Source organism: Lynx canadensis, chromosome C2 (assembly GCF_007474595.2).
Source record: "Lynx canadensis isolate LIC74 chromosome C2, mLynCan4.pri.v2, whole genome shotgun sequence".
NCBI lineage: Eukaryota > Metazoa > Chordata > Mammalia > Carnivora > Felidae > Lynx > Lynx canadensis.
This window is the reverse complement of record NC_044311.2, coordinates 99897617-99959598: the sequence shown is the minus strand read 5'-3', so window position 1 is coordinate 99959598 and position 61982 is coordinate 99897617. Positions and strand designations below refer to the sequence as shown.

The window sequence follows — 61982 nt, the reverse complement described above, 5'->3', positions numbered from 1 at the left end:
GAAAGTGGTAATATTGAAGGTCTCTGAAGTTTGTCCAGGGATTGCCCAGTTTGTAGAAGCTTCAGGATATCAGAGAGGTGATGCATGCAGTGACTACATTAGGTAATTGTGTTGGAGAACAAGTGTGTGCTTTGTTGGAGGGATTCCTTCAATGTTCAGGATGCTCAGTCTTTGCCAGCCTGAGTGTCCTTGGAAGCTCCAGTCTGGCTGTGTGGAGGTGATGAAGGTTTCTCTGTTAGAGGTGATAAGCCCCTTGGGTCTCAGCTGGAAAAGTGCACCATGCTGGAAAGAAGTTAATACGTTTTCCTGTTCCCATAAAAATCTGGAACTGGAATCTGAACTATGAAGTCTGGATTCTCTAAGAGTTTAAATCTCTTGAGTTTAGCATCCTGCTTCCTAAAGGTGAAAGGAAGATTCAAAATACCATGGAGTTAGACAAGAACTTATATAATCTATTCCTACTCTCTCATTTTGTAGATGTGGCACTGAGTCACAAAGGTAAAGTGACTTGCCTCAGGTCACACACGGACTATGGCAGAGCATGGACCAGCTCTTTTCCTAAGTCCAGTGGCCATTTTATGACACTACTGAATCCTCTAACAACTGGCCCTTTGCCTCTCACTGCCCTAAACTTCGTTCCTGAGTTCCTAATAACATATCTGAAACTAAGAGAAAGTCTGGCATTGGGTCTTTGCACCAGCTTTGAGAGAACTAAAGAGAAGTAGTTAGCATTTAACTGTCCTTCACTTTGTCATGAAGTTAAGAGTACTCATCAACCACCTCCACTATCTGCACACCTCAAACCATTAAGTACAGAGCAGCCAAGAAGAAGAAAGGGGGAAAGGAAAGCAATCCTGCAGGAAAATGGGAGTTAATGGCTGAAAAACAGAGGTTCTTTTCAAGACACTTCTCTTTTTCTGGAATTTCCATACATTATTGAATACTGAGATCATCAGTCACGGCCCATTGAGCCATTATTCACCCTAGTCTTGAGTTGTTTTTATCACCAAGGCTCTAGAAGTCGAGAAGGTGTGAACTTCAATATTAACCATACTCCAGAAAATGAGACCAGCTGGGTTCTACAGATTCTACTGTGTCTGTGCCTGTAGCAGGGGAAGGATTTCTCTGCTGAATTAATATTCACCTCAGAGCCTTGGGATTTCTCCAGTGAAAAACAATTCCTGGAAGTTTAGGGAAGAAATATAACAAACAGTAGCTTTGTCTTCCTCAGAGTCTTCCGGATTTCCCTAACTCTACTGGGTGCTTTTCTTTCTAAATACCATAATTCTATAATAATTCTCAAAAACTATATTGTCTTTGTTGCTGTTATTTGGAATGAAGTGCTTTTATGAAAACAAAACCAAACAAAACCAAACAAAAAACAACACCCAGATTTCAAACAACCTGATCTATATGCCCTGAAGACAGAGATTCAGGATACCAAATTCTCTAATCCTCGCATTTACTGAAATGTACTTTGTGTTTTTCCAGATTATGGGATTCGAGGACATTTACCAACAGCGTCTTCCTCTACACGTGGCTCAGTCCCTTTGCTGAGCTATGGCTTATTCTACCACACTCCAAATGATGATTCATGGCTTCTTGGCCTGTGCACAAAAGGAAAAAGTTTAGATACATTGCTAATTGTTATTTCAGTGCCAGTGAAAGATAATCTCAGGTAATGAGAAAAGCGTTGTCTTTCTTTGGTTGTGGAAGCTAGAACTTTATTAATATTATTATATAAGTAAATTGTCTATTATTCTTATCTACTTAGTTTCCTCGGGAGCTGAATCTCCCTCGTTGCTATATTTCCTGAAATTGGCACTATGTGGACCCCTTACTTAGAATTTGTCCCTATGTAATTTCAGAAGCAATGGCAAAGACACCCATTTTTATTGGGGATTTTAAACTGTCCATCACCTTGGCAAAAATTTAAGAGCAATTACATAATCCTGCTTCTCCCACCTGCCCACTTCAAGCAGCTGGTATATACTGTTCTAAAGGGAGAGAGGAAGTGGGGCACCCGGGTGGCTCAGTAGGTTGAGCGTCCGACTTCAGCTCAGGTCATGATCTCATGGTTCATGAGTTTGAGCCCCGCTTCAGGCTCTGTGCTGACAGCTCAGAGCCTGGAGCCTGCTTCCAATTCTGTGTTTCCCCTCTCTCTCTGTCCCTCCCCTGCTCATGCTCTGTGTGTGTCTCTCTCTCAAACAAGGAATACACAATAATAAATAAATAAATAAATAAATGGAGAGAGGAAGAAAGCTCTTCACCATGGGAGAGGGGTGGAGGTGGAAACATAATTTACACAGTAAGAGAACTGTGTTCTAAAGTCACTTGAGCTGCCTGGGCCTCAGTTGCCTGTAAAACAAGTAAGAATGAATGGGATCTTCATGGAGAATGAAGGGCAAAACAAGTAATTTCTCAAGTTCATTGAGGTACAAATTCTACTGTTACAATATAATTATTAATAACCGAGTCCAGATGATGTAAAGACAGATTTGTGCAAATAGGCACAGATAAATGAATAGCAAATATTCACATGCGGCTTGAATGCAGTTATTAATATCTATGCTCATTAGAGTTAACAACCAATACTAAGATGATTTGCAGGATTAGTCATTAATAACAGTGGCAAAAAAAAAAAAAAATAAGCATCCCCACTACTGATAGAGGCTGGAGCTGTTAGGATGCTAAATGCCTGGGAATTGGACTGACTACCTCAAGGCAAGTTCATAGATCTTAGTTAGTACTATTGTATTTGTTGAAAAAGAAAAAGTAGAAAAGAAGGAGGGGAAAGAGGGTAGGAGGAAGAGAGGATATTTAGTTTGAATTGCCATATCTAAAAAACAAATGCTCTTTTTCAAAGATAGAGAATCTATTTTTCACCCCAGCTACACTTGTATCCGTTTTAACTTAGTAACATTTTTCTCTGAAAACAGAAAGAACCCTTGGGTATAATCTTCTTTGTAATTTTCTTATATGAGATGCCACTATGGTAATAGACCCCTTAACAAGTAAGTACAGGGGTGTCAGGTGTGAGGGGGTCAAGGTTTTCCATGCCAGGAATTCACGGCATCTGCTAAAACTCTGGAAGTATCATGTCTGGCTGCCGTGCCAGATTCTGGTGGTGATTCAGGGATTGCTTTTCCTGGCCCTCTCATCTATTTCTGAAAAGACAATAAGAGAAACAGGGCAGGAAATGGCTCTGATAGCAAAGCTGGGTTTGGTGCATTTCCTGGCTTTGGTGGCCAATATCATTGGACTCCTGTGGTATCAAGCTTTATGAAAGAAACTAACAATAGGAAGCAGGGCCATCTCAATCATTTTTAGACTGACATTTCCAAAAGTGTTAAGAAGCTATTTCCTCTGTTACATGTGATCAGATGTTTCCTGAAAACATCTGTGCTGTGGTCCTTAATTTTCTTTAACAATCAGTTTTACTTGCCAATTAATACTTTTAAAAAGTAAATAAGAGGTATTAATACTTTTATATAGAATTATGTGTTCCAAATAATGTCTATCATGTAAGAAAAGGGAAGTGTCCGTTCAGCACCAGGTCCCCTCCAGTTAGAGAAACAAACAATTCTTTTAAACATCTTTATGATTTAAGGTTTCAATAACAACTCACAAGTAGGCAAAAGTTTGCTATTTATTTAATCTTGGAAGAACACAGAAAGAAAAAGGCAGGGAATGTAGGCAGTGTGGAAGAACTCCTTTGCAAAGCTGGCCACTTGTGGCTTTAACAGCTGCAGGGGAAACTGGCTGGGGCCACGGTTACGTGTTTCTGTTCAGTAAGGATAGCCATGGTGGTAACTCTCATGATGACGGTGGTCATCCTGGTAACCATCCTGGTATCCTTGGTGGTAGCTATGGTAACCGTAGCCTGCGTACTCATCTTCTGGGCAGCGCATCCCCAGTGATTGCTGAATGGCCATTTCCTGTCTCCGGAGTTGCATCGAATCGATTAAATCATACACAATCACCATGGACCACATTGGGGAAGGATACCAGGATTTGACATTTCCATCTTTTCCAACTAGAAGCATGGAGAAGTACTCCGGGCTCACTTGAAAATAGTTACGGATGTCTTTCACCAAATGGGCTGATATGTCTTCTCGCTCCACAACAGAACTCCCTAGAAGAGGGTTAAAAAAGTTGTTAGTGGATTGAAAAGTCACCACTCAAGCAAACATCTAAATGAGAAGAAATCACTATGAGAATAGACAGAGGACACATGAGTCTATTCCCTTTGGTTCAAAATCCAATTAAAGAAGGTTGCCGGGGTTTTCCACTAGAAATTAAATGTCCCTAATGTTCTGCAACATTATTAGCATCAAACTTTAGGACACATGATGTCTCTTTTATAGGAATGTTACAAAATATAAAACCAGTCCTCTAATTTAATTCTGGCAAGATCAACTTCTTTCAAGTTTGTCATGAACAAAGATTATATTGTTTGTATTACTAAGTTTATTACCAATTAGCTTAGTTACTTCTTTGCAAGTATGGATTTCCTTTTGATACTGTGGTTTTTATAACAAAAAGCTTATTTTCTTGTCAGAGGGGGAAAATACCAATTATATAAGATGTGAATAAATGTATTTAAACTATTATGGTCAGTGAAAAGCAGAGGGGGAATGGGGAGGGTGCTGAGGCTTTCTGGGCCAAGGACTTTATGCACATTATCTCATGTGAATAGCTTGATCTTGGAAAGAAGAACTGATTTGCTTTCTGAAAACTTTAATCGTAGTTATTTATTTTATTTTTTTTTTTACAGCGTTTCTGAGCCTTTCAAGCATTTATCCTCATGTGCTGAGAGGGAATCAGTAAGATATGACCCATGTGCCTCATAAAATTATTGTGGGAATTAAATGAGATTACATAGATAAAAATGCTTTGTAAATCATAAAGTCCTATACAGAGAGAAAGCATTATTCTAGTCAAGAAAATGGATATTTTTACTGTCATTTTTGAATTATTTTATATTAAGAACAATATTAGTGAGTGCACTCTACTTCCTGTGTGCACACGTGCACACACAGGTGCATACACACTGAACTGCGTTCACCTTAGAGGCACACCCACTGCTTGCATATAGTTTAATATAATTTAATAGAACTTAAAATTTTTTATTTTTTTAAAGTTTTTTTTAATGGTTTTATTTATTTCTGAGACAGAGACAGAGCATGAGCAGGGGAGGGGCAGAGAGAGAGGGGGAGACACAGAATCTGAAGGGGGCTCCAGGCTCTGAGCTGTCAGCACAGAGCTTGACGCGGGGCTCAAGCTCACAGATTGTGAGATCATGACCTGAGCTGAAGTCGGACCCCTAACCAACTGAGCCACCCAGGTGCCCCTAAAATTTTTAAATATTTATTTATTTACTGGAGAGAGAGAGAGAGAGAGAAAGAGAGAGAGAGAGACAGAGAGAGAGAGAGAGGGAGAGAGAGAGAGAGATAGAACACAAGCGGAGGAGGGGCAGAGAGAGAGGGAGACACAGAATCTGAAGCAGGCTCCAGGCTCTGAGCTGTCAGCACAGAGCCTAACGCAGGGCTCGAACTCATGGACTGCGAGATCAGGACCTGAACTGAAGTCGGACGCTGAACTGACTGAGCCACCCAGGCATCCCTAACAGAACTTAAAAGGAGTTCATACTGTTTTAAAATAACAGCACTTTACCGTTAATTGGGAACAGTTCTAAAACTCCCCCAATCTCCTCTCCAACCCCTAAAAGTTTCAGAATGGTTATGTGACGCAGACCTGAAAGAAAAAAGAAAGCCATAGAATTGGTAAATCATCTTTTACTTCCAAAGGACAACATCTGACAATTAGAAATTTCTACCTTAAAAACAATATAGAACATAACCTGATTAGGTAAAACAATTCATCTTTCCCCATAAAAAGTAATCAAATACTTTTAAAACCTTGAAAAAGACCAATTGCAGATTTAGGATTATCAACAGGGTCAGGTGTGGGTTGGTTTGCTTTGGTTTGTAGATTGAAACAAAAGAATCTGCTCTTAAACTGTGCTTCTATTAAATAACAAAACAAAAATGAAGCCATCAGAACATTAAAACGTCTGGGATAATCTGAGCCGATTAGCATTCTGGAAAAAGAGTCATTCCTGAAGTTTCAATACTCACACGGATAATTCAACTGTCTTAGAGAAAAGACTGCAGAACCCATGTATTGGGAGTGTCAGAGGAAGAGTTCTGGCTTCCTCGCACAGAAGTTTGTCAGCTTAAAGGGCAGTTTCTTATCGCTTATTTAGAGGATTCAAAGAGCTTAAGCAAGCACAGCTTGGCTTCCCACCCTCAGCTAAAGTTTCAGGAAAGGAGAGAAGGTCATGCCTTGGTAGCTTGTTGGAATTCTTTTGAAGATGAAGTACATGTGAAGGGGTTCAGGAGAGAAAACCTAGGAGGATAAGGGGGCTGTCAGTTCATCATATCAAGATTTCATGGTGTTAGACAAAATGTCAACCTTGTCAGGGTTGACTATGGGACTATGAATATGAATTTTGATGGTGCTTATTGTTCAGGGGAGAAAACTGAAAGCTGTCGGGGTAGGGCTGTTTTAAGGAGGAGCTAAAATTCAAGCAAAAGGCTATTCCTAAAAAAAAAAAGAAAGAAAAAAAAAAAGAGTTTGTGGTCTTTGCTCTTCTCCCAGAGAAGTGAAGCATTCTGTTCTGCATGTTGTTGAGTCATGTTTTCTAAAGGGAAGATCACGAATTTCATTATTCCCGGAAAATATGACTTGTTTACATTTCCTGTATATTACAAAAGGGTTTGCTTACACTAATGTGATTTAGGTTCTGTGTGCATAATAGATTAAAAATGAAACACCACCTAATAACTGCTCCAAAGATGTCTTTAGAAAATTAATAATCCACGATTTTATTTATATTCTTATTGTGAAGAGTCATTAACTGCTCTAAGAACTTCTGTCTTACCTAGCAACATTGGTGGTTCTAAATAATTTAAAATATGCTTAACAATACAAAAAAATCTTATATATTGTTATAAAATTTTAAATTATTTGATAATAGGAGTATACATAAAAATTCACGACTTTTCTAGTTGTTCTTACTATTATGAACTTGTTTTCTGCTTGTGTGTGTTATTATTTCACATCTTAAAATTGAAATGTATTTATAATTTCTAGGTACTGTGTTATAGCAGGGACCCAGGCTCTGTTAATGCTTTACAAAACCTACACCCCCATCTTCTTATAAATCAGGCACAGTTTTGTAACTAATAAATGATTCTTCTTCCTAACAGAAGTATCAAAATAATGCTGATTCATCTGTGTTCCAATTAGGAATTTTTAAAATCTGTGGCTCCTAGCTACTTTTCCACCCCTCTAACAACTGTTCAAATTCTTCCTCTGCAGAAGTGTATTTTAAATGAGACTTCAGTTGTGAGTTCCACTTTTGAAATTGCCCTTAGCTCCTTGGTTCACCATTGAACTTAGTAATAAGGTCTATGCATAATAACCATTCATTTTCCTTTCTGTATGTCCATATTCAAAATGATACTTTAGGTCACCAAGATAGTGATTTTGGTAAAGAAAGCAAATGTTACTTTTCGAAACACTAAGCAGTTCACTACAAAAAATAAACAAATAAATAATAAACTATGTTTCTCTTTGACCTACTTGTCTTAAAAATAAGATTCTGTTTAAGAGATCTTGCTGTCTTTGATGCCCAATTATAGATCAAAATCCTTTTTGAGGGAATGGCAATATAGTACAGTTTACTTCCATTAAAAATTAATTCTCAAAGCCATTCGTGTTTTTACAAAAGGCATTTCATCTATGGAGAAGTACCGCCCCCCCAATGTTTTTACCTAGGTATTATCTAAGTAAATGATGATACCTGAGGTTTATAATGTTGAGACAAGTTTTAACAAATCAAACAAGAAGGCACATAACACAGATCACTGGAAGTAAAACAGTAGTTATTTTCAAACACTTCAGTGAAGAATCCAAGGGGGGAAAATATTGAGAAAAAAAAAAAAGAAAGAAAGCAAAAAAAAAAACTCCAGTGGACTAAAGCTTGAGTCTGAAAGCAACTTTATACTCAACACAATTGAGTAAGTGTCTGGGAATCTCCAGTCTGGACTGAGGAATATTTGGATGATCTAAGCTTCTATGTTCCATTTTAGAATTGACCAGGAAGAGAGTGGTATGGGAAAACGGTGATGACGAAGCTTCCCACTCACCAAAATTGCAGGCCTGGCCACTGAGGGCCGAGAGCTGCTGTGAATAGGCCCAGTCTTCATCATTAGGGGCAGAGATCACCAGCAACCGCCTCCTCCATCGGAACCTGGAACAGACAGGAGGCCGTGATTACTGCTTCAAACAATAGAGGCTAGTGTAAGAAAGCAGACTCGCTTTGGCTGTCGGGTTTTCCTGTGCCCAGAATATAAAACACCGGCCCTTAGAAGTATCTCCTAGCTCATCAAAGTCAGTAAACTGCATTTCCACATTTCTTGCTCTCTTTCCGTTGTAACTTCACGGTCTGCTGACTGTGGCATTTGCAGGAAACATCAGGCGTGAGTCTGGCCACCGTGCCCGAAGAAGTCACTTCCGGAGACTCGGAGTTTTAGATGCAATGAGGACTGGCCCAAATCGTTATGTTATGTTGTAGCCACAGAAATAGGGAATCCAAAGAAAACTGAAGAAAACTCACAATCTAATAGAGTTTGCTCAGGCTTGGAGGGGGTTAAGAATCAAACGTATGGACTGGAAACAGAGTAGAAAAAAGAGAACTAAGTTTTAAGGCGGTGACAGTGACAGGAAGAAGGAAAGTGGCAAAGCGGTTCCAGGGGCCAAGGAGAATTCTTGGGAAAACAAAGCCCTGTGTGCCTTTCTCAGTAGCCAGTTGTTCTTCCAGAGGCAAATGCAAGTCCTAAAACACAGCCTACTCTCATTAGTAAGACCCAACATTATAGAGTCCTCTGTGAAGTGGGATGGGGCTACATCTCGAGCCTAGGACTGTAGCATATATAACAAACTTGCTGCTCCAACACAGTAGGGTAGTAGAAAGAGCTTTTGTCTTGTAACCTAGAAACCCGAGTTCATGTTTTGTCACTGCTACTTTTTGGGTTCCTTGAGCACATCGCTGAGTTCATCTGAGTCTCAGTTTTTCCTTATCTCTAGAATGAAAAATAGCATCAGCTTCAAAGAGGTATTATAAGACTTAAGCTAAAATCTGTCAGTGTAAGTTATTCATGTGATGACATGGGTATAGATGGTGGCTTAATCTGTGGGCTTCTTAGATGTAGACATTTGTCTGTTAATAGACCTTGGACGTTTGTCTCTCATGCCATATGATAACTTAGTCAATCCTCATGTTTGTGTATCATTTCACAGCTCACGTTCATCTATACTGACAACATTAGAGGTCAGTGAAGGTACAGCTTATTGTCTTCATTGTACAGATGACAAAATGGGGCTTAGAGAAATAACCTGCCTAACTAGTACATCTAAGAGGTGGTACCAAAATAAGATTTCTCTGACTCCCAGGCCAATGGTTTCCCTAGTTTATCCCCCTCAGAGATCCTGAGGCTTGGCTCCTACAGTCAGGGTCCCAAAGGGGATACGAAGGAGAGAGGGAATGCATCCCAGGGGCAACTGTATGGAGTTATCTCAAACTCCACCTTCACTGGAGGAGGGGTTTTGCTTTCTGCCTACTGTGCAGACCCCTGTGGGGTGTTAGTACACTCACTGAGCTGGAAGCCACTCGATTTTATTTGTGACTTCTCTCCCTATGCTCATTCTAGCCTCACAGTGAACATGAGAGTTTTCAACCCCGAAGAAAATGGCCTCTTGGGGGAAGAGTGGTTTGGGTGAATGAGAGAAAATGATAGTCTGATGAAATACAACCTCTGAATGGACGCCTGTAGGAAGGCTCGCCAAGAACTGCTTACTGTGACATTACATTTGCTTCCTCTGCTTGTTTCTCTTCAAAGGGAAAGAAAAACTAAAATCTCCACTGAGGATAGGGAGATGAGTGTATCTGGCACGGAGGAGGGGAGAGGAGTGTCTGAGATTGTCCGAGGTCTCCCGGGAAAGGGAACAGTGATCACAAACATGGTCTCCTGTACTCTCCCGGCTTCCTTAGGAGGCATGCCAGCCCAGCTCTGGCCCCCCAGCCAGCATCCAAACCAGGCCAGCCTTCCTGGCCTCACACAGAGCTGTAGGGTATCCTGGAAGGAGCTATTTTGGGTGAGGTATATTTTGGCTTGTTTACCTGTGTGCACCACTGAATGCTGTCCTGATTGGACGGGGACAGGATCTGAGACTCCCTGTCGCAGACAGAACCAGGCAAAGGTCATTCCCCCTAAGTAATGATTCTTTCTCCCACGGATCTTCACATTGAGACACAAGACTCCAGCTCACAACAATGAAGGAAATAACTTCCAAAGGATGTAACAAGAGATGTCAGTGTGGCCCAGATCCTTATTTCGGGCAAATAGTTTTTCTGTCACTTTAACTTATCAGTAAATAAAAATTCTATGAGCTGTGTGTGTGTTTACTTCCCTTAACTGGCATTCCCAGATTAGTGTGCATTTGCCAGTCTTTGGGGCTTCTGTCTCAGAGGAACGTAATTATAGCCTGAACCAGAGGAGTGTCACTAAAGACCAGACTGGCTTTAGAGTCTGGTCAGCTGAAACCAGGCTGTATAGACTCACCAACAACTCAGCAAATTTGAAGGAAAATTCCCATTTGGATACTCATTTATTTATAGAACTGCTATATAATTTTTTTTTTTCCTTCAGTTCTCTTTGCCTGGGTTTCAATCCTGAGGTGTTTACTAAATTTCCTCCTACCTCTTCCTTCATGACAAAATTCTCTAACTAGCAGCTGATTAACTGGTCCCAATACTAATAGCCGGCATTTATCGATTACTTACTTTGTACTAGGTCATGGGCCATTGTTGTGAATTTACTTTTCACAACTCTTAGGAATAAATACGTTTCTTATCTGCCTTTCGCAAACGAGAAAACTAAAGCCTGGAGAAGTTAAGTAATCAGCCCAAGGTCACACAGTCAATAAATGAAGAAACCAGGAATCAAACTCAGGGCTGTCTGACTCAAACCTTTAGGATATACACAACTCCACATTAATTTTTAAGATCAATGATAATCATCAGCACAGTGATTTCATGAGTTGTGACCACAAATCATGCATAGCTACAGGACATCTAAATTATAATCATATCCATCCTGAGTATCCACAACAGATGCATGTTCCTAAAATAGTACGGAATATGAAAGCCCGTAAGGTTCTGACATTAGAAAGGAGATACATTTACACATCACAGTGCCCTAACCAGTACAAAAGACTTTAGAGGCAAAATGTGGGGACAAGTCTTAAAAATCAAAGATATGCCAAATTCAAGTCAGTTATCAACTGGAATGAGCACTGCAAGCTTCGGGTGTGAGCAAAATTGAGATAATGTCAAGCTTTCCCTGTCATGTTTTGAAACCCATGACATGGTGATTATAAAAAAGGCAGCCTGCCTGGGGATGGTAAGAAAAATCAGGATGTCTGTAGCTGCAGCTCTCAGAGCTGGCCCAAATCCTTGGTTATAAATAACATCAATGGACTGGGTGGTAACTGCCTGCTGTAGAGGTTGGGCAACCTGAGTTTACGAGGTTGGTTCAGCAGGTATGCATCTTATAGTCCTGGAAGATTTAGAATTAAGAAGAGCAAGTTTTCAAAGAATCAATCATAGTGATAATTTATACTTCTAAGAACGATCCTGGTCTTCTTTATATACACAATATATGTACTTGTGAAACTTAAGAGAATTTGGCCTAATAAAATGACAACCTTGAAACTTTAAATTAGAATTTATAATTGAGTAATTGGTTTAGATGTGTGGTTTTAAGTGATTGGAACACCTGAGAAACTCTAGATTCACTGTATTTACAAGATTAGCTAATTAAACTTATGGATCATTAAAGTACTCAGAAAGATTTTGTTTGTTTATTTCAACAACTCAAAAATATATATTAAATATAAAATGCCCGTTTGAAATAATAAAATTGTTTAATTATTGAGTTTGTAAGCCAGATCAAACATTATTCAAAGCCCTGTAAAAGTGATGGCTAAAATTTGCTAGGTTGTAAATAGAATAATAAGATTAAAAGCCTAACTTAAAAGTTTAAGAGAGAGCTAAGGAAGAAAGCAAGGGAAGGAAGGGGTAGGGGAGAACGGGGGAAGGAAGGTAAAGGAAGAAAAACACCTCAAGGGCAACAATAAGCTTTGACCATCCATCTTCTAAGTCACTGCCATAGAGAGGGATGACCTTGGATCAGAAGTTGATGTTTCAGTGCCCCCAAGACTAGACAAGGAGCCACCTGTCAGGTGGAGAGTTAGAGCCCTTTCTCAGCTAAGAGAGTGGACTGAAGACTGGGTTGAGCCTCAAGTCCTTATAAAGTCAGGCACCTTCCATCTCCATTCCAGATGCTTGCATTGCACTGAAAATTGGGATGAAGGAAGAACCTCAGGTTACTTTCAGCTCTGAAATCCTGTGGTTTTAGGGATATCTCTCTTCACTTCAAACTCTGGGCTCCTGGGTCCAAGACTAAAAATAATTCACATTATATTTTCAAAAGGAGTATTCAAAAAGAATACGGGCCTTGGGTGGCGCCGTGAGTCCCAGAGCTGACACTAGCTGGGTGATGACCGAAAGTTAGTTACTTGATCTCTGTCAGCCTCAGTTGTCCCCTCTACAACTCAACAATAGTTACAGTATTCAGCTCATAGGATTGTTGTAAAGATTAAACTTGGGAAGGTGAAGTGCTTGGCACAGAGGTGAGCATACGAAAAGTGATCCCAGAAACCCTGGGATGGAGTCAGGGCCATAGAGGCAACATAGCTGGTAAACTGCAGACCCCACACTTGGATGAACAGTAAGTCCTGTGCTCTTTACACATCATGAGGTTATCTTTTAAGAGACCCAAGCCTCCTGAATCTAGAGGAGTTCAGATTATCTACCTACTTACTAAACAGAGAATCCTTGATTCTCCAACTCACACATAGAGAACATGCTTTATAGACACAAGTAAGGAAGTTCACAGCCTCCAAGTTAATGAGCCTTCAAGTAAGTTCTTGCTCCATTTCTGGAGCGTCTTCGCCACACAGTACAGCTGGGCAGGGGTGGGGGGGGGTGTTGGGGAGGGGAGATGTTACACGGAGATCTCTGTGCATTTATTTGCTGTAGGTGGAACTTCTGTAGTTTTGCATCTCCTAGGGCCCCAAAGGCCCTGTAGAATTTCCATCCAGCATGGGGGAAGGGATGGAGAAGGGAGGAAGTGGAGCAATTTTTTTTAACAGTCTTCTCTGTGTATTTACTGAAGTTTCCCTACAATGGTTTTCAATAAACCCTCCTCCCCAGGGAATCAGGGAGCTGGGTAAAGAGCATTTCTCCTTCTAGAGGGGCTTTTATTGTTTTCTGCAGAGCTGGAAGGAAGCAGAAAATCAAGCAGAGTGTTCCAAATCCTGTTTGAAACCAGAAGGGCCTAATAAATAAATATGTAAAATAAAAATGCAGTATATAAAGCCCTCCAAATTCACTGATGGAATAAATTAACCCTCACAGGTCAGAATTATTTATTCTGTGCCAAGAAAGAAGCAGAAAAGAGAGAAAAGGCCTATCCAAAGCCACCAAATCAACATTCAAGCTTGGAGCTGACCCCAGTCAACCTTGTGACCAGAGCCCTTTTGACAGGAAAAGACTAAGTCCAGTGGCCAGAGGGCCATGAGGTACACGGACCTTTCAGCTGGGCAGGTCTGCACACACATCTACTTTGTGTTTCCTTAGCCTTTTCATTAACTCACTCAGAACACATCCCCACCTGCCTCCTCAGGGACTCCAAAGGTGAGGTACCTGGACAGGAAGTTCTCCAATGACTGCTTCTTGTCTTCCTTGCAAACAATGCCCTCCTTCTTCTGCTTTTCCATATCTTTGATTCGGGACTGGAATGTATCGATCAAATCGAACACAGACTTCATTGCTATGGGTACCTCGTAGTATTGCTGTTTAAGAAAGAATAGAAAGCATATAATGTTTAAGGGTGTTTCTTCCCTCTGCTCAGAGGATAGAGGGCCTGGGAAAATTCAGGGAAGCGCTGGAGAAATCAGAGTCTCGAGGGTTCATTGATTTACACATCCTCCTCTGCAAAAATACCTCTGCTGATGTTTTGGGGTTCAGAATCCATGAAGCAACTGTCCCTTATGTTTAATGAGAATTTCTTAACTGCATGCCTTTTATGGGAAAGGCTCCATGACTTCCTTATCACACATATCCTAGGCTCACTTCCCTACCTCTGGGACTACACTGGTTCCTGTTCGCTACACAAGTGAGGAGAAGGTGAGAAGTGCTGTAATTGACACGGAAATGGAATAACCTGTTGGAATATCTGACTTGAACTATCAGGGTAATTTTCCACCAGAAGGAGCACCGTTCTTTGGCCATCAGGAATCTAGATAAACTCTTTGTGATTCCCAGAGGCTGTTTTATTGAGCAAGCATCACTTAAAATTAGACCATGTTTCTATGTGTATCCTTAGGAAAAAAGTTGGAATCCACCTTAAAGATAATGCAATTCAGTTTCCTGGATCAGAGCTTCCTGCACTTATAACAGCAACCTAAGATGGATTTGATGGCTGGCTGAGCATTGCCAGCATAAACTACAGGGAAGTCTGGACATGGCTTGGAGATATGCCCCCAGTGGGAATTCAGTAAGCTAGAATGTAAAAGCTGGCAGAGACCTTTGGGCCCATCCAGTTCAGCCCCTCACGTTATAGGTGGGGCAATGCAAGTGAGGAATGCATTAAAGAAGGGAACTCTCTCCAGATCCAGAAGAAGACTACAGGTTGAATGACCTATTCTGATGGCCCAGGTGACCTTTCTCCTGATGATCTTCATGTAAGCATGGTATGCTATTGGTGCACTAGAATAGTAAAGACAGTGCAATCTGGAGCCAGCCTTTGTGGGTACCAAGCGCAATGCTAAGTGGGTAAACTTGGGCATGTTACTTAACCACGCTGGGCCCATCTTTGTTCTTCTGTGAAATGAAGATAATACTCATTATTTATCTCAGAGATTTGAGATAGGGATTGTAAAGGGTTGAGGTAAGTGCCTGGTGTAAGGAAGATACTTAATAAAGTTAGCTATTTTTGTTAGTATTAGTATTAGTATTAGTATTAGTATTATTAGTATTACTACATGGCACAATTTTTCATGGTTCAGAACTTCTGTCCCTAAGCATAAGAAGAAAGTAGGTATAAAACCCTACTGTCTTGTCCATGTGGGATTGAGAGGTAAAACTTTCAGGCCCTTCCAGAGTGGGTCCATGTTAAATCTGACCTTCCCGAAGGAAGAAGCCAACTACTTTTCACCTTTTATCCCCAGGGCCTGGGACATCATAGCTACTCAACCAGTGTCTGATGAATGCATGACATTGATGTTACAGAAGAGTTTAGTCTGAGTCAAACAGCTGGGCCATACGAGGTCATCCAACCCAGTTCTTTCCATAGACTACATTTGTAAGCACAAATTCTGTAAGATAACGTGGAATATCTGGACCTTTTCAAAACCTTCCCACTTAATAAAATAATTTGTGCTTATTCATATGTCTAATAGATTCATTGACAAAAAATTCAGAGTTGCTATTCTAAGGAATGGAACTGTACTGTCTAAAACAGAAACCCGTACCTTGACTCTCAGGTCCACGTCTGTGAGCACCATGAAGAAGTCATTATAGGTCATTCCATACTCTTTCCTCAGCTCACCAATGAGATGCTGGTCTACCAGGTCCTCATCATCCACCACTCGCATGGGTTTTTCATTATCTTCAAGGAAATGAAATGTGAATGAGTATGGGTGTGACAAGACCGAAATAAGTGGGAAGCGAATGGGTGGAGGCTCTGAGTCTCCGTCCTGAGTTAATTAGAACAGCTTTCATTAGTTGCACACATTCAGCTAACATTTTGTTTGAACACAAGTTCCCCAAGTGAATAAGTAAATGTAGATATAAATGAATAAACTCATTTTGAAAGTCAATTCTCTACAGATAATCAAGCCCCATCTGTGCCTACCCTGATGGTAGGTAGTGAATCAGAAGGAGCAAAGTGAGAGTGAAGGCTGCTGACTCACCCCTGGAAGAAGATTGCCAACTCTATCCTGGGAATGAGTCATCACCCCATCTCACCAAGGAGCTTTTAAATTTATTTTAGTTTTTGTTTCTGTTTTTAAAAAAACGTTTTTTTTTTTTTTTTAGTTTTCATTATTTATTGAGTCTAAAATCTCTGTATTTTCCTCACTTTTATTACAGAATCACTTTGAGACTCAGTGAACCATGTCATTGCTATAGAGAGAAATAAGCCTATGTTCAGACCTGCCCAACAGGTTCATTTTAGCTCCAAAAATGTAGAGCTCTCCATAATACAATTTTTTAAGTTTATTTATTTATTTTGAGAGAGAGAGAGAGAGAGAGAGAGAGAGAGAGAGAGAGAGACTATGAGCAGGGGAGGGGCAGAGAGAGGGAATCCCAAGCAAGCTCCGCGCTGTCAGTGCCAAGCCCGATGAGGGGCTTGATCTCACGAACCATGAGATCGTGACCTGAACTGAAATCAGGAGTCGGACACCTTAACCCACTGAGCCACCCAGCTGCCCTCATTATACAAATTTTGTAAATGAATACAATTTCAAGCAAAGTGTTACTAAGTGTACAGAAGTTTTTAACCATTATATATATTTTTAAAACATCAAGCCCTAAAAATAAATTATTATACTTCGAAATGGTTCTTGAACATGTCACTAGGTGGATGGGAAGTTTGAATATGGCAACTCTTAAGTCTGGAAATCAGTTTAACATCTCTGAGATGAAAATGCTACATTCCTCCCAGGTCACAGTGTTTCCCTCAACCCTACAAAAAATTTTATCTGCCAAATGACTCCCTGTATTTAAAAAAAAATGTGAAAAAAATAAAGTCAGCAAAGATGTGATCATAGATATATCTATGATCTCACTAAGACTCTATCACTTACTGCCCACATTGCTACCCACTGAATAGTACTACAGTAGAAATAGCCATAGTTTTACAGATACAGAGGTTATAGGGCTTGAGTACCACAGACCATTGCTCTTTTACTCATAAAAAGGGGATGATTACAATTTAACTATTACTTTGGTTTATTTGATTAGGATCACTGAAAGTACACAAACAAGGAACTTGATTTCCTCTAAAGCAGATCAAAATGCAAAGACAAAGAATCTGCTTTCTTCCCCCAAATTGTGACAGTTCTTCACAGAGGCAGTTCAAAGGCCTGGGAGCCCATAGCTTATATGAGGACCAAGCGCTCTGCAAAGTGAAAAATTATATGCTTCGTACATATAAACTACTTTTTAAAAAATTTTTAAACGTTTATTTATTATTGAAAGACAGACACAGAGCATGAACAGGGGAGGGGCCAAGAGATGGAGAGACACAGAATCTGAAGCAGGCTCCGGGCTCCGAGCTGTCAGCACAGAGCCCGATGCGGGGCAAGAACTCACAAACCGCGAGATCGTGACCTCAGCCAAAGTCGGATACTTAACCCACTGACCCACCCAGGCGCCCCCATATAAACTATTTGTTATGTTTACTTATTTATTTTGAGAGAGAGAGACAGAGACAGCAGGGGAGGGGCAGACAGAGAGAGGGAGAGAGAGAATCCTAAGCATGGGGGTGGATGCCACAAACCGTGAGATCACGACCTGAGCCGAAATCAAGAGGCAGAAGCTTAACTGACCGAGCCACCCAGGCGTCCCTAAACTGTTTTTTAAATGTACATTTTTGCTGTCATGAATTAATTACAAAGTAATTAAAAAAAAATTGCCAGATTCATGTTGTTGGTTTTTGTTTACTATGTCTCATTGAGCTAAAAAAGCAAGTTGCTGAAGAAAATGCATAGTAGACATTATTCTTGCTTAAAAGGAAATAAAAGAAAATACATCTGTATAGGAATAGACACTGGAAAATGTCCAGAAGGACATCTAGTTGGTAACAATGGTTGCCTCTAGGGAATGGAAAAGGTGAGTGGACACTTCCACTATTTACTCTACACATGTCTATATTATGTAAAATTTAACAAGGAGCATATTTTACAATTAGTAATAATAATAAAATAATTAAAAACTGATTTAAAAATGTTTTTAATAACTAATGATTCTGAAACTTTACAAGCAAGATTTTCTCTTGAATCTAAGGATTCCTAGTTTTAATTCTCAGCATACTTTTGTTCATTCCACAAAGTATTTGTTAATACACTGGAGTGTAATAACAAAGTATTTGTTAATACACTGGAGTGTAATAAAAAAGTATTTGTTAATACACTGGAGTGTAATAACAAAGTATTTGTTAATACACTGTTAATACAAATAACAAAGTATTTGTTACACACTGTTAATACACTGGAAATGCAGCCAGTGTCCTGAGCTAAGTCTATGCTGGGTGCTGGATTCAGAAATGAGTAATTTGGCTAGAGTTCAAATTCCTAATTAGAATCAAAATGAGACCATTATCTCTACCTCACAGAGAAAGTTACAAAAAGCACTAAATGGCTGAGATGGAAGGAAGTTGGAGAATGTAGTAGATTTCAAAAAATGGCCCCAGTTCTTCACCTTTCTCCATACCTACACTCTTTGCCCAGTGACTGTGGCTCCTCTTTACAGTGATGAGTTAAACTGTCGTGCCTCTCGATTCTGAGCTCATCTATACCACATGCTCCGGCCAGTGCTAGGTGATGTTAGCAAAAGTGACATAGAGGCTAGAAATGAGCCTGTACATTTGGGATTGCTCTTGCCTCTACCGTCGCCATGAGAACAACATGCACGCTAGACTTCTGAAGAATAAGCTAAACCAAGTTACCCTGGCCTCAGCCCAGATGGGGCGATTCCAGATCAGCTGACACCAGTTGATCCCTAAAGTGTTCAAGCCCAGCCAAGATCAGCAGGACCACCCAGCCAACCAGCAGCTGACTGGACATGCATAGGCCAGCCTCACCAAGGCTTGCCCAGCCCAGCCCAGGTGAGCTGAACCCTACAGGCTTATGACTGAATGTTTAATAATTACACGCCACTGGAGTGTGTGGGTCGTCATTACACAGCCTTATTGTGGCAACAGAGAAGTGATACGGACATTACCTAGCAGAACCCAGTCACGTTACTGAGAAACAATAATATATGGTGCATTAGATGAAACAGGGACTGAAGCAGACACTGTGGGGCACTGTCCAGATCCTGCCTTCAGAAGCAAGGCTGCTGTGAAGGTTAGCCGCTGACTCCCTCTCTGCAAATCACTGACCTTAGAAAGGAGGTGCCTTTCTGCCAAGTCACACTCTTCCTAGGGGACAGCCCACATTCAGCGGCTGATGCAGTGGGGTAGATGGAAAAAACGTCCCCGTGGCCTCCAAGTGAACTACTACTCCGAAGGGTTCATTGCATGACAACTAAAACTCCCTCTCTGTTCTCTCATATCCCTCCCCTCTCACAAGCATTATTCCGAAGATGACTCCCCCATTAACCGCATGTATGCAAATCTCAGTTTCAGAGCCTGCTTCCCAGAGAACAAACCCATCACAGAGTCCACAAAGGAGCAACTGGCTCAAGTTTACCCTACTGGTTAATAACAGAGTGAGGGTTAAGGCTCAGTTAATACGACCTCATTCTTATTGAGTATTCTCTCTACTTGACCAAAATATATCCCACCCAAGGACAGAGAAGACCTAGGACCAAGATTTAAGCCAACCTTCGTTCTAACTGGGATATAGCAAGAAACCGATCTCATAGCCTGTTTTCTCCTTTCAACTAAAAGATCTTCTGAAACATTTTGACCTGACATTAAAAATAAAACATTTTACACTTCCAGACTGCAGAGTATCTACATCCCAAACGAATGTTTGTGCTGAGGTGGAAAATCACAGTGAAAGCACTGATCAACGGTGGCTCCTACAAAGGATGACAGCAGCTCTACCATAAGACAGTGTCCCCCTCTGGCCCAGTTCGGAGGAAGGGATGTGTGAGGCCAGCTCCCAGCTCCAGCTGCCTGCCCCTGCCCCAGATCTCCATTACGATCCACGTTCCGTCTCAGTCAGGGCTGGGTGAACACGAGGCTCTCCTCGGTCTGGAAATGCAGCATCAATTTGGCAGCTTCTTGTTACATTTTTGTAACAGTTTTGCCAAGGCTCTCTAGTCCTTTGCAGGGCTTAGAAGCAAACATTCTTGAGGACGCAATCCTATAAACAGTCCGCATGGTCTTGATCCAGCTAAATGGATTCACAGATCCAAACCCATGTGGTGGGATTTGGTTATTCCACACAGCCTGTCCTTGACCTAAGATGACTTAGGAGGGACAGGAGGGAGCTTGAACTCTGTCACACCCTGGTGGGGACTGGTCCTGTAAGTGGGGCATTGGCCTGGGTTTCCATCCTTTAAGGATCTCAATTCCCAAGTTGAGGTGGTAATAGATTTCTTCATGTATTTGTTCTTCCATGTCTGACCACAGACTGCAATGACGTTGCAGAAAAATTCAGCTCCAGCAACAATTTACTAATCACCAACTGTGTGCCAGGCATTACATTCGAAGTTTCCATCTGTGACGGCTCCTTCTCTACGATATCTGTGGTATCTCCTACTCCCACTCTGTCTCACCTGAGTTCAGGCATTCTGCCAATGTTCCTGGACCATTTCAGCCTCTCCCATTGCTTCAGAAGTTCTTTATCTCCTCTAACAGTTTTTCAAAGCATGATCCACTGTCTACCCTCACCTGGGTAGACAGGTGGGGCACAATCACCTGGGGCACTTGTTAAAATTACAATCCTTGGGTCCAGACCAATTTGATCAGAATTTCTAGAGGTGAGGCTCAGGAATCTGCGTGTTAACAAGTTTTCTGGGTCGCTATGTTGCCATCTAAGGACAGGGAACAAGGACAGGATAAAATCCAAATCCTAGGCATAGCGGCCAAGGCCATTTCTGCCCTGGACTCAGTCTATCTTAGCGAGCTGATCACTTAACTCTTCCATACAATATGCTCCAGCTTCTATTTTCAGTTTCTAGAAATATGCCTTCTCTTCCTGGAATGCTATCCCTACCCCTGTCTACATGGGAATTCCTAATTACTTCTGCAACCTATCTTTACCTCACCTATGCACTCACAATACTTTTAGCTGCTTCTGGAATAATGCTTATCACCCTGCATTGCAACAGGTTGTTTACACATCTATCTTTCCACTAGATACGAGTATTTCATCAACAGGGACTAACCTTTGATTATCTTCTAAATCCCTGTAGCCTGGCACACATAGACACTAGGTACAGATTTGGCAACCATGACATCTCTCCCCTAAGAAAGATGTCATGTGAGAAAAAAGAGGGTACTGAGGGGTAGAGTCAAGGAGGTGAGCAGTTCTGGGTCCACATAGAAAATGCATCATCAAACCCTTACACTTTCTGTATCTTGTGAGTCTATAACACAGCCAGTCTAAGTATAATTTGAGAAAGCTCATCATATAGATTTATTTTCTAAATTTGGGTTTTCACATATGAGGTCTTATAATTGTATTAACCACATTTAAAAATTTCTATATATTATGATATTTTGACATGTTAAAAACCCTTTCTGACTAGGGAGAGACTGCCTCTCCCAAAGCTAGCCAATTCTTAGAGACAGCAAATCTGCAGCCTGCAATAGCTCTCTGAAATGCAAACCAACCAACCCAATGCCCTACCTCCTCTCTCTGACACGTGCACGCCAGGAAACAATATTCCTCTTCCTTAATCATCCAGGGTCAGGTACCAGGCAACTAGGGACCAGCCCTATAGCCCAAAGCCTGGTGAAATTATTCAAACTAGCCAATCAGAAACTATGTACTTTGTCCTGCCTCACCTTTCTCTTGGGAACCCCAATAAAGACAGTGACCTAGGCTCTCCCCTCCTTGCTCTTACTGCTGCTTTCTGACCCAACCCTGGCTCCACTTGTGGGCCTAGGGGGCGTGCTGCAATTTCCTCTCTGGGACCCATAAGCAATAAACTCTATTTTCCTTTGGCATTCTGATCTCTTGAGTGTCATCCACTGCGCTGCACCATTCATCACCTACCTTAATAAACCCTTTCCAGGGGTAACACACAACATAGATAAAATCTATTTATATGGCATTTAAAATATAACTATCCTGGGGTGCCTGGGTGGTTCAGTAGGTTAAGCACCTGACTTCAGCTCAGGTCATGATCTCGCGCTCTGTGAGTTCGAGCCCCACATCGGGCTCTGTCCTGACAGCTCAGAGCCTGGAGCCTGCTTTGGATTCTGTGTCTCCCTTCTTTCTCTGCTCCTCCCCCACTTATGCTCTGTCTCACTTTGTCTCTCAAAAATAAATACATGTTAAAAAAAATTTTTTTAATAATAAAATATAACTATCCTATTCAAGAAGTCAGCACAGGCCAAAGCTATGGATAAATCTGAAGGCAAAGACTCCATAAAAAGCTGAATCTTTTATTTTAACGATATTTCTGGGATTGCTGACGATAACCCTGGCCTCCAGTTATGGGATTTACTTTCTTTTGATTGGAAACAGATTAATTTAAAGGACTCTAGTTGATTCTCTTATTCCTATTTTACTATATGAATGGGTCAGTTGCCTGCCTACCAAACCCATTGTGAAATGAGTGTCTGGATCAAATTGATAGGGGAGACTAACCTGGCCATTCCTGATCGCAAAGTTGCTGCTTTCTTGGTCTCTAGAAAGAGCAACTTGTCCTATCTATGAAGAAAGCATCCTTCCAGATTCTTTTCTGTCCTACAGATTGACTCCCCCAAACCTGGGAAGTTATTTAAAATTTATTTGAAAAATATATTTAGAAATCTTTAGTGACTTCACATGGTTTACCAAATAAAATTTGATTTCTCTGTGCTGGTGTTTGAAATCCTTTAAAATCTGGTGCCAACCTCTCTTTCACTCTGTCCTACACTTAACCGTCTGCTCTCCACCAAACCTAGCTGCAAATCAGAACCACTTGAGCAACAGTTTAAAAATATAAATTCCTGGACCTTATCCCCAAACTGGGTCAGTATCTTGGAATTGGGAAGAGAACTGGAGTCTCAATTTTCATTCTAATTTAGAAAGAGTACCTATAAATTGATATTAAGAAGAAAAATCCAATAGAAAAAAAAAGGCAAAGGACACTAAAAACAAAGTATGAATGCTCCTCAAACACATGAAAAAAATGTCCAATCATACTCATAGAAAGAAAAATGCAACACACTACGCTAAGATCTCATTTTTCTTTACCACATTGGCTGAAAACATTCACAAGCTTGGTTGTACAGTCTTTTGGAGAGCTTTAGGGAAACAGACACACATTGCTGGTGGGATTGCAGTATGATACAACTTGTATGGAGAGAAATCTGCTGATATCTAATGAAATTAAATACATTTTCCATTTGGCCCAGTAATCCTGATTCTCAGAATCTATTGTAAAGATATACCCACATAGATAGAGTAACATATGTATAAGGTGATTTACTGTGAAACTATTTATAATAGCAAAATACTGAAAGCAATCTAAATGTCTATTAACAAGGGTACTAGTTAAACAAACTATGATAGGATCTCACAATGGCTTAATAAAGAATTAGGATGATTTTTGTATACACATAAGGGAAGATTTCCAGGAAATATTTTTTAGGTAAAAAAAGCAAAGTCCAGAGTATTATATATACTATATTTTGTACTAAAAGTGTGAAGGTAATACAAATGTTTATATTTATTTGTATTTGCATAAAGAAGCACTAAATTCATAAATAAGGAATCACAAAAATACCTATGGGGCAGAGATCAACAGGGTAAAGGGGTCAGGAATGGGTGTAACATTTGTCTGTGGATACCTTTTTGTGTAGCTTTGACTTTGGAATCCAAAAATCCAATTCTCTTTAAAAAAAAATAAATAAAAACAAAAAGTACTTTGATAGAATCATCATCTGTCAACAAATCTACTCCATTTTCAAGGCCCCTCCAATGAATCAACCCACTTTTCGAAATTTTCTGACATTTACACCTTCTCTAAAATTTTTTTTTTTCAACGTTTATTTATTTTTGGGACAGAGAGAGACAGAGCATGAACGGGGGAGGGGCAGAGAAAGAGGGAGACACAGAATCGGAAACAGGCTCCAGGCTCTGAGCCATCAGCCCAGAGCCTGACGCGGGGCTCGAACTCACGGACCGCGAGATCGTGACCTGGCTGAAGTCGGACGCTTAACCGACTGCGCCACCCAGGCGCCCCTACACCTTCTCTAATGACTGCAACTGGAAGAGCTAATTCCTCCACCACATTCTGCAAGCACTTGTTTTGTATGGTTGGCTTATCAGGTGCTTTTCACTCCTTGATCATCAGGGGTTGATCTTGACACTGACACACTTGAGAGGCAAGAGGGCAGTGAAACGGGATGATGGACAAGCTGGGGGCAGGCTCCCCCGCCTCAAGGACACAGCGTGATTGATAATCAAAGACGGAATAAACAGAGAGGGACGCCAAGCCAGTGTCTGGAAGTGTGATCACTCCCCCAGCCTTGCCTCGCTGCACAAAGTGGCAGGGTCTGAAGAAGGCAGCTGCCAGGCACTGTCACTACTGACGGAAGAAAGGAGGAGTTGGGGCAAAGGGTCAAATTTTCAGGTGCTCCTGAGGAAAAGTGACACTCTACATTGTTATGGAGCCTATGAGGCTTGTCCATAAAGAACAATCCTCTTCAACAGGATCAAAGACAGAAAGAGAATATTAGGCTGAAATGGACTCTATCATTTTCACCTATCAAAGGTATTTTAGAAATGCACCCATGAATTCTTTATTCATGGGACTGTGGAATCACTTTCTTTCCTGTTGTCATGTTCCATCCATGAGCCCATCAACTTCCCCACCTCCTTTCTCATCAATTACCCTTAGAGTCTTCTTCCTTCAAAGGAGGCCATCAAAGAACTTCCTTTGCCCCATAAAAATGTCCATATGTTCTGGCCCTTAAAATCCGGTGATTGACTATCAGTGTCAAATATTTTTCAGCCCTCTATTCTGCTAAGAAAGAAACATGTTTGCTGTGCTTTCCCCTCAGTTTCTCTTTTCAGTTCTGCAACAAAGTGTCTTAGGCCAGCAACTTCTTCCCATCTGCACACTTAGTCTGTAATTCCTCCTCTTGACATAGATACAAATTTTCTACCCAATTGATATTTTAAATACCACTAACAATTGGGAATGCTTTAATGTACCATGTCTTTCTAAACTCTCATGTATAATATTATCTTGGATGAGGAAACCAGATGGGCTTATCCTGCATTGCAATTTGCTCAGGCATGAGTGACTTTCATTAGGCTAACGACTGAAATCTTAAGGTAAATTTCCTGGAATTTGTGGGTCCATCATTTATAGTTCAAATACACTTAGCAAGATGGACCAGCTGGTGAGTACAGCCCACAGTGTAGTTGGATGTGGGTCTCTGTTTTTGAGGCCCAGTAAAAGTCTGGAAGAGGAGAGACTACTTGATTTATTTTTAAGGAAAGTAAGGCCATCTGATAGATTTCCAGCTGAAAATTGGTCAAGGCTAGAGTTTGGTTCACTGAGCCCATGATGCATGCCAATTCCTGTTTTCCCATGGCTGGCTCCCAGTCTTGGCTGAAAGTTCTACGGCCTTTCCCATAAGGGTAAGCTGGGACATAACACGAGGAGAGAAAGGCCTTCCAGGAATTAAATGAGGAACAAAATAAAAGCCCCCCCCCCCCCTCCAGATCAAGTCCAAACTGCCATTCAGTGAGAGGCAAACACCAATGCACAATACCTGATTTCCAATAGGGCAGGGAAAAAAAACCCTCAGTGCCTCTACAGCTCATATTTAATCCAGATGTGTAAAAAACAGCAGGATTAATGCTAAAAATTTGCCAAGGCAACACCAGATGCTTATAACAGTTGGGACCACATAGAGACTGAAGTAGAACATATAATGATTTTTCCAAACTTCTCTGAAATAAGGAATGAGGTTTCTTTGTGTAAGGGTTGGTGGGCAACACATTTGACACTGGAAACACCTGGTGGAGGAGGCCTTTTATCACCAGCCAGCACCAGCTTCTGCACTAGATTGAATACCTACTTCCTTTCTAGACATCTGGGCTGTAATTAAGCTCACTGGCTCTTGCTACTATTTAAAAATCCAGGAAGCTAATGGTTGAATCTCAGTTAAACACTAAATATGTGGCTTTGTAGTATTAGTCTTTTGGGCTTTGGTTTTATTACCAGGAGTAGTAATGCACCTTGTGACCTCGAAGGGCAGTCATGAGGGTTCACTGTTAACATTCTGTAATTAGCAGAAAGCAATTACAAGTCCCTTTTCATTATAGGTGCTCTAGTCCCTGTGACAGTTCGTTGATCTCCAGATGCCTGCCAGAAAAATGGTGGTAATGATGACCACACCATAGTACTTATTATATGGCACATATTTATACACATTACCTTACTAAATCCTCACCATAGCCTGTGAAAGAGATATAATTATTTTCAAGGCCGAGGCTTAGGAAGTAACTTGCCCAAAGTCACACAAGAAATAAGTTGGGACTGTTGGTTTGAACTGGTCTGTTTGACTCTAGACCTTCTGTCGTATCTTCTGTTTGTATGTATGAGTATTGTTGTTTTGGTAAAGGATCTTGTTGTTGTTTTCTCTCCCAAACACACACCGCACAGGGATTAATGTCCACAAACTAATCACCAATCCACAATGATTTATGATGGGACATTGGAAAGGATGGAATTTATTTTCCTTTGGAGCTATCCCAGTGGAAGGTGAGTTAATAAAAAGAGAGAAGGCATAACTGAAATTCCATATGTGAATAAATTCTAGAGACCTGCTATACAATATTGTGCCTCTAGTTAAAAACACTATACCGTGCACTTAGAAATTAGTTAAGAAGTCAGTCTTCTGTTGTGTTTTAACCACAATTTAAAAAATATGATTAGAAGCCAGACAATATTCAAACCAAATGACATTCTCATGACATAATTATGACTACTATGTGTTCTGTTACATCAAGATCACATGACAGAAAAATCTGTGAGCTAATGTGTTATATATATTGAAGCTAACTGTTAACTAATGGGGAAAATATGTTTTATATTCTTTCAGAGGAAATATATTTTATGAAAAATGGGCAGGATATGCATATGGTAAAATATGAAGGACTTTCATTATAGTTAAATAAAAACTTTGAGAAGTCGAGAATACATGAAGGGTAAAAGTTTTTGTTTTTTTTTTTTTTAAAGATAAAGCCCCAGAGATGTAATAATTATAAAAGAAACTGGGTGGGTCAGATCTGGGGCTTCTGACTTTGTGGCTGAACTACTCACAGTAAGTCTTGCGACATTCCCATGAGAATTGCAAGAAGTTAGACAGCTGCCCAGCACTGAGCTGTGCACCTCCTGAGCCTCACATGCACCATTAATATGAAAAATTGTGAAAACTCTACATTCAGCCAAATTCTTCTGCTCTCCAAAAGGACTTGGGTGCAGTTCAGTCCACACTTTCAGTGACTTTTCATTTAGCTGAACAGCGTCTCTCAGCCCTCCCAGTCTTGCCAGAGTCAAGTGCTTCCAAGGGCCTGGCAGGTCCCCATCTGTGAGTGAGTCACCTGCAGCATGAAGGCAGCAGGAAGATCAGATGGTATTAGTCACAGGCAAGAAGACTCCAGATCCAGAAGAAACTGTCTACATACTTTTCTGGCTGCCCCACCACTGTATTACCTCTCACATTTTTCTCTACCTTATTGATCTGCAAACCATAGAATTCTTGCATATTTTTTTTTTCATTTTAAAGTGCAAAAAACCTACACCAGAACCATGTGGAACAGTTAACATAAGTAGGTAGGTAAGCTGACCTTTGTTACGACAAGGAAAGAGCCCTCTGAATATCTGAATTTCCTCTTAATTTCCCACTGACCTCTCCCATAAAGTTTGTCCCACCTTACGTATGAGAAAAACAATAATGTAATTAAAATGTTTAAGAGAACCTAGCTGGAAGTGGTCGATTTTCATGGTGCTGTTGTTGACAGGGCCAAAGATGGTGATCACGGAGATTTTCCTGGTGGCCATCTTGCAGAAGCTTTCCAGATACTCATCTCGCTGTTGCACATACATGTTGTTCTCAACCTTAGGAGCGGTGATCAGCTAAAGGCAGGCGGAGGCAAGCAAATATTAATTCACAGTGATGGTTGTACACAGAGGCAAAATCCAAAGGGAACATTTGGAATAGAGGGCTGGCAGTGACTGGCACTAAAGTCAACTAAAGCGCTCCCCTGGACACTTAGCATAGTTAGGGCCAAAACAGGCCATTCGGAAAGGCCCTCTTTATTTCAATGGTTCCAGACACCTTAGAGTTTTCTATTCCCACCAGTTATCTTTATCACCAGTCTCCATGTGCCTTAGTTTTCTCATCTGTGAACTCTGCACAGGAATACTTGTTTTGCAAGGCTGTTATGAGCATTACACGAATGCTTGACATGTCATGATTGTTCAATAAATGCTATCTCCTTTCCTTCCTTTTGGTCTTCATAATCCTAATTGGCAGCTCACACATTTGTAAGTTCAGTGGTTTTTACTCTTTTGTGTCATGTCCCATAGGGTGAGAGAGCTTCATAACCAGGCCTGGGGCACTACGGAACATTCAATGACTCAGTATCTTTAGTAGGCAACTTGCAGAAAGTTTTTAGGATGGCCTTTTCGCCTATGTTTTGTCACACTGGGCCCATACAGAGCTTGTGGCAGACTTCTTTGACATTCGAATCCCCCAACAGGATGGAATTTTACTGTTTCATTTCAGCCTTCTTTCTAATTCAGACCTGGTATTTTTCACCTAACTCCTTGTGTCTTTCAAGCTCACTTTGAACCCCTGAGTTCTGGGGAAAAAGAGGAAAAATAGAGCAAAAGAAAGAGATGCTGTAGTCAGTGGAGCCATCTGGGACAACATATGTTGTAATTTTGTAGAAAAAGAGAATATCCTTATTTTTAGGGCTCCTGTTGAATGCTCTAAGAATGTCTCAGTGCTCCTATCTAAGTGGATATAAAAGCTTTTCTCCTTCCTTGATTATTTTTGTGGCCTTTTCCTGAGCCTCCTCCAATTCTACCACATTTTTCATGAGCAGAAACCAGAACTGTATACCTCACTCCACAAGTGAGTGGGCATGGTGGTGGTCACCCTGCCCACTGATGTGAAATTTCATTCTGAGGATGACCAGGTCTTTGTTGAGCTCTTTGACCCCACATACCTCACTAGGCTGGTGTCTGCATTGAAGGCTATCTATGATCTTTTGCTAACTCGTCACTTAGCTTAGAGACCAGCCTGTATACCCATTTCTCGAACTTGACCACATTCAAATTTATCAGCCACTTTTCTTTTTTCTTTTTCTTTTCTTTTTTTTTTTTTTTTTTTGGTATTCCCTTTCCTTTCTTTTTCTTTTATTTTTCAATATATGAAATTTATTGTCAAATTGGTTTCCATACAACACCCAGTGCTCATCCCAACAGGTGCCCTCCTCAATACCCATCACCCACCCTTTCCCCCCCCCCCCCCCCCCATCAACCCTCAGTTGTTCTCAGTTTTTATTTATTTATTTATTTTTTTCAACGTTTATTTATTTTTGGGACAGAGAGAGACAGAGCATGAACGGGGGAGGGCAGAGAGGAGGAGACACAGAATCGGAAACAGGCTCCAGTCTCTGAGCCATCAGCCCAGAGCCTGACGCGGGGCTCGAACTCACGGACCGCGAGATCGTGACCTGGCTGAAGTCGGACGCTATACCGACTGCGCCACCCAGGCGCCCTGTTCTCAGTTTTTAAGAGTCTCTTATGCTTTATCAGCCACTTTGCTACTTGTGCATCTAACTTACAAAATATTTCTTAAGTTTGTGACTATTAGCTTGGCATTTTTTCAGAAAGGAAGTCACCATGTTGCTAAACTCGTCCTCACACTTTATCAAAATGGTACTAAATCTGTTCCCAGCTTGATATTGGTATTTATCTTTCTCTGTCACAGACGTGTTAATTGTTGCTTGTAGGCTTTCCCTTTTAAAGATTTCCTGTGCCTGCCAAATTCTATCACTCGTGGATATCAAATGTGTTCAATAACACTTTTGAGTGGAACATTAACAAAGATTTTTCTGGATTAAATTTTTTCCCCCTCAGGTTGTATTTACTTAAGTAGTCATGATTTTGTTTATTTTTGATTTCATGTTATATGCCTGTTCAGACGGACAGGGTTGGGTAGAAAATACTTATTTTAGAAATGTAATTTCCCAAAGGAAAAATAGTATTTCCCCAAATGTATTCCTTGATTCATACTCAGCCTTAAAAAAGATTTAAAGTGGCTATAAAAAATACACGGTGATGATATTTTGCTTTGTTTGTAGTTTTTAATTAGCTTTATGATATTTGAAAGCATTTCTTCAGCTTTGGTGGTGGCCCAAATCTTGGAGTTTTATTTCAGTTGGTATGTTTTAGGTTTTTCTTTCTGGCCATTCTTTGCTCACAAACACACTATTTTAAAATAAATGAATGTTTACGTGAAAACACAAAACCGTCAAAAACAAGGGTAAGTTCTACTGGTAATGATCTTGGATTCCTTTTTCTATATTAGAATATATTTAGAGGAGTGCCCATGTGCTAGATGACTGATAGTTACCTGCCACTGTTAACTTCAAATCCATACATTTCATTCTTGACATATTTTGCCATGAACCATTACAGTCTATGATATGACATGACATGACAGGATTTCCAGATTCCTCAAACTACTTCTGGTCCCTTTGTCCTTCTTGTGCATAACTGGGGTTTGCAGACCATATAGAATCTCGTACAGAACCTCATCCTCCCCTGCCTGGCAGTTTTTCTCGGTACCTCTGAACACCACAGCCTGAGGCCATTGGATAACCCAGTGGGAATCCAACAGAGGTAAATAAAGAGCCCTGATGTTTATTTGCATCTCAGGACCTATGCCCAGGGATGCCTTAACCACCAGTGAGGTGACATTTATTTTGCATGACTCTATTTCCTCCCTCCTTCGGCAACCTGGCCCCAGGCTCTCTCTGCTAACCTTTTCCTCCTATTCCTCCCTTATAATGACCTCTTCACTCTTCAGCCAGACTGCTCTCAATGGTGAAATGAAGGAATCTGGGCAGAGTGGCACAGAGAAAGGGTGTCTGCAGCCAAAGCGGGAGGGCCTGCATTTTCTCCTAGTTCCACCGTTGGCTACCTTGCAGCCTCAACAAGACCACTTAACCTTATGAACCTTACCTTTTGCATCTTTATAACAGAATGTGTGCACACAAACACCATACGTGTATGTTGCCTCTGAAGAGTTCACTCTCATCCCTCCTCTGCCTTGGCCCCTATCACTCTTTCCACCCAGAAAGCTCTCCCCTCCCCTCCCCCTTATCCACATCTCATGTAGTCTTTCAAATGCAAGATCCTTCTTAATGCCTTTACTGGCCCACAATGGCCACTTTCTTCTTTTAATTGCTCTTCAGATGCAGGCCCACATTTCTAGGGTCCACAGATTACTCCAGCCAGAGGAGAGGAAGTGGTCCCCTGCTGAGGAATGTCTAGATGCAGCCTGCAAACCAGCTGATAAAGACACTCCTTCCCCCCCCCCCATTTAATCTGCTCCTCGAGTTTGCATCAGAGGAGGCTGATCCTGTGAACATATTTCGGTGACTCTTTCTCTGTATACTGACACCTCCAGCCCATTCACTGTTCAGTTCGGCAGTATTTCCAACGGTATTTAAAATGGTAACCGTGTCCAGTCCCCTCTTCCTAAAAAGAGCATCCTAGAACTTTTTTGGTAAACATTATTGTCTGACATTGCCCTCTTTCCAGTTTGGTGGTGATAAATCAGGGCATGTGTCATGAATAGAGAATTGTGTTGTGTTCTTTTTTACATTTCTGTTTCCAACTGGGTGTTGGCACAAGGAGCCTCAGAATGTCATGAAGCCAGTTTGCATAAGTAAAGGGAGCAAACAGGAATGGGAGGATGCCAGAGGGAAGATATTTTAAGTCTCAGCTTCTTCTAAGTGCTGCGCTAGGATCAAAACACGAGATTTTTACAGGATTCTGAAAAATGACATTCAGCTAGTCGTCTCAGTAAAGCAGAGCTTTGTATCCCTTTCTAAAATTAAACCAAATAAGTGGCTTGTTGTCCCAATACCCAGATTTCTGAGGTAAGGCTAAAAGTGTGAACCCAGTTGCATTAGAAGAGATTCAGTCTCCAAAGAGTACTTAAACTTGATCTCGAGTCTATGCAGTCCCACATTATGAGGCCTCTTGCTAACTGACAAGTAGGGACATCTCGGGGCACAAAGTGGTGGCTTTAGAGCCTGGCTCCACATAGTTCCAATGTTTCCGTGATAAAAGGCTTAACTGTGTTCTTATGTTGTCAATCCCAAACTGACACCAACCGGTCTGAGGGATTAGGTTAGCAGGGATCAGTCTATTGTTCTACCACTGACTGAGGGCCAGGGAAAGCCAGAGAGCTAAGGTGCAGAGGAATTACCTGGGTATTAAAGGCGGAAACTCTACATGTTGCTTAGCAAAAAATGTTGACAATTGATATACCTGGCCGTTTACTGAGTAATTTAAGGTTGAAAGTGAATTTTAAAACATCTGTATTGATTAACAGGATGAATCCTTAGTTTCCCCCTCACTTTACTGCTTATGCCCACTAGAAGCTCACACCCATAGGAAGGCAGAATAGAGGGAGAGGCTGGAATGTGAGCTTTAAAATCAAACAGGCCCGGGTGCCTTTGGCTCAGGTCAAGATCTCCACAGTTGGTGGGTTTGAGCCCCGCAACCAGCTCTGTGCTGACAGTGCGGAGCCTGCTTGATTTTTTTTCTCACTCCTCTCTCTTGCCCTCCCCTGACTCATGTTTTTTCTCTCTCTCTCAAAATAAATAAACTTAAGAAAAATCAAACAGGGCGCCTGGGTGGCGCAGTCGGTAAGCGTCCGACTTCAGCCAGGTCACGATCTCGCGGTCGTGAGTTCGAGCCCCGCGTCAGGCTCTGGGTGATGGCTCAGAGCCTGGAGCCTGTTTCCGATTCTGTGTCTTCCCTCTCTCTCTGCCCCTGCCACGTTCATGCTCTGTCTCTCTCTGTCCCAAAAATAAATAAAAAATGTTGAAAAAATAAATTAAAAAAAAAAAAGAATAAATCAAACAGACCGAGTTCTAACTCTGACTCTGCCACATATTAGCTGCACACCTTGGGAACTTCTCAACCTCTCTGAGCTTCTTTTCTTGGCTGTATGGTAGAGTTAATCAGTCCTTTCTCATGGGGTTGTTGTGAAAATTAAACCACACAGTTTTGGTGAAGCACCTTACGTTGCCAACGGATGTGTCCTTTTCTGTTCACAGGCTGACAGGCAGGGGCTTGGAAGGACTGACCTCTGCCTCAGAGTAGGAAACCTGTTTTTACTTGTAGCTCCTTTGAAGGTCCCTACTATGATGTTCACTCATACCACTGCAGCCACCGTTTCTCTAAAAAATTGGATAAGGAGTGATTACATGATGTTTTCACATCTAAAGAATGATATAATAAGTGTAAAAGCACTAGGGCTTTATGATAAATTGTACTTGGGCACCAGGTTACGGAAAAACTGGAAAGATGAGCTCAAAGTCCTGCGTGATTTCTGGGAGTGACACCTTATTTCAGTCCGAGCACACTGGTTAGGTTGAGGCCAGTTGGAAGTATATGTTGTCAGCCGTCTTTAACAACTCAGAGCGTGCTGAGCCTTAGTGAATATTAATTGAATCACTGGAAACTCCTGAGTAACATCGGCGTGTCGAATGGGAAAAATGAGTAGAAAAAGACAAATGGCACCAACAAGCCCTTTCGCCCAGAAACACAAGTCTCCTCTCTGCCTGGTGAAATGGAATTTCTTTTCTCTCCATCTTTTGCTATTTTGTCACGTTTATTTCATCTTGTCTTTCTCGCCCATTCCTATTTTAGATATTAGCTCTTCAGAAACACACATTTCTGATAGGATCATCAGCTGGGCACATGTGGGATGGCAAGATTGAACTGCCTCCTCTTGCTGGTTTCTTTCTAATAACAACCTGGTTCGTTCACCAGCCCCAAAGAGCAACACTGCCGTGAGCAATCCAGCTGGTTTCTGTTTTGCCTCACATGACATCAGCAGAAACTGTCGCTTGATTTCATTTGCTAGAAATTTATGATCAGGGATTACTGTTTAAAGCAGAAAACTAGCCAGCTGGACTTTCAAATCCCTGACTAAGGGAGTAGAGAGAAAGGGGGAGAAATGAAAGGCATGACTAATATCAGGGATAGAGTATGAAAACCTCTTTCTTTTGACTCAGAAACCAGGGGCAATGGCAGTATTTGCCAGCCGGGTGCACAATTACAATCCTGACATTTACCCAGGATTATTTCTCCCCTGCTTGAACCCTGCCCACGAGGAACACTTCGCCTGCCCTGTTGGCTAAATGGCCAGGGTGGGTGATGTGCTTTCACAGGCTGGACTAAGTGCTGTGTACTCAGGAGGAGCACACTGCCAATGCTTGCCCACACCCCACAGACAGCGTTGACTCCCTTGGGTTCTCTAATAACATTTAAGTACCAGGTAATCTTCTCTGAAATAGCGATTCTTTTGGTTCTGACTTAAACTCTCTCACTTAAATTTATGTCCTCTGAAATAACAAATAGCTGTTAAGTACTCTAGCAGACAGCATACCTCTACTAGCTAATTTATATACTTTAAGGCTCAGTTAAAATGAGGTAAAATATACCAAAAAAAAAAAAACCACATAACAACACACATACCACACCACCACACAACCTGTACACTCAATGAAACTTACGTTTTGTTCTAATACATAGGTACACTATTGTGGAACAGCTAAGAGAATTTTGGACATGTCTCGCCCATGATAAACACCACCAGGGACTCTGCTCAAATGCGTCTTTCAGCTTTTTTGAAACCACTAAAGATGAATGGACACCAGAGTCCCGCTGCTCAGATTCTTAATCCATTAATGACCAATTAATCATCATTAGTCTGGAAAAACTAAAGCCCCTTTGAGACATGCCTTGAGAGAAGAGTGCCTGTCTCCTTTGGTGGGGATAATGCAAGGTGCAGAGTCACCTTGGCCTTCGGTAGGACAGATGCTGTCCTCGGTGGCATGAGGAGGTCTCCTTCCCACCCATGTACCTGAAAAAACTCATCCCTGACCCACATTGCCCAACATTAATTTCTGATCCTTTTCTCTGAAGTGATTGTATGGTACCTTCTCCTCCTTGACAGCCTGGAGTAAATGACAGTATTAAGAAGGGGTAGAAATCTTGGAAGGGCCCTGAAAGAAGGGGCAAGGAGACATGGAGAGGGGAAGAAGCCATTCTCACATGGCTGATGACAACTGCCCTTACATTTAGGGATGGGATTCATTTCTATCCAAAGGCTTCCTTGGATTTGACTAGATTCTTTTATCATTCTTTGGATGGAGGCAAGTAATGGCCAAAAGAGAGAGCTCCTGAGATGGACCTACAGCTTGCTCAACATCAGTGGCTTCCGAAACACCCACAAAGTAGGAGAAAGAGCTGCTTGTCTCCTTACACAACAACACACACACACACATTCATTTGACAGGGCTCAGGAGAAACTGACATCTGTCTCTAGGGTATTGGAAATTGGACACAATCAACCCAGGTCCTCACACTCTACCTTTTTGGCCTCTTACTGGAAGCTGGGCAGTGACGAGGGAGGCAATCTTTAAGGGGAGAAGACTTCAGCTGGTTTAAAGTACTTGTGAGGGTCACACCAACAAGGACGCTCCCCCACTCCCAGTCACACTCCCACTCCCCACCCAGGCTGCCTTACTTTCCTTTTTGAGGCTTCCATGTGTTGATACAGACCTAATTAGGGGGAAAGGAAAAACTTTACCAATTCCCCACACACATGCATCTAGTTCCTAAGCTCATGAAGAGATAAGTCCTTTTCCTAAGTTGTCACCAGAGTCAAAGCATGCCATTTTAGGAACTATACCCAGAACTATCCCTTGGGAGAGAGCTAAGGGTGAGGGGTGGGCACTGACAGTTTGGAAGAAGCTGAGCATAGGTGCCTCCCCAGGCACAAGGTCTGAGGTCCTCTGGCCATTGAGTCTGGACGTTAGGGCCAGGAATCTGTGTGGACAGAGGTTCACAGAGCACGGCCTGGCCACCCTCTCTTGGCACACCTCCTGATCTTCTCCACACAGCCTGGGTTCAGCCACAGCCCGCCGTCTAGCAACATGATTTAGAAAATAACAAAGCAAACATTAACGTGCCCTGCTTCGGCCCACAGAACACTGCTGGGGAGATTACTTACAAGAAGTCGTCGTTTGCCTTCAAAGGACCCCAGCAGATCGGTCACGGACTTCTGGGACTCTGAGCGAAGTGTTTTGTGGTGGGTTTCAGGTAGCCATCCTGCTCTGTTTTCCCTGCTTTTTTCTTCTTGCTCTTCTCTTTCTCCTGCCGGCTCTTTTCTTCTCAGCCTTATCTTCTTCACTTGCTTTTCACTCTTGAGTAACTTGTCGTTTTCTCGTTTTTCACCTTTTTTTTCTCTCCTTCTCAGGTTTCTCCAGCTTTTCGTGCTTTTTAGATTCCTTTGCTTTCTGGGGGGAATATTCCCCACCTGCAACTCGTCCTCCAGCTGAGAGGCAGTTGGCCTGCTGAGGTCGTATTTACTCTCATACTCATTGCTAAGGATTTGTCCTGGACTTTCTTTTTGGGAGGTTTCCCCTTCGCTGGCTGTGAGGACCTGGCACCACGTTGGGTCCCGGTGGCCGTGCTCCCGCCGGTCGGTTGCGGTTGTCCCGGAGACGGCCCGCGCCCGCCCGCGTGCTGTGCTCCGAGGCGGTGGTGGGAGGGGCAGCCGTGAAGCTCTCCAAGCTGGTGGCCTTGCTGGGCCTCCTGGTGGCCTGCAGCCTCTCCCTGTGCTGCTCCTTCCTGGGCTGGGGGTAGAGATTCTCGAGGCCCCGGGCTCCCTGGCCGTGGCCACCTCAGCAGTTGCTGGGGGCCGGTGGGCGTCAGAGGAGGGGTGCGCCCTGGGGGTCCAGGGCCCTCTGGGTGGTGGGAAAGGCTGTGGTGGTTGTCGGTCTTGCAGCCGCGGTGACCACCCGAGAGGTGGCCCGGGGTCACTGTTGGCACTGCAGCAGGAGACAGGGTGGTGGTGGCCCTTGGGGTTGGAGGAGCGGGGGGAGCAGCGGCCGTGGTGGTGGCCGGCTTCCTGAGCACCTTTCCCGAGTCTCTCTGGTCGGCGGGACTTGTGCTCGCCTCTGGTCTTCTTTTCTCTTCTCCACCGCTCAGGCCTGGCCTTCCGGCTCCTCCACCATGGTTCCCCTCCTCCACCACCTGGCCCTCTACCCCAGACGCCTTACATTTTTGGACAAAACCCTTCTGCCTGATTTTCTCTATCCGGCGGATGGGGCCCTGGTCGATGATCTCATACAGGGCCTCCAGCCTGACCGGATACGGGTAGCGCTCCTCCACCTGCAGCGTCTTCTTCAACAGCACCATGCCGAACTTGCCCTTCTCCAGCTTCAAGAAGCTCATGAGCTTTGGGACGAGGTTGGGGTCCAGGGGCTGCTCCAGGACGCGGCCCTCGCTGGTGATCCTGCGCACCTTGCCTCCTTCCTCGCCGGCCTGGTGGAACAGCACGATCTGCTGATGTGCCTCTCGGCCAGCTCGCAGTACACATCGTCCTTCAGGAGGCTCATCATCAGGCGGTAGTAGCCTTCCGAGGCGTGCGGCGCCGAGATGACCCACACCCTGTTCTTCCCTGCGAAGCTGGCGAGGATGTTGGGAGAGCTGGACCCAGAGGGGAAGCGCAACACCCTGGAACGGGCTGAGGACCCCTCATCTCGGATCATGTCACGCGGAGAGCTCGGGGCTCCTGGTCTCTGCTTCGGTCTCGCCGGGGCTCCACTGCCGCGCGGCCGGGCTGGCGGGGCTGTTGCGGGGGCCACCCTCAACACGGGTACACTCCTCCTTCTTTGGAGAGGCGGAAGCTTTGGTTCTTCCACAGGTGGTTCTCTCAAGTCCTGAGCCTTCCCTGTGTGCCTCAGAAGCCGAGCTGGCCTTCTGTGGACGGGGGAGACCAGGGGCACCTTCCGCCCTCCGTGGCTCCCTCTATTGCATGGCATGGAGGTGGGGTTCTGATCCGCACACCAGCCACATTGCCAGCAGCATGGTAACACTGAGTCCCATTCTCCATGTCATTGTGCAATCCACTTTGAAAGGCAGCGGGGTCAAAAGACAGAGAGGGGGGAGGGGAAGTGAAAAAAAAAAAAAGAAAGAAAGAAAAGAAAATCATTTAATTGCAAACAGAACTGGGCATTTTTCTCTTTCTCTATCTTGGCCAAGGGGTGGGGGAAGGGATGGTGAGAGAAGAAGGAGGTCAGGGAATGGAAAATAGGATGAGATCCTGTTGCTTTTAAACCCCTGCAATTTGTTAGTGCTTAACAGAGACAGTTCCATTAAGCAGGAAACCCAGCTCAGTTCCCCCATTCAGCCTGCGTGCACCGTTTCCACGGGCTCTCTGATGCTCCAGAGAAAAGGCACACTGAGCACGTTAATGATGACAACATTCCTATTTCATTTCTTCAAATAAGCAACAAAGAAACAAACAAACACACCAAAGACAGAAAAGATTACACACTTACATGGTGGCTCATGGAGATGGAATGCAGAGGGTTTAAAAGGCAATCTGAAGTGTGGTCCCAGGACAGTTTTCTAGATGAAATACTTTTCCTCCCAAGCCTCTTTCTCCTTTGCAGGCTGAGCGGTACAAAGGGGGGTGTGCTGCAACTCCAGCTCCCAAAGGCGCCACCGACCCACAGCCTGTCCTGACCTGAGGGCTGAGCTGCTTTCTTCTTTCCTCTGGCTGTCTTTTCACCTTCTTGACAAGTAGGATGAGGTGAAAGGAGCTGTCCTTGTAAGTCTTTGCTTCTCCATTTGTCTGTAGTTTCTGCTCGGTCTTGTGTGTCTGTGTGTGCCAGTCCCCTGTGCCGACAACACAGGGCGCCCCTGGAAGTGGAGTCCCAGCTAGTCCTGAATCTTGCTCTCTCTTTAGAGTTCCAGGATCCTTCTTATCACCCTTTCCCCCACAGTCTGGCTTAGTCCCTTTGTTTCCAAGCGTAAAAGCACTGGGATTAATATGTTTTCCAGGCTGAGGGAAAACACAGGAATGTGATGTTGAAAAAGACTTTTTTTTCTTTTCCTGCGCTTCTCTCCTCCCTTTATTTCTCCCCACCTTTTTTTTTTTTTTCCTCCTCTTTTCCTTCTCCTTTTTCTTCTTCCTCTTGCCTGGACTCGGTCCCAGAAATGCCAGGACAACCTCAGTTTTGATCCAAACCAAACTCAAACAACAGCAGCCGCTGGAAATCAAGGAAACTTCACTAAGAATTTAACAGATCAGCAAAACACCACCTCCTTCTCACTTCAGCACGTTGAGAGTGGACTCTCCGTGGGGAAGGGGAGGGCTGCTCTTTGGGGTAGGGGAGAGTTTTGAAACACTACCCATCATCATAAATCACTTTAGAATAGGATGGCTGAGGACTTAACCCCTTCCTTGCCAGGAAGGATAGTTTCCCTTCCTGTCTGTACTCACATTGTACTTTGGAAAGGGAAAATTCTCAGATTTCTGCATCTGGCTGCTTGGCTTTCCTAGAGACAGATACTCGTTTGGCTCAGGGTGCTTGGCTGCACATCCACAGACAGTATATATATTTATAGTTCCATGTGTATATTTTTATCTCTTTCTCCCTGTTCATGTGTTTAGTTTGAGGTTGGAAAAGCCGTGGAAAACATGACTGGGTTGTTTGATTTTATGCTAATTGGGGATCATATTACTGAGTTCTTGTTCCTAGTTTTCTCTTTGGCATGGAAGGAAGCTGGTAAAAGGTTAGAAATGTAAGCAATGGCTGCTGTTCTCCTGAGATTGTGATTGGTCATTACATCAGGAGAAGGGCCATTATGATCTCTAGTTCTGGGCTCTGGCTAGAGACGCTAGGCTAAGAGAGAGCTTCCTCAGAGAACATGATGTGTGTCTGGGGGTGTGTGTGTGGGGGTGGGTGTAGTGCAGTATTGTGCTCCCAGAGGCTTCTGCTGTCTGGAGGGTTTTAGGCAATCCTTAGAAGTTGTCATATCAGGTTCCAAGGAGAGACTGAGACAGCTCTGTGCATCCACCTCCTGGACCTGCCATGGGGATTTAGCTCTTGGTGGTGAGAGAAGGCGCCTCGGGGTATACAGATATTTAGCTCGGTCTCTGAAAGAGCACCATTCAATCAGGATTAACGGCCATAGACAGTGGTGAACCAGGATTCTCAGAAGCCTCCTTCAAGCTAGGTCGTGTAATGGTACCCTCACTGGTTCCTAATGCCACCCCCCTGATCAGTCCCGTCTCCGACTGGTCACATTTACCCTTTCCTTCACACAAACTCCCAGCACTGAATTAAAGACCGTAGGGGGTGAATGTAGGGTTCTCAGCCCACAGCTTCAAGACAAGGTGTGCCAAGAGGGAAGGCTCTCCTGTGAAGCCCTTTCTGACACTTGTGAGTACAGTAACAAAGGTGAACTTCAGACAGAGACTCTGTATCTACTGGGGTCGGGGAAGACTCCCCCTTTCATGGGATTCACCTGCTAAGTTGATCAAATAAATGCCTCTGCTAAGTTGGAAGTCCTAGATGTTATTTTCTTTCTCACATCATAATGTGTTCCACATCTATCCCTTACTGAGCTTTCTTCTTCCTTCTCTTTTACTTTTGTCTTTTCCCTACTATAACACTACCATTTATTGTGCATTTCACATGGCATCCCTGGCCTGGTGCTTTTGTATCTTCTTTTATCTAACCCTATAGCATCCCTACAAGGTAGGGGGGATGACCCCCATTTTACAGATGAACAATTGAAGCTTAGTAAGTTTAAATAAATTTCCTCAACATCGCACGAAGGTAAGTGAGTAGCTCTGAAATTTGAACCCAGATTTTAGAACTATCTACCCAGCATTACGCTATCCTGTCTCCCTCTTTCATTTTCTCCCATGCTTTCTCTTTTTTCCTCTTCCTTCCTTTTTGTGTTTCTCATATTCAGAGAGAAGTATTATTTGTTTTCTCAGCCAGAGTACTTATAATTTTAGAGTGCTACTTTCTGGAGTAACTAACAGTACGTCTTGACTTTCTTAATTGGTTCTCAAAGTCTTTTATCCTCTTTCTTAAACATCCCATGCCTTTAAGCAACCTCCTAACGATGTGTACCACATTTGCCCCCTGTGCACTGGTAAAGTTGAAATACAGTCAGTTTTGCCATGGGGAATTGACCCAGAGGGGAAGCCAGCCCAATCCTGAGTTGTGTGTGTCTTCGTGGGGCTTTCTTCCCTTCTGTGAGGTCCACTAGATGGCGCGCGAACCACGTAGGCGGAGGAGGATCGACTCCGTGCCTCCCCAGAGCTATCTGCCCCCCACCTTCCCGCACAGACGCACTGCCAGAGTGGAGCTTCTCCTGCCTGTTAGGAATTTTTCAACCTCAATACCTAAAGCCTTCCCTGAGACCTTAAGAGTCCAGGGAGCACATACTTAATAAAAGCAATTAGGAAACAAGTGAGAATCCACAGCTTTCTGGAGATCGTGTACTGATACATGGTTTGCAGAGATTCTCAATTTCTAGTCCCAAGATTTAAGAGCTCTGTATTAAAAAGTCTTCCACGGAGATATTTCCATTTTTCTATAACCTAAAAAAGAAACAGTGACCCGTTAACTGAGAAGAGAGATTTGAAAGAGATGGATTGCTGAGGCAGACGGGGGTAAAAGGAATACAAGTTTAAAGTGGACTTTAGAAATGCTAGTTTGGGAATTCACTGTGTTGAAACTGCCTGACACCCGTTGCACAGTAATTTGGAGGGAGGAAAGGAAATGAATGAGCAAAACAGAATGGCTTTGGAGACACAGGGTGGGAGTAGTGTTTTGATGAATGTGGGAGTGAATGTAAGGAGGCATCCAGAAGAAGGTGTGCTAACTGGTCAGACCCACACTGACCTAAAGCTTCAGCAACCTGGGACCAAGACTTGGGAAAATAGCAGAGCTGTTTTATCACATCTTTGTGTCAGAGGCATGGAATGGCCCGTTGAGGTTACTGCTGGGTGTTTTTCGTTTTTTTTTTTTTTTTGTTTTTTTTTTTTTTAATTTTTTTTTTCAACATTTATTTATTTTTGGGACAGAGAGAGACAGAGCATGAACGGGGGAGGGGCAGAGAGAGAGGGAGACACAGAATCGGAAACAGGCTCCAGGCTCTGAGCCATCAGCCCAGAGCCCCACGCGGGGCTCGAACTCACGGACCGCGAGATCGTGACCTGGCTGAAGTCGGACGCTTAACCGACTGCGCCACCCAGGCGCCCCGTGTTTTTCGTTTTTATTTGCAGACCTTAATCAAATGTTCAGTCTTAAGAATGAAGACCACATTTGTGTCTTTCAGAATGCAAAGGAATTCTCCTCTTTCTCAGTATTCAAAGGGTAGGACAATGAAAGAAATAAACAACAGGGTCCAGGGGAAAGCGAGGGATGTGTTAATTCAGGATGCTGCCAGTCCAGAGAGGCTCTGAGACAGGGTAATTCCCAACAAAGAAACACTCTAAAATTGTCCCTGGAATGTCAACAGGGTCACATGTTTGATCCAAAATTGATGAATATGTGTATTTAAAAAAGGTAAATAAAAATAATTATTTGATAAGATAATGTCCCAAACTATGGGAAACGGTTATTAATATTCTTTTTATTCATTTTTTAAAATTGCTTTAGAGTTTGTTGGGGGAGACTTAAAGGCACTTTTTCCCCCAAGCGGAAGGTTATTAATAAGAGAATGTTGAACTCCTAATAAGAACAAGTAGAAAGATCTTGCTATTAAGGAAGATTAAGGAAATATGTGAATCACCTAATGGCTCATTTTAAATCTTTGAGGTCAATGATTTGAAATTTAGGTCCATATTGATTGTCATTCTGTCTGTGCAAGAGGTGTCAATTCGTGGGCATATCAATTTGCTGCTTGGGAAGGGATAGACAGTACCTTGTTAAAAGTCTTAACCATTGGCCATGTAATGCATGCAAAAGATTTCTAGCAATCAGGTTTAAGGAGGCAAATTCTAGTTATGCTGCTCTTCACACCTTTGTATATAGCGAAGAAGAGATCAGTGATCCATTTTTTTTCTCCCTTCTTTCAGCTATTCTCTCAAATATTTGCCAAGAGTGTAGACTTTGTATCAGGAGTGATACAGGACCAGGCAGTCTCTTCCCCTTAGAAACTCACAGCCCATTGGAAAAAGATAAACAATTTTCAATTATACTTGCACAGCAATACCACCAACTTCCTCTTCGTGTAAAGATTCAGTGCTGACTATGGCTACAGCCAATATGCACAGAGTCCATTCCTGTTGGAAACTTTGCTCCTTCAGTTCCCCCAGAAAGAGGCTTCCCATGGCAGCCACTGCATGACACTGGAAAATCTTGCTTGGTATGTTCCATTGGCTCTAGAGTCCCCTAGAGTCTGCAAGAGTCTAGATACTCTGTGTGTGGCAGGAGTGCTGGATTGCCTGACCGCCCTTTCATCCTCGTTTTCCAGTCCCCATCTTAGTTCTGTCTTGTGCACTGGCTCTGCTAAGATTGCCCCATCTTTCACTTGTAATTTCTCTATACTGTGCCTGCACTCTGGGTTTTGATCACATCACTCAGGATACCACCTTACATAAGGAGGGGCTAACCAAGAGGATGGCAATGCACTCATTCAACAGATATTTATTCAATGCCAGGCATTGCTCTAGTCACAAGAGGTATAGCAATGAGCACTCCCTGACCTCATGGAACCTATATGCCAGTGGTAGGAAACAGGCAATAAGGATATGAATAAATAAATAAATAAACAAACCTGTACCCAGATAAGTGCTTGGAAGAGATTTTTTTTTTTTTAAAGAGAAGGGAGTAAAAGGTGATGAATGGAGTGTGGCCATTTTAAATAGGGCTCGAGGATAATGGTCCTAAGGGAAGCTAGGGGAGCTAGTCACTCAAGTGTTGGGGGAGGGGAAGAACATTCTAAGCGGAGGGAACAGCAGGTACACAGGCGCTGAAGCAGACTCTTACACAAGTGTATCCCAGAAGAGCAATGTTTGAAGGCTTTTAAGCAAGGATGTCACAAGAACTGAACATATAATATGAAGTGATTACTAGGGGCTACATGGCGAATAGACAATGGCAGCAGGGAGACCAGTTAGGAAGATACTGCGCTAGAGCAAGTAGATGGTGTGGTAACTTAAATTAGGCTGCTAGTAGGATTACAGGTGCAGAAAATCACCCTCTCTGGCATATATTTAAAAAAAAATTTTTCTTTAATGTTTATTTATTTTTGAGACAGAGAGAGACAGAGCATGAACGGGGGAGGGGCAGAGAGAGAGGGAGACACAGAATCTGAAACAGGCAGAGCACAATGTTTAAAAGATGAGGGGTCGGGGCGCCTGGGTGGCGCAGTCGGTTAAGCGTCCGACTTCAGCCAGGTCACGATCTCGCGGTCCGTGAGTTCGAGCCCCGCGTCGGGCTCTGGGCTGATGGCTCGGAGCCTGGAGCCTGCTTCCGATTCTGTGTCTCCCTCTCTCTCTGCCCCTCCCCCGTTCATGCTCTGTCTCTCTCTGTCCCAAAAATAAAATAAACGTTGAAAAAAAAAATTTTTAAAAAAAAAATAAAAAAAAAAAAAAAAAAAGATGAGGGGTCAAGGTCATAGAGGAGGGGCAGGCTGTAGGAGGAAGGCATTGTATTTGATAGATCGGTGCTGTTTTCCCGCTGCCCCACAGCTTGAATCACATGTTGCCTCTGACCCTTTCTCTACAGGTCCTCACCTCACGTGTCCACATTCAGCTCATTTCTCAGTGTCAAGGTGCTGTACTCTGTCTTCTACACCATCCTCTGAGAAGCTCCAACACAAATCACTCTCCTCTCTCTGACAAGGTATTCCATAGAACGTCACTCTTCTCATTGTTTTTACTTTAATATGGGCTCTTGTTCTTGCAAGCACATCTTTAAGCTCCTGAAAACCTGGAGTAGTCCTACACTTATTTTGCATCCTTCTTAGCACCCTGCATGTAGTATGGCACAAAAAATTGTACCAATATAATACAGTGAAAGGGAGAGACAGCAAGACTCCAGAAGGCAATCCAATGGTAAACTTAACCCCTTGAAGTAGGAAAGAACTGAAGAAAATAATCTATACTGCTAATGAACCAGAGGACCACTTTATCTCTATTTATTGAATAATAATAGAAGAAACAGAAAACATTGAACTATGTAAGTCATTAATTGAAACCTTATACTTGCATTGACTTATGGAATTGTGAAATTAAAGCAAAATTTTATGTGAAGTAATATAAATCTTCATTTTATTTGTTCATTCATTCATTCACTTATCCATTCAAAAACTGTTTATGGAGCACCTTTTATGTGTCAAACATTCCAATGTTAGGAATACAGCAACATGCAAAGTCTCTGCTCTCATGAAACTCACATTCTATTAAGTGAGAGATTCTATTCAGTTTTCTCAAGTAGAGAAAAATAATGTAGGGAAAAGTAATAGCATATAAAGGAAGAAAGGTACTATTTAAGATGGGGTGATCGGATTTTACCAACTGCTAGCCTTATCGAGGTGGTTTGTATGCTACACATAAAGGAATCTTTAGCATATCTTCACTTGATCAATTCTTCAAGCCTCTGAAGTTGGAATTGACTTTTAGTTATAGCCTGAAGATTCTAGAAGCCAAGTCTATTGAATAGTCTATTGGTAGATGACCAAATTGTATATTTCTGGTTGGGGTCAAAATAATAGATGACTATAACAAAGTAAGTTTTGGAGCACCTGGGAAGCTCATTCAGTTAAGTGTTTTGACTCTTGACTTTGACTCAGGTCATGATCTCACAGTCTGTGAAATGGAGCCCTGTGTTGGGCTCTGCACTGACAGTGTGGAGCCTGCTTGGGATTCTCTCTCCCTCTCTCTCTGCCACTTCCCTGCTCTCTGTCTCTCTGTCTCTCTCTCAAAATAAATAAAGAACATAAAAAAAAAAAAAGAAATGTTTTCTTCGTGCTTCATTAACCGGATTTGGAAGAAATATAAAAAAAGGAATTTTAAAAATTCTCTGAGTGTCTGACATAGAATAAGTGTTCTTATGTGTTTCATGAATAAATAATTGAAATATCACTATAGTCTCCCAAGATGTTTGCTTTGAAGTCAATAATATGAATTTGGACTCCACTGTTTTCTAAAAAGTCACATTAGTTTCTAGTCACATCTCTGTTTAAAAATTATATTGTTATGGCTTAAATATTTTTAACCAAAGTCTGTTGCAAAAATTTCAGGATAAAGATCAAATACAATGTGGTCTTCAAAGTGAGTTAAAAAGTTCAAAGCAAAATTCATTCTGAATATGTTAACAGGTAACATTCCAAAGCTTTAAATGTTATTTTTATTTAAAAGTTAGTATGGAAAATAAAAGCGTGTGGTGCCTTTACAAGTATTTGTAATGGTGGATTTTGACAGAAGTCTTGGCATAACTATGGGGAAAATTCAATCAGTGCAAATAAATGTTGGTAAGCAACTGCATCAAAAACAAGAGAAACAACTTAGATTCCCCTTCCCCCCACCAAATTCCTGGTTGGAGAACAGTTCTTAGGTGGAGATGTATGAATGTATGATGTATGGAGATTTGATACATTCATTGGATAAGATTTGTTTTGCCTATGAAAAGGTAGTACAAAATTTGAAGCCAAACAAAACTTAGATTCGAATCCCTGGTTCACTGCTCATTAACCATGTGATGTGGACAAGCTGTCAACCTCCCTGAACCCCAGTGTCTTCACCTATAAAAATGTGAAAGGCTATTTTTATATAAATAATAGGGTTAATTTTTTTTTCTAATAATGATTTTATTAGAGTGCTTTGTGGTTCAAATAACAGAAAATCCATAGCTAACTGCTGTAAACCACAGAGAATTTGTTAGCTCACAAAAATAAAGTATCTCAAAGTAGGGCAATCTTCTGGGTTGATTTGCCCCAGGAGTTCTCAATTTTTGTTTGTTTGTTTGTTTATTATGGTAACATATAGACAACATAACATTTACCATTGCTATGATTTTTAAGTGCACAATTCAGTGGCATTAAATGCACTCACGGTGTTGGGCAACCATCACCACCGTCCATCTTCAGAACTTTTTCATCTTCCCAAACTGCAACTCTACCCATTAAACAATAGCTTTCCATTGCCCCTCTTTCCTCAGTCCTTGGAAACCACTATTTTACTTTCTGACTCTATGAATTGAACTGTGGATGGCTTTTAATGTATGAGATGTGCCTACCACAATACTAATACTCAGCTAATCGGGGGGAACAGGGAATGGTGCCCACACAAGAACAGCCATAAACTCAGGCTTCTAGCCTAAGGCAAAGGGCTACTAGAACGATGTGGAAAGGAATTAAAGGGTCAGACAGAAATGCTAAGGACCAAACACAAAGAGAAATGGTTAGACACTGGAAGAGGACTCACTGATTATTTTGTGCCAATCTGTTGTGAAATCAGAAGCCAGAGCAATCTGTACACTTTGTGTCTCCTGTTGGCTTCCACCTTTACAGCAGCAAAAGTCTTCTGATTGGTTTTCTGGCCACCAGGTTCATCCTTCCAATCTATCCCATAAGTGGTTGTAACTATAATTTTCCTCAAGCATCAATATTTCATTTCTGCTGAAAATTCCTCCAGTGAGCAGAGAACTTTAGTGAGAAAACTCAAGCCTCCCCTGGCCTACAAGTGAGCTGAAAAATAGGCACTTATTCTAGCAGTAACCACAGAAACCTGCTGATGGGCACTGATTCTAGCAGTATCAATGGAAATCTGCCAATGGTGTGAAATCGGATCAAGCTGGAAGCAGTCGTGAGACTGTATGGACTGCAGTATGATATCTGAGTGGAGCTTGGGACCCTGAGATTTCCTTCTGCAAATAAGGTTTTGAACTTTAACCAACAGATGAGTATGAAGGTGCCCTACATGGGCAAGAGGAATGCATCATGGCCATGGTCTTCAGAAGAAAACCACTTGATGGTTTGAATATGAGCTGCACAAAATGCAAGTATTTATGAAACTCTCCAGACACGTCTTACAGAGGACAGTAAATAGTCAATATCCCCATGTACGAAGGGACAGAAGAGCCCCAGAGCCTCTGCTTCCAATTAAAGACCAGTGCAGTTGCACTGGAAATTGAGCAGTGATTCCATTACTTAAGGGTTATAATTATAAAAAAGTATTCCTGAGTGTAAACTTGGAATAAGATGGAAATAATTTTATACTATGTTGGACCTAAATTAACCTGGCTATACTTAAAACTTAGCAAGAGGAAAAAGGCAGTAAAGAAAATTATGCCTTTAATTTTATTTTTGGAAATAATTTATTTGATTTTTAAAATATTGTAGCTTCAATTTATCTTTAATTTAAACATTGTGTCAAAATAGATGGGCAATTAAAACATGACACATGTACACCTGTCCATGGTAATATGTCTAAGTTACCAGGATTTCTGTATCAGTGAGTGGTTATAGTGAAAATATAGCAAAAAAATGTTTCAAATCCAGAGGTTATTTTTTTAATGTTTATTTATTTTTGAGAGATAGCATGCACAAGTGGGGAAGGGGCAGTGAGAGAGGAAGACAGAGGATCCAAAGTGGGCTCTGTGCTGACAGCAGAGAGCCCAATGAGAGACTCGAACTCATGAATTGTGAGATCATGACTTGAGCCAAAGTGGATGCTCATCCAACTGAACCACCCAGGCACCCCTAAATCCGGAGGTTTTTTTTAAGAGTTTTTTTTTGAAAAACAAATATTTATTATATTTAAGTGTTTAATCACCCAGTTTATTGAAATGACACGAGTACTTAGAGATTTGAAACTATTTGTTTTGTAGATATTCAGAGCATGACAGTCTAACAGATGCTTAAAAAAACAATTTCTTTTCTGTGTTTTCAACTGTAGTATAGCCAGCTAAATGTTCACCCAACTATTCAATTTACGTCCATGGAAAAAATAACCCAGTTGATGTTTTTCTTCCCTTTCCCCACTGTGTTTTTCCAGCATCCTGACAGCTGAACTTTCACATGCCCAAATAGTAGATAAGATTTCAGCTTACTATAAGGAAAATGTTCTAAATATAAGAGCTGTTCAATCATGAAGAGAGATGCCTGGGGAGGCAGCACGCTCCCTGCCGCACAAAGTGTTAAAATAAGGGCTCCTTAGCCGAGCATTTAAACATTAGGTAAGTGGCTAACCCAGGTGGATATTTAGCCTTGAAGATTCTAGGAGTCTATGGTTACTAAATGACCATGTATAAACTGAAGCAGTAATTTCCCTGGCTTGTTTTTTGGGGAAAAAAATTATGTGAAATACTAATGATCAGAATTGTTATCTAAAGACACGAGGTAGAGAAGCAAGTGTCATAATAACACAAAAGTAGTGGACTGTCCACTTACAAAGTTAGTTTCCAAACGTTCGTCTCCACATAACAACTTTGCCCATCAATTACCATCTTTATCTAACAAGAAATACTGAAGAACTACTCAAGCTCCATGCAGACATATTAATAAATGAATCTGGCAGAAGACAAAATCAACAAACATGAAAAAATGATTGGTACTTCATATGAAAATTATTTGGAAATAGGTCTTTCAGAAAATCAATTAAGCCATTTAAAAGTCATTGAATAGACTTAAAAGTGTTATCCTCATTGGGACTGTGCTATAAAAGTCCACTGTGAAGTGATGGGTACTAGGTTACGTTATGCAGTTTGGTTGGGAAATTTTACTCTCCCCCAAATCAAGGGCTGAGTCATTCATTCATCATCCAAAGAATGTAGTGCACATTTGCAATTATAACTGAATTGAAAACTAAAATGAAATAAACTATATATTTTTTCTCTTAGATTTCAAGATAAGGTTGCAAACAAACTTTGAACTATTTGCTATGACATTTAGTACTTGTTGAGATAGATTAATTTGGGTGGATTAATTTTCTTTCAGGATTAAATTTTTGTTGAGCCATAAGGACTTCTTGTATTTTCAAAGGGAGCTCCTTAAAAGAATCTGAAAACAAACATATACAATAAGAGGCGCTGTATTAATAAAATTTAAGAAATTATTTAAACTTTTCCACCCTACACAAATCCATAGTAGAAATAGCAGGGGTATATCAACTTAAAAGGAAAAAGTCTAAGCCTGTTGTGTCATAAGCTTCTGTAGATGTCTAAGATAATTCGACTAATCAATTATACCAAAAAAAAAAAAAAAAACCAGTTTATACAAGGCAGGAAGCATACCCTGGGATCTCTGTCACTGAATGCAATTATGGGTGACATTTTTAGGTGATTCAGCATACCAAGACTCAGGTGTTTGCTTCTAAACGAGGTCTATGCCAGCTCTGCCTGTGATGTCCGCTCCATGAATCATACCTCGGTCTCTTGAACTACTTCTAGTGTTTTGGGGTCTAGCACATAAGTCTGAGTGCCTATTGGAATCCATTTCCACTCTAAAAGTCCTCACAGGTATTATCTGGTTTTCAAAGTAAAATTAACTCTACCCCAAGTGAAATGCCGGGAAAAGTTGTCCTGGACGTGCACAACCTCTCGTTTACTCAAAGCCAACTTGCTCCTTCCCTAATTACAGAGTATTGCCCCAGGAGAGATCCAGGAGGTCAAGTAATCCTGATACTGAGATGGAGGTTCAAGTCTTCTCACAGTTGAGCTAGAAAGACTTTGGAGGCAGTTTCAGACAAGATAAGAGACACAAATATAGACTAGAGCCTCAAGACGAGTCCAAACAACCTGTTAAGACTTTTCTGGCATCTTCCTTGACCTTTACAGAGCTCATAATTTCACACCTTGGCTCTAAACACACTGGCCTTTGGACCAAGGCAGCAAGGTGAAACTTTTGAAGAACTGGTCTTCAGGTGGTCTTCTCCATGGTAGGAGATTTCCACTTCCTTGCTCACCATTGGGAGAAAGGCTTAACCTCTGGCTGCCTCCCTTTCTTACATAATCTGTTCATCACAAGGCCCAACCCTAGTTGCCGGTTGCTTATTTGGATGAAGAGAATTTTAAATCTTTTTAAATTCTTTAAAAGCTTATGTAGATGGCTTAGTGTCATTTTCTTCTATGTTGGTAAATTCATGCCAGTCATGTCAATTTAATGTGAAAGTTTTTGTATGAAGTAATAGTATTACCCTCTTGCTACCTATCTTGCTCCTACTCAATTAATTCTCCTTGCCTTGGGAATAGGAAGCTCAGCCCCATGTTTGCCCCTGGCTCTGAACAAACCCAGTGCAAGCTCTGAGAGCTCTGTGGGACATACCAAGACAGTGTCTCACACTCTCTGGAGTTCATCATGGAAATGTGATAAAGATTAGAAATATGCAGACCTTTCTCTGTGTCCGCCTTCCAAACACCCTGTGAGGGCTGGCAAAAAATGTTCTTATTCTCCAAATATTCGCTGGCATGTATTTGTGCAGTAAAATTATGTTTGGGGTTTGCAGTTGGACTTTTTAAATGAACATCTGTTATTCTCTTTCAGTCCAGAGGTTCTGAACCCAGCTGGGCAGGGCAGCTTGGCTCCCTCCACCACCTCTGCAGAGCCACACATGGAGCCTGTCATCTGTCAGCTGCTTGTTGATTGGCGGACCAGCTGCCACTCATCTCCCACAGCTGTTTTGGCTCTGAAAGGCTCTTGGGTGTGGAGGGAGGGGATCAGGGTCAGCTTGTTCTGTGCTCGTAGCCCTATGGGAGTTCCAGAAGCAGGGATATTTCATTAAGTTGCTCTGATCAGCCATTACTGAATGCTAAATTCACAACCCTGAGTGGGTGTGAAACAGGGTCCGGTGTGTACCTTTTAGAATGGTGAGTCATAGCAGCTTAGTTTTTGGAGCAATTGTTTTTACCTCCTGGTGTCTCTCTCGTCTATTTCGATGACATGAGATCATAGATAATGTGACCCATGCTAAGGCAAATGAGAAATGTGGTTGCAAAGAGTGCTTTGTTTTCAGCAAAGAAAAATGTTCTTTGGATCTATGAGTTCTATATTACTTGGAGAAGGAAGTTTATTTTTTACCTGTCTCAGTACCATGAACTACAAGAATACATCAAGTTCCCTAGACCACTCTGACTCTGATGGCTTCAGGACCCTGGATTTCAAGACAAAATAAAAGACTTCAAAGCTCTCTCTCCAAGCCATTCAGCAAAATTATATCAATAGTCATAACACTCCTTCTGACATGTTGTTACAAGATGATTACTCTTCCTTACTCACAGCTCCAGTCATGTTATGATCTCACTCAAAGTGCTTTCATGGCTTGCAGCTGTCAAAATATAGGTCTCTAGCTCGGCATTCAAGGTCCTTTATGATCTGATTTCAAACTACTTGTCAAAACTCTTAATTGCCAACTACCGCCATTAACACTTCCTTCAATCTAGCCAAAATATACTACATAATGTTTCTCTGTTGCCCCTTGTCCACCCACTTCTGTGCTTTTACTTATTCTGTTTCCTGATCTCCTCAAGTCCAGATACTCCCAGTCAAGGCCAGTTCAAATACACCTGCTCCATAAAGCCTTCCCTGAGCCTTCTCAATCAAGCCCACCTCTGCCCTCTCCAAATACCCACTTTCTCCTCCCTCTCTCAAAGCACTTTTTAGGACTTTCTGCCCAGAATAATAGCCCACAGTGCACAGTTGTCCTACGTTCCCCTAGCACAGGCAGGCAAAACCCGTGTCCAGTTAATGTTTGTACTTGCCGTAGGGCCTTGCAAATATCAGGTGCATGGTCAACTTTTGTTATAAATACAGAAATGGACATTTGTAGAGAGCTTTATAATGTCCAAAGTGGATTCACATTCATTAATTCACTTGATTCTCATAAATGAAAGTACAAAGAACAGGTGTTCTTTTTATTACAAATGAGGAGAAAGGAAAGGGAACTAATTTTTAGTCAGAATTAACTTTTACTTATTTATCAAACCATTATTTGTGTCGTTCTTATGTCTGCCTTTTCTGCCATATTAGAAACCCCATGAGAGCAGGAACCATGTCTGTTTTTTCACTGATGTATTTCCAGTGCTTGCACATTGCCAAACATAGTGTAAGAAAGCATTAAACATTGCTGAATGGAGTGAATACTACAAGATAAGCCGTAGACTGAATGTTTTGTGTATACTATTTTATTCTCACAGTTGGGGTCATCTCTTTTTTACAAGCAAGGAAATATAATCTCTAGGCCACACAGTGCTTGTGTGTGTAGCTGAAACTGAAACCCAGTTTTCATGATTACAGATATCATGTCTTTTCCATCACACCATCAACCTTCTATGAAGGGCCTTTGTCTTTCCTTTATTTGTTTTTCACTTTTAATTGCTTTATAATTCTATAAGAAGAAATTTTCAAGAATTACCTTAACTTTTAAATATTTATCTCTGTTAATTATAGATAACATAGTTACAAAATAGTGAATAAGCTAATAGTCATGGTTACAGAGTCCAACAGTATCATTGTGTGAGGGTAGATGGGGGTGCACTCTTGGAAGGGAGGAAATGATTTTCTAAGGACTTCTCTACCTCTACTGTAGTTCCCTGCTTTCTTTGAAATGAAAGAGATGTTTTGATCTAAGAGTAAAAATAATTAAGTTCCCATCACAATTTACTTTGTCCTAAATGATCCAGATGATCATAGTTATATTTATAGTTACATTTTGATCACTGTCTCTGAAGAGAGAAAATGAACATACACAGAGCAATCTCCTCATGTCAGGGCTTATGTAGATGAATAATCTGATGAGTAGGTATTATTATTATCAATTTTACAGAGGAAGACATTATTTTTAAGAATGTCTTCTTTTTGCATCTATTTAATTTGAAATGAAAAATGTATCTTTGAATTGTCCAAATCTTCTCATTTTTCTTCATGTGAAATTTGGGGAAAGATTTTCTTCTGATTTAACCAAATTCTTCATATCTAAAGTCAAAAGGGGAACCTTTAACTTTGTAATTTTCTGAGTCCTCGTTCATAGTGTTTTCTTACTGTGGTTGGTGGTCAAGTCATTGGGCTTCATATGTCGTGTTTGGTTAACACAAGCATGCCACAATGAAAGTTAAATAATGCCCAATTATTATTATTATTATTATTATTAGATTTTTAAATATGACTTATTGTCAAGTTAGGTAACATACAGTGTATACAGTGTGCTCTTGGTTTTGGGGGTGGATTCCATGATTCATTGCTTATATACAACACCCAGTGCTCATCCAACAAGTGCCCTTCTCAATGCCTGTCACTCATTTTCCTCTCTCCCCCGCTCCCTCCCCATCAACCCTCAGTTTGTTCTTTGTATTAAGAGTCTCTTATGGTTTGCCTCCCTCTCTGTTGAACTATTTTTTCCCTTCCGTGCCCCCATGGTCTTCTGTTAAGTTTCTCAAGTTCCACATATGAGTGAAAACGTATGGTATCTTTCTCTGACTTATTTCACTAGGCATAATACCCTCCATTTCCATCCACGTTGTTGCAAATGGCAGGATTCCATTCTTTCTCATTGCCAAGTAGTAGTCCATTGTATATATAAACTACATCTTCTTTATCCATTCATCAGTTGATGAACATTTGGGCTCTCCCATACTTTGGTTATTGTTGAAAGCACTGCTATAAACATTGGGGTGTGTGTGCCTCTATGAATCAGCACTCCTTTATCCTTTGGATAAATTCCTAATAGTGTTATTTCTGGGTAATAGGGTAGTTCTATTTTTATTTTTTTGAGGAACCTGCTCACTTTTTTCCAGAAGCAACTGACCAGTTTGCATTCCCACCAAAGTGCAAGAGGGTTTATGTTTCTTTCACATCCTCTCCAACATCTGCTGTTTCCTAAGTTGTTAATTTTAGCTGCTCTGACCGGTGTGAGGTGGTATCTCAATGTGGTTTTGATATGTATTTCCTTGATGATGAGTGATGTTGAGCATCTTTTCATGTGTCTGTTGGCCATCTGGATGTCTTCTTTGGAAAAGTGTGTATTCATATCTTCTGCCCATTTCTTCACTAGATTATTTGTTTTTTGGATGTTGAGTTTGGTAAGTTCTTTATAGATTTTGGATACTAACCCTTTATTCGATATGTCATTTGCAAATATCTTCTCCAGTTGCCATTTAGTTCTGTTGATTGTTTCCTTTGCAGTGTAGAAGCTTTTTATCTTGATGAGGTCCCAATAGTTCATTTTTGTTTTATTTCCCTTGCGTTTGGAGATGTATTGAGCAAGAAACTGCTGTAGCCGAGATCGAAGAGGTTGTTGCCTGTTTCCTCCTCTAGGGTTTTGATGGTTTCCTATCTCACATTAGGTCATTCATCCATTTTGAGTTTATTTTTGTGTATGGTGTACAGAAGTGGTCCAGTTTCATTCTTCTGCCTGTTGCTGTCCAGTTCTCCCAGGACCATTGGCTAAAGAGACTGTCTTTTTCCATTGGGTACTATTCCTGCTTTGTTGAAGATTAGTTGGCCATACATTTGTGGGTCTACTTCTGGGGTCTCTATTCTATTCTATTGGCCTATGTTTTTGTGCCAGTACCATACTGTCTTGATGATTACAACTTTGTAGTAGAGGCTAGTGTCTGGGATTGTGATGCCTCCCGCTTTAGTTTTCTTTTTCAGCATTAGTTTGGCTATTTGGGGTCTGTGGTGGTTCCATACACATTTTAGGATTGTTTGTTCTAGCTTTGAGAAGAATGCCAGTGCAATTTTGATTGGGATTCCATTGAATGTGTAGATTGCTTTGGGTAGTATTGACATTTAACAATATTTGTTCTTCTAATCCATGAGCATGGAATGTTTTTCCATTCTTTGTGTCTTCAATTTCCCTCATAAGCTTTCTATGGTTTCCAGCATACAGATATTTTACATCTTTGGTTGGGTTATTCCGAGGATTTTATAGTTCTTAGTGCAGTTGTAAACGAGATCAATTTCTTGATTTATCTTTCTGTTGCTTCATTATTGGTGTATAGAAATGCAACCAATTTCTGTACATTGGTTTTTGCATCCTGCAACTTTGCTGAATGCATGTATTAGTTCTAGCCTTTTCTTCTTGGAGTCTTTCGGGTTTTACATGTAGAGTATCATGTCATCTGTAAAAAGTTAAAGTTTGACTTCTTCTTTGCCAATTTGGATGCCTTTTATTTCATTTTGTTGTCTGATTGTTGAGGCTAGGACTTCCAACACTATGTTAAACAACAGTGGTGAGAGTGGACATTCCTTCTGTGTTCTGATCTCAATTTTTCCCCCATTGAGGATGATATTAGCTGTGGACTTTTCATATATGGCTTTTACGATGTTAAGGTATGTTCCTTCTATCTCAACTCTGTTGAGGTTTTTTATTAAAAGGATGCTGTATTTGTTCAAATGCTATTTCTATTGACAGGATCATAAAGTTTTTATCCTTTCTTCTGTTAATGTGATGTAACCCATTGTTTGATTTGTGAATATTGAAACCAGCCCTGCAGCCCAGGAATGAATCCCACTTGGTCATAGTGAATAATTCTTTTAATATACTATTGAATCTGATTTGCTAGTATCTCTTGAGAATTTTTGCATCCATGTTCATCAGGGATATTGTGTGTAATTCTCCTTTTAGTGGGGTCTTTGTCTGGTTGGGATCAAGGTAATGCTGTCTTCATAGGATGAGTCTGGAAGCTTTCCTCTATTTATATATATATATATTTTGAACAGCTTGAGGAAGAATAGGTATTAACTCTGCTTTAAATGTCTGCTAGAATTTCCCTGGAAATCCATCTGGCCCAGGACTCTCATTTGTTGGGAGATTTTTGATAACCAATTCAATTTCTTCGCTGGTTATGGGTCTGTTCAAATTTTCTATTTCTTCCCATTTGAGATTTGGTAGTGTGTAAGTGTCTAGGAATTTGTCCATTTCTTCCAGGTTGTCCAGTTGTTTGCATATAATTTTTCATAGTATTCTCTAATAATTGCTTGTATTTCTGTGGTGTTGATTATGATCTGTCCATTTCATTGGTGATTTTATCTATTTGGGTCCTCTCTCTTTTCTTTTTGAGAAGTCTGGCTAGGGGTTTATCAGTTTTGTTTATTCTTTCAAAAAACCAGCTCTTAGATTCATTGATCTGTTCAACTGTTTTTGTTTGTTTTGGATTCTATATTGTTCATTTCTGCTCTAATTTTTATTATTTTCTTCTTCTGCTGGCTTTAGGGTTTCTTTGCTATTCTGCTTCTAGTTCCTTTAGGTATGCTGGTTAGATTTTGTTTGGGAATTTTATGTTTCTTGAGTTAGGCCTGATTGCAATTGTATTTTCCTCTAGGATTGTCTTATTGCATTTCAAAGGGTTTGGACTGTCATGTTTTCCTTTCATTTGCTTCCATATATTTTTTAATTACTTCTTTAATTCCCTGGTGACCCATTCATTATTAGTAGGATGTTCTTTAACCTCCATGCATTTGGAGGTTTTCCAATTTTTTTTCTTGTGGTTGATTCAAGTGTTATAGCATGTGATCGAAACTATGCATGGTGTGATCTAAATTATTTTATATTTATTGAGGGCTGTTTTGTGACCCTATATGTGATCTATCTGGAGAATGTTCTATGTGCACTTGAGAAGAATGTGTATTCTGTTGTTTTGAGATAAAAATTTCGAATCTATCTGTGAGGCCATCTGGTCCCATATATCATTACGAGCCATTGTTTCTTTATTGATTTTCTGCCTTGATAATCTGTCCATTGTTGTAAGTGAAATATTAAAGTCATCTGCAATTACTATATTCTTATCAATAAGATTGCTTATGTTTGCAATTAATTGATTTATATATTTGGATTCTTTCAAACTGAGGGACATAAACATTTATAATTGTTAGCTCTTCCTGATGGATAGACCCTGTAATTATTATATATGCCCTTCTTCATCTCTGTTACAGCCTTTAAAGTCTAGTTTTGTCTGATATAAGTATGGCTACTACAGCTTTCTTTTGACTTCCAGTAGCATGATAGATGGTTCTCCAACCCCTCATTTTCAATCTGAAGGTGTCCTCAGGTCTAAAATGGTCTCTTGTAGACAGAATATAGATGGATCTTGTTTTTTAATCCATCCTGATACCCTATGTCTTTTGATTGGGACATTTAGTCCATTTACATTCAGAGTGATTATTGAAAGATATGGATTTAGTGTCATTGTTATCTGTAGGTTTCATGCTTGTGGTGATGTTTCTGGTTCTTTGTAGTCTTTGCAGCATTTAACTCACAGGGTCCCCCTTAGGATCTCTTGCAGAGCTGGTTTAGTGGTCACAAACTCCTTTAGTTTTTGTTTGTCTGGGAAAGACTTGATCTCTCCTTCTCTTCTGAATGATAGCCTTGCTGGATAAAGGATTCTTGGCTGCATATTTTCCTACCACTCCCTTCTCACTTGCCAAGTTTCAGTGGACAGGTCTGCTACTACCCTCATGTGTCTACCCTTGTAGGTTAAGGCCTGTTTGTCCCTGGCTGCTTTCAGAATTCTCTCTTTATCTTTGTATTTTGCCAGTTTTACTATGATATGCCATGGAGAAGACATATTCCTGTTACATCTGAAGGGAGTTCTCTGTTGCCTCCTGGATTAGGATGTCTGCTTCCTTCCCCCAAATTAGGGAAGTTCTCAGCTATAATTAAGTAAACCTTCTGCCTCTTTCTCTCTCTCTTCTTCTTCTGGAACTCCTATGATACGAATATTATTTTTTAATGAATCACTTAGTTCTCTAATTCTCCCCTCGTGGTCTACTATTTTCTTATCTCTCTTTTCTTGGCTTCATAATTTTCCATAATTTTATCTTCTATTTCACTTATTCTCCCCTCTGCTTCTTCCATCCTTGCTGTCACTGCATTAGTTTATTTTGCACCTCATTTACAGCATTTCTTAATTCATAATGACTATTTTTTAGTTCCTTGATCTCTGCAGCAATAGATTCTCTGCTGTCTTCTATGCTTTTTTCAAGCCCAGCAATTGATCTTATGACTATTATTCTAAATTCTTGATCAGATATATTGTTTATATATGTTTTCAGCAATTTTCTAGCTGTCATTTCTTCCTGGAATTTCTTTTGAGGAGAATTCTTCCATTTCATCATTTTGCTAGTTTTCTGTCCCTTATGTGTTTTAATAGCTTGTTATGTGTCCTGCACCTGCGAGCACTACTATATTAAAAAGGGGTCATACACTGTCCAGGGCCTGGCCCTACAGGAGGTGTTTTTGGAGTGTGTTATGTTCTGTCTGTTGTTGTGACTCTGGTTATTTTACCTCCCTCTTCGTAGTGGTGGTTTGGACCTTCCACCAGGTGTGCTTTGATTTGTTCATTGAAATAACTCTGGAAAAAATTTTAAAAAGGGGGGGTGATGGTTAAAGAAGCCTTATCCCATACAAAGAGAGAAATGACAGGGGTGGGGAAAAATCAAAGAAAATTGACCAGGCAGAGAAACTATATGACTTAATCCATTGAAAGAGAGAGGAAAATAAAGAAGAAAGAGATACAGAAGAGGTGTAAAAGGAATAGATTAAATATGTCCGCTTAAATGAACCAACAACCAGAATAACCAGGGAAGAAATAAGAGGAAGAGAAAGAAGACAGGAAAAAAATATGTATATATAAAATATACCATATATATATATGATGTACATATATACATCATATATATATAACACTGGTGATCAGTGTCAGTCTTGCTCTAGTAGATACACAGTTACCAGGCACAGAGGGGCATGCTTTAGTATAGGTGGATCCTGCCTCCACTGTGGGCCCCTTGTCCATTCCCTGAAGCCCCACCTTGTTAGTGATGGGGAGAAAAGTTGTGACACCCCAGTATCTCCTCCCCAGACTGGGTGTCCCAAACCACTGCATTCAGTCCATCTTCACAATGCTGCACCGGTGTGAGCTGGCCGTTTTTTTTCCACTCCACAGTCTCCTGTGCCTCCCAGGCACTTGACTGGGATTCAAACCCTGATGTCTTAAAGGATTCTGCTCTGAGCACCCCACTTCTGGGTTAGAGCCACTCCACCCTGTCGGCAAAAGGCCTCTGGCTGGTGGTTGCAAGCAGGGTCTTTTGTCCTTGGAACGGTTCTTTGCCTTCTTCCCACAGCACTCAAGAGAGGGGATTGCTTTCTCCCACTGCAGACTGTGCCTCTGAGCTAGTTACCCAGCCCAGGACTGGCTCCCCACCTTCCCAGGTGCACGAACAGGGCAGCTGGCCCCAGTCCAGAGAAAGCCCCACAGTTAGAAATTGGATCTTTCTCCATTTTTTTCCAATCCCTGGTCTGTGGGTTTTCTCTTCTTCATATATAATCCTACACTTCCACAGCCTCTCTTTCTCTTTGGTTTGTCTCTCCACAGAAGGGGATCCCTCCCCTCCATTCCTATGCTGCATGTTTTATCTCTCCCAGTTCTCAATCACACACCTATGGCCAGCCAAGTTGTCCCAGTGGTCCCCTGGAGATGTCTCCATCACTCTGCAGCTTGGGCTCTTGGAATTCCAAGTCCTCCCTCCGGCCTCAACATTGCTGTGTTTGAGAGACGAGAGAACTTCAGGTCCCCCTACTTCTCCAACAAGTTGAACAGCTCTATTATTATTAACTATTTTTTTTTATAATAAGATCAATATATTTTTTGACTTCTCTTTCTCAAATGCTTTTGGAAAGCCAAATCTGAAACTACTTACCTCATTTGAAATGTAGCATGTTTCAACATGATTTCTAAGAGGGAGTCCAGTTTTATTAATATTTTATATATCTGTGTAAATCTGTTTTTACTACTCATCATCTAATTTGCATCTTTAATACTTACTGTGCTTTTAATAACAATGTGTTTTTTTGGTGTTGTTTCTGGGAAGACCTCAATACTAAACTACTGGTATGCAGTTAGTCATTTACAAAGTGTATTGGATCAAAACAAAACACCTTAAGGCCAAAGTTTTGTGCTCTAATACCATTCCCATGAGCCCTTCTTGTTACCCACAGCATGTTCCTATCATTGTGATATGGATTTAAAGAAAGCTTTTAAAAACAGCAGATTAGTAACATCTAAAATTCCTTGGATGGAACCATTACTCTCAAAGTGATCCAAAACTGACATCACACAGAATCTTTTGTAAAAATTTCTGTTCTCGTGGCTACTCTTGTGGTGCAACATATTTATGTGAACCCAAACTTTTCAAAAGAAAACAACAATTGGAAAGATATCTATTTCTTCTTACTACTGTCTTCATAGTCTCACTTCAAATTTGTTGCCAGGCCCCTTTACAGCCATGGCCTCCTTGAAAGAGATATCTGCAGAGGGACTTAGGGACATTGAAATACAAACTTTAAAAAAAATTAAAATGCACCTCCCAAATAGGGTTTTCTAAATAATTGCATCAATTTAAATAGAAATAGAAGTTTGTCTTCTGAAGATAGGGAAGTAAGTAGTCTTTTCTTTGATAAGCCCCTGTATCCACATATATACTCCAGGGTTCCAGGTCAGTTCTGTAGAGTTCCCAGATCCAGAGAGATCAGAAGTCTTCAAGAACAACAAGGTAAGAGAAGAGAAGGCATTCTTGCAAATGCCTCAAAAGCTCTTTCCATTTCACCTGCCACTTGTACACAGTTCCCTTTATTTACCATAGTCCTTAGTCCTGACCCCTTTGGGATTTACAACTATCATACACCTTGGTGTTAACTGTTATTTCTTTCTTTGTCATGAAGTTTAACATTATTTCATTGCAGGGGTCTGACTCTGATCATGGTAGAGCTCCAGCCTACCTTCAGTCCCTACTGCTCACCTGT

The 61982-nt window shown here is 41.4% G+C and overlaps 1 protein-coding gene across 1 annotated transcript; it reads right to left on the bottom strand.

Moving 5' to 3' along the window:
* Positions 1-3610: 3610 nt before the first annotated feature.
* CCDC80 (coiled-coil domain containing 80) lies at positions 3611-39354 on the bottom strand. Its single transcript, XM_030330547.1, is given in 23 exon segments — positions 3611-4135; positions 5677-5757; positions 8217-8320; positions 13898-14046; positions 15727-15863; positions 28084-28240; positions 36438-36490; positions 36493-36604; positions 36606-36659; positions 36661-36728; positions 36731-36817; positions 36820-36864; positions 36867-36887; positions 36890-36914; positions 36916-37082; positions 37085-37169; positions 37171-37242; positions 37244-37350; positions 37353-37407; positions 37409-37779; positions 37782-38247; positions 38249-38340; positions 38773-39354. Coding segments are annotated over 22 exon segments (2844 nt in total). The 5' UTR covers positions 38330-38340; positions 38773-39354; the 3' UTR covers positions 3611-3788.
* Positions 39355-61982: the final 22628 nt, after the last annotated feature.